Source organism: Nicotiana tomentosiformis, chromosome 6, assembly GCF_000390325.3.
Source record: "Nicotiana tomentosiformis chromosome 6, ASM39032v3, whole genome shotgun sequence".
NCBI classification, from domain to species: domain Eukaryota; kingdom Viridiplantae; phylum Streptophyta; class Magnoliopsida; order Solanales; family Solanaceae; genus Nicotiana; species Nicotiana tomentosiformis.
In genome coordinates this window covers 144,634,116-144,706,204 of record NC_090817.1, presented here as the reverse complement: position 1 = coordinate 144,706,204, position 72,089 = coordinate 144,634,116, and positions in this window count along the sequence as shown.

Sequence of the window (72,089 nt, the reverse complement as noted above, 5' to 3'; positions counted from 1 at the left end):
TCTTCTATCTAGAATGCACCGTACGAAGGCGCTCCTGAATCAATTTAACCTTGTCCAATGCATCCTGAACCAAGTCTGTACCAAAAATCCTAGCCTCACCCGGATCAAACTAACCCACTGGAGATATACACCACCACCCATACAAAGCCTCATATAGGGCCATCTGGATGCTCGACTGATAACTGTTGTTGTAGGCAAACTCTGCGAGTGATAGAAACTGATCCCAAGAGCCCCCAAAATCAATGACACAAGCACGTAACATGTCCCAGGGAAGGTTCATAACATCAAGCATAAATTGAGTACAGTTTCCCACATCTATTATTGTGTGTTTTGCTTCCCATTTCCTAAGGAAGGTTCATAACATCTTTTCGGTTGTTTAAATTAGTTGCATAGGTTGAGTAGATCTTTCCAGAGTTCGTTTCCTTATCTATCACATTCAAGTTTGTAGCCTGTTGGCATATTGTGGCATCCTATAAGACTTTTGGCAGTGTCTGAGGTGGCTTATTTCCTGAGCATCTTGTACTAGGTGAGACGAGATTATTGGACCTGGGATCAGTGCGATCAGATTTATATGAAGCATATTGAAGAGTAAATATTGTTATTCACTCCAGAATGAGGTAACGGTTCTTGCCGGGAGGAGAGACTCCATAAATTGTGATTCGGTGGGTGGTTATGAGTTCTACACGTCTTCTCTGTCGTGGCAGTATTGTGAGAGTTAAAGCAAGGCTTAATTGGTTGTGAGGTACACTACGAGCTTCGGGTCAGTGGAAATATTAGCTGTTGTGCCTTGGAAAGATTGCCTTAGGCAAATAAGTTACGCGGTGCATGGTAAGAATTCAGTAAGCGTATACAATCATGTGTTGTTACCTCATGTAGTGATGGATACATTGTTCAATGTTGGAAACAGACTTGGTAGAGAATTTTAGATATTGGAATTTGGCTCTAAGGCTTATTTGACTAGATAAAAGGGAGGATTATCAGGTTTGCTCGAGCAAATGTGCTTAATTGGGTTGTGGTAGGTGTTAAATGATGATTTCGGACAAACTCCTGAGAAGTTCTTAGCACGTTCGAGGACTAATGTATGTTTAAGTAGGAGAAAATATAACGACCCGATGGCCGTTTTACGCTCTAGCGCGTCATTCAGTGGTTTGAGACCCTGATCAGCTTCACTTTAGGTATTATGACTTGTACGCATGGTTGGAATTTAATTTCGGGAAGTTCAGAGTTGATTTGGAAAGAAAATTCTAATTTCGAAAGCCTTAAGTTGGAGGAATTTACTAAAGTGTGATTTTTGAGTAGACGACCTCGGAATCGGGATTTGAAGGTTCCAACAGCTTCGTATGATGATTTTGGACTTGGACGTATGTCCGTATCCGGTTTTGGATGACCCGGGAATGTTTTAGCGCCTATTGTGGAAGTTGGCATTTTGGAAGAATTTCATAAATTTAGGTTGGAGTGCATTTCAATGCTATCGATGTCCATTTAGGATTCTGAGTCTAGGAATAGCTCTGTATGGTGATTCTGGTATTGGGAGCGTGTCCGGATGTGGATTTGGAGGTCCGTAGGTCATTTCGGGGTCATTTGGCAAAAGTTGGAAATTTGAAGGGTTTTGTGAAGTTTGGCCGGGAGTGGACTTTATGATATCGGGGTCATATTCCAATTCCGCAAGTTGGAGTAGGTCCGTAATGTCAATCATGACTTGTGTGCAAACTTTGAGGTCAATCGGACGTGATTTGATAGGTTTCGGCATCGATTGTAGAAGTTGAAGTTTCAAAGTTTGTTAAGTTTGAATTAGAGGGTGATTCGTGTTTTAAGCGTTGTTTGATGTGATTTAAAGGCTCGACTAAGTTCGTAATGTGTTTTGGGATGTGTTGGTATATTTGGTCGAGGTCCCGAGGGCCTCAATGTGGTTTCGGATGGTCAACGGTTCAACTTGGAGTTTTGTTGTGTTGCTGAAGGGCCTGAGTTCTTGTGTAATCGCACCTGCGGAAAAAGGGCCGCAGGTGCGACTCCACAAAAGCGGCAAGCCAAGCACAGAAGCGGAGGGGCCAAGGCTGCTGAGGACCGCAGAAGCGGCATGTCTGTGCACAGAAGCGCAGGCGCAGGTGCGCTAGGTTGGGCGCAGAAGCGAGAGCGTAGGAGCGCTACCTTGTGCGCAGAAGCGAGGGCTATTGGTGTAAGCTGGAGCCACATCTGCAATGGGTCTTCCGTAGATGCTGAGACACAGGTGCGACTGATGTATCACATGTGCGGAAGGTCGGCTGGGCAGATTGATTTAAGAACGGGACTTGGCTCATTTTTCCCCCATTTTTCACTTGGTTGGGATTTTTGGAGACCTTCAAGGGGAAATTTTCATCATCTATAGCAAGGTAAGTGATTCCCACCTATTGCAAGTTGTATACTTGGTTTATATACAGATTTAAACATGGAAAATTGTAGAAATTTGGGATTTTGAAGAAAAATCTAGAAATTAGTATTCTTGGATTTTAATCACTTATTTGGGCATGAAATTGAGAATAAATTATATATTTGAGTTCGTAGTGCAATGGGAAGTGTTTGTCTTCAAAGAATTTTGGAATTCGGGCACGTGGGCCCGAGGTTTGCTTTATCGATTTTTTAAGCGGAGTTGGAAATTATTATAAATTGATTAATTATGAGTATTAGAGTACATTTTGATTGGGTTGCATCTTAATTGACTAGTTAGGAGCGACGGACATCAGTTTGAGGTGTTAGAGAGGCTTTGGAGCCGGTTATGGAATTTCGGAGCGAGGTAAGTCTCTTGTCTAACTTTGTGAGGGGGAAATTACCCCTAGGTGTTGTATATTTATGTGTGCTACTTGTTGTAGGGGGCTACGTACACGCGAGGTGACGAGAGCCCGTATGTATCTACATTCATGTTATTGTTCGGGTAGACTTAGGTTCACATCATGCTATAGCTATACTATTTGAGCAGTGTCTCGCTTATTAAATTCCTATGTTTTACATTACTACTTGAGACTAGACTTGTTATTGTAGAGACTACACGAGTTCATGATTAGTCACTGAATAATTTTACTCCTTTTACGGCATATTTCCGTGGTATATATGTTTCATTAAAAGGTTTTTGTTAAAAAATTAAACTCATACGTTTATTCGTGAGTGGGGTCAAGGACCCGTCAAAGTTTCTTACTCTTATGGGATCGGGCCGTTCGCCTCGACAGGAATTTGTATTTCACTCTTATGTGATCGGGCTGTTCGCCTCGACAGGATTTATGTACCACTCTCTCATGGGAGCGGGCCATTTGCCTCGGCAGTTTAATAGATGTATCTATGGTTCGGGCCATTCGACCCTCGGCAGTGCACCGTTTAAATATTTTTGTTGGATCGGGTTGTACGCCACGACATTTCCTATATCATATCCTCATGGATTCGTGCATAATATTTGGCAAAATGCCAGTGTATCTGTGAGTTTTCCCGATATGAGTTATGACGATCTATCTAATGAGATCCACTATATATATATATATATATATATGCTCCGGTTAAAGAGGGAATTTCTAATGGAGAGCTTGAGTTCCTCGTAAAGAGGGGGTTTTGTACCACGTGATTTATTACTTGTTTACCTCATTTATTTACGCTGTCTCATATTTACTTATCTCTTTACTGTACCTGATGTTATTGGACCACTAGTGAGTGTCTATGTCGACCCCTCGTCACTACTCCTCCGGGGTTAGGCTAGATACTTACTGGGTACACATTGATTATGTACTCATGCTACACTTGCTACATATTTTTGTGCAGGTACATATATGACTAGTGGCCTTGTGAGAGCAGAGGCGTGTATGCATGCGGGGACTTACGTGAGCTGCATTCCACATTATGACCCGCAGCCGGCAGAGTCTCTTTCAGAGTATTTTTATTTCTCCTGTCCAAATTTGTATTCCGGATAGATGCTGTATTTTATTTTACATTCCTAGTTGATGCTCATGCACATGTGACACCGGGTTTTGGGGTGATTATGAGTTGTTCTGTATTGAAATAGTTAAAAATATTATCATTTACTCTGTAAATTCCATCTTCTACTATTTAATGGAAGGAAAAATATGATTTCAAAATATTAAAACGAGAACTAAATTGAGTAGTTATTGTTGGCTTGCCTGACAGCGGTGTCCGGCGCCATCGCGACCTTTAATAGATTTTGGGTCGTGACAGCTGGAGACTTCGATGATCCGTAAACACCTCACAAGACACCCTAGAGATAATGCCTCCAAATATTCAAGGCATGAATGATGACAACTAACTCCAAATCATGAACAAGGTAGTTCTTCTCATGAGGCTTTAACTGGCTCGAAGCATAAGTAATCATCCTACCCTCCTGCATCAACACACACCCAATGCCGATTTTAGAAGCATCACAATACACTGTATAATAGTCTGAAGCTGATGGAAAAACTAGAACTGGAGCTGTAGTCAAGGTAGTCTTGAGCTTATGAAAGCTCTCCTCACACTCATCCGACCACCTGAAAGGAGAACCCTTTTGGGTAAATTTGGTCAAGGGTGATGCAATAGATGAGAAACCCTGCACAAAGCGATGATAATAACCGGCCAAGCCGAGAAAGCTCCAAATCTCCGTAGCTGAGGACGGTCCGGGCCAACTCTAAATCACCTTTATCTTCTTTGGATCCACCTGAATACCCTCACTGGACACCACGTATCCTAAGAATGCCACTGAGCTGAGCCAAACCTCGCACTTGGAGAACTTGGCATAAAGTTTTTCCTCCCTCAACCGCTGCAACATAATCCTCAAATGTTGGGCATGATCCTCCTTGATACGAGAGTACACCAGGATATCATCAATGAACACTATAACAAACGAGTCGAGATAAGGCTAAAACACATTGGTCATCAAGTGCATGAACGCTACTGGGGTGTTGGTCAGCACAAAAGACATTACAAGGAACTCATAATGACCATAACGGGTCCTAAAGGCTGTCTTTAGAATATCCGAGGCCCGAATCTTCAACCGGTGATACCCAGACCTCAAATCAATCTTAGAGAACACTCTCGCTATTACACGCTATGTTTTCATACGTGAAAGTACGCCATAAGTAAATTGATGAAAGCTTAGAAATGAGATGTTACATCCCACATTTTCGTACATTAATGTTTCGTCGTAAGATAAATCGACGTAGGCTCGGGAATGAGATTATAAGTATTACGCTATTTAAAATAAGTGATAAGTAAATTCATGAAGGTGAGAGGGTAAGCGAATCGAAGAAAGTGAATTTCGTCAAAGTTTGATATTTTGAGATAAAATACGGTCCAAGCTACAATACCCCGTATTTATGGACTAGTGCCATACAAGGTAACACATGACCATGATAGTGAGGGGTATAAGGTGTGTTAAAAATGAGTAGTATTTTAAAAAATTTGAGATAATTCTTAATTATATGGATAATTGGGTAATTATAGAGTTTTAAGTGGTAGATCAACTTGTAATTAAATTTTGTGGATAATTATTTAAGTAATGATTTGGATAATTGTTGGGGGGACAATAATCCACATGGGATCATGAAGGTTTGGCAGCAAATTGCCAAAAATATCATGCCTAAGGAGGTGGTGGCACTACTTACATCTATATCTCATTTTTGGGTGGAAAAATGCTATTAAGGAAGCCTTTCTAAATTCACAAAGTGAAAGAGTCTTATGACTTTGTGAAATTTCAGCAAACATACGGATGAAGCATCAACAAAAAGACATACACAAGATTATGATGAAATTTACAAAGTGGGATTGATTGGCAACGTGATTTTGCTTCAACAAAATTTCATACGAAGTTCTATTGCATAATAGCAATGAGATTTCTAATTCTCAGAGAATACGGTGCAATCTTTCTCAAGAATATCATACGAATTTTTCCCTACTTCGATCCACCGTTACATGTTTCGCCACAATTAACGTGTGTTAGAGGAATTGTCAAGAGAATCGGTTCAGGTATGTTAAGGCTAAGCCCTTCCTTCATTTTGGCATGATCTCATAATTACATGTGTTTTATAACGAGGCATAAAGAGAAGTTCATATTCCCGAATTTATATACATTATCCTAGTCTCATAAATTATAGTATTTTCCTTATTGGAACTTCATATTTAATTGAGCATTGTCTTCTTCCAGTCAAGAGAGTAGAGAGCCTATATATACAGTATTATAATATTTCATTACCATCGAGCTATAATCGATGGGCAAGCCCCTATTGGGCAACCTCTGATCAGATGGTAAGTTATATATCGAGCTTACTATGGCCGAGCGCTTATGAGCGAGCCCAGCATGGCTGAGATACAGAGCCTAGTATGGCCGAGCGACAATGAGCGAGTCTACTACTGCAGAGCAGTTATACATATCAAGATTTATAAGGCCGGACAACTATTTTACTTACTATATTGAGAAAGTTGAGTCAGTATCAGCAGGTGAGCATATCTTCAGATTATCTTTGACTCCCAGTTACTTTCAGCTATTATATTATCAGTTCTGTTTCAGCTTTCAGTATATTGCCTTACATACTCGGTACATTATTTCGTACTGACGTCCTTTTTCTGGGGGCGCTGCATTTCATGCGTGCAGGTTTAGACAGACAGACGGGTAGACCTCCTCATTAGGTGTTTCCCAAGTTCAACTTGATTGGTAAGCTCCATGCCCTTCGGAGTTATCGGGTCTAGAGCTTTATGTACATCTTGTGTATATATGTATATATGTATATATGATATGAGTATGTGAGGGCCATGTTCCGATCACAATATATCCATCAGTAGAGGCTTGTAGATATATCCTGTCAGTTAGTGCAGTATGTTGGGCTTGTAGGCCTTTTATGAATATTTTGTTGGTTTGCCAGTTGTAGTAGTTATGACGGCCTTGTCGGCCCAGCATTATATTGATGTTTAGTCAGCATTCGCAATTGTCTTGCAATGTGTACCATGGACAAAGTATGAAATTATATGTTCAGAATTCTTTAATCGCAAGTTGGTACGCAATGATAGGTGAGGCACTGGGTGCCGGTCTCTCCCCCCAGATTCGGGGCGTGAAAAAAGTGGTATCAGAGCAGTTATGTCCTAGGGAGTCTACAAGTCGTGTCTAGTAGAGTCTTGTTTATGGGTGTGTCGTGCACCACACTTATAAGCAGGAGACTACAGGGCATTTAGGACTGTCACTCTTTCTTCTTACTCTAGATCGTGTGGTAGAGCTTAGTTGTAAGAACTCAATTTCCTAAACTCTATCCTATTCATAATACGACAATGCCTACATCCAGAAAGGCAGTTGGTAAGAGATTGAATGTAGCTATGGAAGGGTTGAGTCAGGGGAACTCGATTTTTCATGATGCTTATGATGAGTAAATGTAAGGTCTTCAGTAGATCATGTGTGTACTAAGACGAGTAAGCCTCTTGATAAGGAGCCTTAAGGCAAGAATATCTATCACCCCTATGGTGAAAGGCAAGGAGATATTCAGAAGATAGATACGAGTTTGAACAAGTAAAAGAAGCAAGATCAAGAAGGATACGAGGCGCCCAGTTAATGAAGATTATCGGTATTTACAATTCCGGTAGAGGAATATAAGCCTTTTGAGTTACCTTCAACAATAACAGAGGTATGTACAATTGGCCACACCCATCTCATTTATGCCCTATGGGGGCTAACGAAAGTAGTATAAGAGAACCCAAAATGTTGGATGGATTATTAGCATTAGCTGACATTTTCGAAGGATTACAAACGTGGTAATAATTCTCCTTATGAGACACCCAGATGGTGCATTCTAAAATAGTACAACTAGATATGAATACTACAATGTTCAATTTTTTTTTTTTACAAAGACAGGCACTAGAATCCTGGAAGGGATAAATATTACCTTAGTATGGCTCTCGTCCCTAGTAGATAGAGAATGTTAGGCAACCCGAAGAGCCAGTGGATGGAGCAAGGGGAGCTAAAAGCAAAAGAATATCTTGTTGAAGTTTTCAGAATAAAGTGATAGAAAGAAATGTTAGGAGGGAAATAAGAAGAGAGTAAATGAAGCATTATGAGTAAGATGTGATATATGGATGACAATGGTAGATCAAAAAAATGATGATACTACAGAGTCTATAGTCAAGTGAAGGAAAATACGAGAGGTGACAGACCTTGAGACAACAAAAGAGTATAGGCCATAAAGTCATATCCTCATTTCGAGAAATAAGTTCGTGACTCCAACGCGACTACCAGAAGGAAAAATTAGACCCCAGAGTAATAGAAATTAGTACGGGCTGGTGAATAAGATAAACTAAACATGAATTAAGGACTGAATGATTTGATATTAGCCGGCATCACAAGAATTCCAGAGATTGCGTTCCGATGCGAATAGAATGGACAACAAAAGAATAACCTTTAAAGGTCATTCAGGAAGACGCTTCGCTAAAGAAAATAATATGAGCAAAGTTAAGCTTAAGGGACTATGTGTGACAGTTACACTAAGTGTCACCCTTGTGAGTAAGGAATTTTGTTATCCTTGGTACAGAATGATTACCGCAAGGCAAGTAAGGTTCATCGGTGATGTGAAAAGATGCCAAAAATGAAGAGGTAAAACATCTATAAGCAGATTGTTGTAGCTCTAACTCTTAGTACTCCCCTAAAGGGGGGGGGGGGATATAGAGTGACGTGATATTAAGTCAGAATTAAGTGGTTCTAGTAACTATGGAATGGTAAAGAAAGAATGCGATAACAATTAGAAAGGGACAAAATTGCACTTATTCAAATCCTACAGATATGCCATAATTCCAGAACATTATGCAACACACGACGTTAAGGAAAGGAAGTAAGGGTTCCTGTCAGGGATGTTATTGATAAATAAGGAGCCAGTGTGAGAGGTAAGTTAAGACAAAGGAAATAACCCAAGAAAGAGTACACGGAATATTGATATGAGAGTGGGCCAATGAGTGGTTAGTAGTTGATTCAGGAAGAGCCTAGTTATGGCTAGATACGAGGATACAGACAAATCAATAGATCGTGCAAGATAAACAGAGTGAACCCCAACATGGGGAATTCAGCCTCGCAGTTATTACATTATAATACTTGAGATATATTCATATAGGAGTTGGGGAAGTTAAAAAGGTACCGTATGAGTGTTACAGAAATAAAAGAGAGTGTCACTGTGAAGACAGTCAAAATATCAGTTCAAAAGCAACCCTACAAGCACAAGGGCATGGAGGTAAGTAACTACGTATAAGTATAGGCAAGGAAGGACATCAAAAGGTCCATCGAGTATACAATGTAATAAGCTCACAACTTTACAAGAGTCAGAGGGTCCTATTGCAGCCTATGGTTTCTAGGTATCGAGAGGTCTAGTTAAGAGAGTAAAAGAAGAGTTAGAGATGATGTGATATCTCGCTTGATGTTCCAGAATAACACAAGAAAATCTATGCTTCAAGGAAGCTGATGGGTTCTCTAAGTTATAGAAAGCTCAGTATAGCCTGAATGAACTCAAAGCAGTCTAAGACTAGTAGCATTTAGAAGAGATAGAATGCTGCCCTGGTAGTAAAATAAGGTTGTAATTGTGATATATAAAGGATGACGTTTGAGCCTTCGATTGAGTAATGAATTGAAGAACAAAAATAAAGGGGGGATTTCATAAATTTTACAGTATTAAAATACCCATGTAAGATGAATCACATTAGGATGTTGTGAAATAGGGTTATGGAAGTACAATATCGCCCCCAGGTGGATCAGTCTAATCACTTCAGATATCCCCCGATGAGACGTAAGTCCTAGTGACAATGTATTACGTAAGAGATTTTAAGTTATCAATAGTAGATTGCAGATCAACATTGAGGTGAATCAATAATGGATGGATAAAGTTATAAAGTATGAGATGAGATTAGGCAATCATTCTTAATATGAACGGTAATGAAGAAGCGGTAAAGAACTTAGATTTATATAGGATAAGAAACCAGAGTAACCTGGAGTTTGGTAGTAGGTCTCAGTAATGATAAATTGAAGTAAGAGTTATGGTATGACCTACCTAGATGCAGTACAGTAACACGGCTGGATAACTGGGGCTATGAAACAAGATATAGCAATAGTCGTAAGTTCAACAAAGTACCAAGCAAGAACTTCAGTACACCTATAGTACCCAGAGGGACATCTTGTCAAGTTCTGTATATTTTTCCAAAGTGAGTCCTAGAGATTGGCTAAAAACTGAAGGGAAGAGTCGCATAGGCGCACATACAAAGGAAAAAGTCGTACATATTGCATAATAGAAGGTAGTAAGAGTTACGAGATTGGAAGAATTCCGACCACAGGCCGTGGCGTGAGAATGAGACCTACAGATGGAAATACCTTGGACTTTGGATTTATTCACAAAACAATTGCCTAGATGGCAGGGAGAGTATTAAAGTATTCACAAGAGCCATAGATTATGAAGATGATAAGTGCATCAATCAACGTTCGAGGACGAATGTTCCAAAGGGGGAAATGATGTTACACCCCATGTTTTCATACGTGAAAGTACGCCATAAGTAAATTGATGAAAGTTTAGAAATTAGATGTTACATCTCGCATTTTTGTATGTTAACATTTCGTCGTAAGATAAATCGACGTAGGCTCGCGAATGAGATTATAAGTATTACGCTATTTCAAACAAGTGATAAGTAAATTCGTGAAGGTGAGAGGGTAAGCGAATCGAAGAAAGTGAATTTCGTTGAAGTTTGACATTTTGAGATAAAATACGGTCCAAGCTATAATACCCCGTATTTATGGACTAGTGCCATACAAGGTAACATATGACCATGATAGTGAGGGTTATATGGTGTGTAAAAAATGAGTAGTATTTTAAATAATTTGAGATAATTCTTAATTATGTGAATAATTGGGTAATTATGGATTTTGAAGTGGGAGATTAAATTGTAATTGAATTTTGTGGATAATTATTTAAGTAAAGATTTGGATAATTGTTGGGGGGACAATAATCCACGTGGGATCATGAAGGTTTGGCAGCAAATTGCCAACAATATCATGCTTAAGGAGGTGGTGGCACTACTTACATCTATATCTCATTTTTGGGTGGAAAAATGCTATTAAAGAAGCCTTTCTAAATTCACAAAGTGAAAGAGTCTTATGACTTTGTGAAATTTCAGCAAACATACGGATGAAGCATCAACAAAAAGGCATACACAAGATTATGATCAAATTTACAAAGTGAGATAGATTGGCAATGTGATTTTGCTTCAACAAAATTTCATACGAAGTTATATTGCGTAATAGCAACGAGATTTATAATTCTAAGAGAACACGGTGCAATCTTTCTCAAGAATATCATACGGATTTTCCCCTACTTCGGTCCGTCGATACATGTTTTGCCACAATTAACGTGTGTTCGAGGAATTATCAAGAGAATCGGTTCAGGTATGTTAAGGCTAAGCCCTTCCTTCATTTTGGCATGATCTCATAATTACATGTGTTTTATAACGAGGCATAAAGAGAAGTTCATACTCCCAAATTTATAAACATTATCCTAGTCTCATAAATTACAGTATTCTCCTTATCGGGACTTCATATTTAATTGAGTATTGTCTTCTTCTAGTCAAGAGAGTAGATAGCCTATATATACAGTATTACAGTATTTTCATTACCATCGAGCTATAATCGATGGGCAGGCCCCTATTGGGCAACCTCTGATCAGATGGTAAGTTATATACCGAGCCTACTGTGGCCGAGAGCCTATGAGTGAGCCCAGCATGGCCGAGATATAGAGCCTAGTATGGCCGAGTGCCTATGAGCGAGCCTACTACGGCAGAGCAGTTATATATATCGAGCTTTATAAGGTCGGACAACTATTTTACTTACTATATTGAGAGAGTTGAGTCAGTATCAACAGGTGAGCATATCTTCAGATTATCTTTGACTCCCAGCTACTTTCAGTTATTATATTATCAGTTCAGTTTCAGCTTTCAGTATATTGCCTTACATACTCGGTACATTATTTTGTACTGGCGTCCCTTTTCTGGGGGCACTGCATTTCATGCGTGCGGGTTCAGACAGACAGACGGTTAGACCTCCTCATTAGGTGTTGCCCAAGTTCAGCTTGATCGGTAAGCTCCATGCTCTTTGGAGTTGCAGGGTCTAGAGCTCTATGTACATCTTGTGTATATATGTATATATAATATGAGTAGGTCGGGGCCCTGTTTCGATCACAATATATCCATCAGTAGAGGCTGGTATACATATCTTATCAGTTAGTGCACTATGTTGGGCTTGTAGGCCTTTTATGTATATTTTGTTGGTTTGCCAGTTGTAGTAGTTATGACGGCCTTGTCGGCCCAGCATTATATTGATGTTTAGTCAGCATTCGCAATTGTATTGCAATGTGGCCCATGTCCAAAGTATGACATTATATGTTCAGAGTCCCTTAGTTGTAAGTTGGTACGCAAGGATAGGTGAGGCACCGGGTGCCGGTCTCGCCCCTAGGTTTTGGGCGTGACACTCGCTTCCTGAAGCTGATCAAACAGATCATCAATACACTGCAAATGATACTTGTTCTTGATTGTGACCTTGTTCAACTACCTATAATCAATGAACATCCTCATAGTACCACCCTTCTTCTTCACGAATAGAACCGGTGCACCCTAAGGTGACACACTAGGCCTAATAAACCCCTTATCAAGGAGTTCTTGAAGTTGCTCTTTCAATTTCTTCAACTCAGCTGGTCTTATATGATACGGTGGGATAGAATGGGCTGAGTTCCCGGTAACAAGTCAATATCCCTGTCGTGCGGCATGCCCGGCAGGTCTGCAGGAAACACATCCGGAAACTCCCGCACCACTAGAACAGAATCAATAGTGGGGGCATCAGCACTAATATCCCTCACAAAGGCCAAATAAGATAAACAAACCTTCCCAACCATCCGCTGGGCCTTCAAAGATGAAATCACTTTGTTGGGAACATAGTCTAGAGAACCTCTCCACTCAATCCTTGGCAACCCCGTCATCGCCAACGTCACAGTCTTAGCGTGACAATCTAGAACAGCATGACATGGATACAACCAATCCATACCCAAGATCACGTCCAAATCAACCATACTAAGCAACAAGAGATCAACTCTAGTCTCCAGACTCCCAATGTCCACTACACATGACCGATATACACGGTCCACAATAACAGTATCTTCCACCGGTGTAGAGACATGAACGGATGAAACTAAGGACTCACGGGGCATGTCCAGATAATGAGAAAAATATGATAAGACATATAAATAAGTGGAACCAGGGTCAAATAACACAGAGGCATCTCTGTGGCAAACTGAGACAATACCTGTGATCACTACATCCAAAGAAACAACATCTGGTCTGGCAGGAATAGCATAGAGTCGGGCCTGACCGCCACCTAATCGGCCTCCCCTCTAGGGTGACCTCTAGCTGACTAGGCCCCACCTTGAGCTAACTGAGCAAATGGTGAAGTAACTGGTGTTGAAGCCGTAGTCCGACCCCTATGCTGAGCCGTACCTCCCTTGAGGCGGGGACAATATCTCCTGATACAGAAAAACTCTCCACACTTATAGCAACTCCCTGGTATTGGTGGTGGGGACTGAATCGGGCCCCGAGCACCAGAATAACTGTTAGAAGCGCCTGATGCAAATAAACCCTGAACTGAAGGGGCACAAGATGAACTCTGGAATGGAAGGGCACAAAGAGATAATTGACCCTGATGAGAACTATACGAACCATCGCTGGATGATACACCACGCTGAACTGGATGACCCGTCTGAGCGTGCCTGTAAGGACGACCCCTGTTGTGGTAAAACTGACCCCCTAAAGGAACACTGCTAATACCACTCGATCCACGAGGCCTCTTGGCCTCCCTCTCTCCTCGCTCTTGGCTATGGACCATCTTTATCTATCAAGCAATGTCAACTACCTCATCAAATGTAGCACCAGATACCCGTTCCCGAGTCTCGCAACTGATATGTGAGGCCATCAATGAACCTCCTAATCCTCTCCCTATTAGTGGGAACCAACCGAACTGCGTGATGAGCCAACTCAAAAAATCTCATCTCGTACTGCATCACAAACATGCCATTCTGACGTAAATGCTCAAACTGTCTATGCAGCTCCTCTCTGCGAGACTGCGGCACAAAATTCTCCAAAGAGAGAACAGAGAACTCCTGCCATATAAGTGGTGTTGCACCGACCGGCCTGCTCCTCTCATAAGCCTCCTACCATCTGAAGGCAGCCCCAAAAAACTGAAAAGTAGTGAATGAGACCCCACTGATCTCCAGAATACCCGTTGTCTGAAGCATCCGCTGACACTTATACAGAAAATCCTGAGCATCCTCTGATTCGGCACCGCTAAATGATGGAGGTCGAAGCCTCCCAAATATCTCAAGGCTCCTCAACTCATCATCTACCATAATGGGGACTACTGGGGCCTGAGCAGCGGCAACTGGCTGGGCTGGTAGTGCCCCCGGTATCTGAACTCCCTGTACTACCTGATCTGGAGTACGGGTAACAGGGGTATGAGTATCTCCCTCGGCCTTAGAAGTGGCAGGTGCGGTATGAGCCGAAACCACCTGAGCAAGACAAGTGCAAACTATTAGAATCTAAGCTAAGGCCTTTTGAAGGCGTGGAATCACAATAGGCATGGGTGGTGCTTGAGCTGGCCCCACAGGCTCATCCACAACTGGAACCTGCTCCTGAACCGGGGCAACTAGTGGATCTTCAGGTGCTGCTCCAACTACTGTACGAGCTACACCTCGACCTCTACCTAGGCCCCGGCCTCTACCACGGCCCCAGCCTCTCGCGGCCCTAACTGGTGGCACTAGTGGCTGACCATCCGATCCGGTAGTACATGTCCTCACCATCTGTGAGAGAATAGAATAACAGAAATTTAGTTTCCGAAATCAACAAATTTGCACGATAGAATACAAGAAGGTGAAATATTTCCTAAGGGTTTGGCAGCCTCTCGAAGATAAGTACAGACATCTCCGTACCGATCCGCAAGACTCTACTAAACCTGCTCATGACTCGTGAGACCTATGTATTCTAGGCTCTGATACCAACTTGTCACGACCCAAAACCAACCGTCGTGATGGCGCCTATCGTGGAACTAGGCAAGCCAACTACTCAATTAGTTCAACCAAATAAAAGCTTTCAAAATTATACGGAAGCAGTTAATCTTTAAGAAAAACCTTTTAAGAATAGAAATAAATCTGCAACATAGTCCAAACCTTTCCCAAACCGGGGTGTCACCGAGTACATGAGCATCTATACCTGGATTAGTCTACTACAATGTCTAAGGAATAAGAACTGAAATGCAAATAAAGATAATGAAGGAGAGTCAAGGCCTGCGAACGCCAAACAACTAACTCGATAGTCTCCGAAATCAGGTGCGCAAATATCAACACCCACTATGACCGGGAACTCCTGGATCTACACACGAAGTGTAGGGTGTAGCGTGAGTACAACCAACTCAGTAAGTAACAATAATAAATAAGGAACTGAAAGATAGTGACGAGTTACACAGTTATAGTCCATTTTCAGTGATCTCAACAAGATAGTAGACCTGCTTTCAAATCCAACAATTTAAGTCAAATCAGTTTATACACGCCAAGTTCAAGTAAAATCCGGATATAGTATCTCTCAAAAGTTTCAAAACAATGACATATATCAGCTATGTGTAATAGCAATGAAAGCAAATACCGCCTCTCAGGGCAACAGTCACTCAGTCTATCACAATAGCTCATCACTCGTCTCTCAGCCCTCAACACTCACACTCAATAGGTACCTGCGCTCACTGGGGGTGTACAGACTCCTAAGGGGCTCCTTCAGCCCAAGCGCTAAGGATCGTTGCGGCGTGCAACCCGATCCCATATAAATAGCCATAAGGATCATTGCGGCATGCAACCCAATCCATAAACATACAACCCTCAGGCCCATTGCAACGTGCAACCCAATCCATAGATATGCATTTAGCTCACAGCTCGGCACTCAGGCCCTAACTTAGTCACCAACCTCTCCAGTATCTCGGGCTCTCAGAAATCAAAAACATCAACCCAAACAGAGATAATATAGCGTATCAACAAGAAGAGACTGGGATATGATACGCAACTAAAACAGTGACTGAGTACAAAACAAAAGTTAGCAAATAATTCAACAAATGCATGACCTCTGCGGGTTCTAACAGTGTAATCACATAGCCTAAGCATCATTTCTAAAATGATTTGCAATTAAATTTCTATATCACAGGGAGAGCATATAGCTAACAACACTTTTTTAACTTTACAGTTCCACGGAATGGACCAAGTCACAATTCCTACGGTGCACGCCCACACGCCCGTCACCTAGCATGTGCGTCACCTCCAAACTAATTCACATAACGCGTAATCTGGGGTCTCATACCCTCAGGACCAGATTTAAAACTGTTACTTACCCCAATTCGAGCAAAACTCTACTCCAATATGCCTTTGCCTCGTAAGTCGGCTTCCAAATGTCCCAAATATAGCCATAAGAAGTACAATACAATCAATACGGGCTAATGGAATCAATTCCACAAGAAAAATATGAAATTACAAGCTAAAATCCGAAATTGGCCAAAAGCTGCCCCCGGATCCATGTCTCGAAACCCAAAAAAAGTCACAAAACCCGAAAGCCCGTTCACTCACGAGTCTAGTTATACCAAATTAATCAAAATCCGACACCAAATGGCCATTCAAATCCCCAAAATCAATTCTCCAAATCCCTAGCCTAAAAAATACACCAACTAGGTGAAAAATCAGTGGGGAACATAATTATTGAAGAAAGATGAACACAAGGAACTTACCTCAAGAATCCCCTTGAAAATCCTCACAAAAACCTCCGAAATCCGAGCTCAAAGTGTTAGAAAATGAAGAAAATCGCGAGCCCTATGTTTATACGTTCTGCCCTGTCAAACCACTCCTGCAGTCTGAATATCTGCTTCTGCAGTCCCACTTTTGTAGTTAAAACTCCGCATCTGCGAAAGTAACTTAACCTAGCTGCCTCCGCTTCTGCGAGCCTTGTACCACATCTGCGCCATCGCAAGTGCGGAAAATTCCATCGCACCTGCGCCAGTCTGTACCTGCGTCCGTCCTCCCACTTCTGTGCAAGCGCTTCTGCGCCCACATGTCCGCATCTGCAGCCTCTGTCCAAATCCTTCCTGGCCGCTTCTGCGGTCCCTTTCTCGCTTCTGCGAGCTCGCATATGCGGTTCCCAATCCGCATGTGCGATTACACCAGCAGTTTCAATTCTTTAAAAATTCTTCAACTTTAAACCTTGGTCCGTTAATCATCTGAAATTAACCCAAGGCCCCCGGAACCTCAACCAAGCATACCAACACGTCTTAAAACATCATACGAACTAAATACGGGTAGAATATACTCAGAGAACCTCGCCTTATAATCGGTCACTGACATCTGACCCTGCTGGAGCTGCTTAAACTGAAATCGCAACTCTTCCCTTTGGGAGGGTAGAATATACATGTCTAGCAAAATTCGGGTGAACCTGTCCCAAGTCATGGGAGGAGAATCTGCTGGTCTGCTAAGAAGATAAGACTGCCACCATCTACGGGCTCTGCCCTCCAGCTGAAAAGTAGCGAAGTCTACCCCATGAGACTCCAATATCCTTATGTTGTGCAGTCTGTCCCTGCATCGATCAATGAAGTCCTGGGGATCCTCATGTCACTCTCTCCCAAAGACAGGAGGATGTAGTCTAGTCCATCTGTCCAATAAATTCTACGTCTCGCCGGCCACAGCTGGTCTAGGCTCAGGTGTAGCTGCTGCCACTGGTTTGGCTCCTCTCTCGGGTAGTGCACCCTGGGTCTAATATACAGCAGCTGCCTGCCCATGAGCCTGTGTGGTAGGGGTCTGTGCTCCCCCGCCCGCCTAAGATGTGGCTGGGTCTGCCGAAAATAAACTGGCCTGAGTCATAGTGTCCATGAACCGCAGCATACGGCCCATGACCTCCTGGAATCCCGGTGCAGACGTGAAATCCACCGGAGCTGGCTCTGCCTCGGGCACCTCGCCTTGTTCCTCAATAATAGGATCCTCTTCTGGAACTGGAACAATTCTAGGACGTCCTCATCCCCTACCACGGGGTAGATCCCTCCTTCGGCCTCTGCCTCGGCCTCTAACAATAGGGGGAGCAGCTCTTCCCTGGCCTGGAACCTCATTGGAGCGCGTTCTCACCATCTGTGAGAGAATAATAGAAAGATATTTAGTACTACATCATTTGCACGATGGGAGATGAAGAAAGATAGTTTTCCTAACACCCTATAGCCTCTCGAAGATAAGTACAGTCATCTCAGTACCGATCCGCAAGACTCTATTAGGCCTGCCCATAACTTGTGAGACCTACCTGAACCTAGTGCTTTGATACCATGTTGTCATGACCCAATTTCCTGTAGGTCGTGATGGTGCCAACATCACAGCTAGGCAAGCCAACTAGTGATTTAAACATATATTCATTTCTTTAAAAATTATCCGAGTAATAAAACTCTTCGTACTTGAAAAAATAATTAAGAAAATATGAAAGATCTGATAAATTAAAAACAAAGAATATATCCAAAATTCTATAAGTGTATGTGCCAAGACCTGGTGTCACAAGTGTATGAGCACCTAGCAGATTATGCAAAAATTTCTAAATACTATCTGAAATAAAATAGATAGAATACAAATACAAGAAGAGGCACAAGTTGTTGCAGAACGACTCAGAAAGGCAGCTCACCACTAAGCCTCTGGGTAACGTGGATATGCGCCGGTAGGTCCTCCTATAGCACCTGTCTCAGGTCCTGCACAAAAAGTGCAGCAAGCGTAGCATGAGTACGTAAATAACGTGTACCCAGTGAGTATCAAACCTAATCTCTAAGAAGTAGTAATGAGAGGTCAACTTTGACACTCACTATGGGTCAATAAATTTTAAAAATAAAAACATTTAATTAAACATGATTTATATGAACAACAATAATTTCCTTAACAAACAGAATCAAATAAATTCTCAAATTTCAATAATTTCCAATTTATCAATTAGCTTCACAAGCTGTAATAAAATATCAAGGTATCGTGTAATTATTATTATTAGGCACGATTCCTGCCGAGGTTGTTCGACCCGATCCTGAGTGTTATGTATACTACCGAGGGAAGTGCGGCACTATCCATATATGCATCTATACTGCCAAGGCATTCGGTCCGCTCCACAAGGAAGGAGGACATTTTCTTATGAACCTCTAGAATGAGAAATCATTATTATATGGCTAACATATAATGATGTACAATTTCTATTAACACTCAAATAATTTGTACAAAAATTCAAGTATATGAAACTTCAGTCTTTTACTTTTTCTAACAATTCGCAATATAATTTCGGTAATTTAGTTAAATAAAAGATGCAATTATTACAAGTAATTCATGATTTGAGTCCTAAACTATCCGGACATAGCATGATTAGTAGCTACGCACGGACTCTCGTCACCTCGTGCATACGTAGCCCCCACAATTTAACGACAATTATTAATTAAATCACCTATGGGGTAAATTCCCTCTTACAAGGTTAGACAAGAGACTTACCTTATCTCAAAGTCCACTTCCCGATCACAATGTCGCGTTAAAATCTCAATTCGATACCGAGAAATCCGAAACTAACCAAACGTTATATAAAATAATTAATACGTGCTCAATAATTTGAAATTAGACTATCAAATAAATTACCCAACCCAAAATGGTAGAATTCCTAAAATTCATCTTGGGCCCACGAGCCCGGATGCCCGAAATATTCAGAGGAAATCGTTAATCATAATCTCAAGAACTTAAATATACAATTTCCATCCAATTTCATAACCATTTTCGTGATTAAATTTTTATTTTTATACAAATCTAGGTTTTTTCTCTAAACCCTTGATTTCAAAATTTATAGGTTATAATCTACCCATAATCTATGTATTTAACTCAAAGTGTGTAGAATTAACTTACCTTCAAGTTGCTAGTCGAAATACCCTCTCAAAAATCTCCAACATCGCCCAAAAATTGAGGAAATACGGGCTAAAAATGACTGAGCCTCGCCCCTTTTATCATTCTGTCCAACAACCTTTTCGCACATGCGGAGGGGTAGCCGCACCTGCGAAAAATGCCTCGCATGTGCGAGTTTCCATAAACTGGACAAGCTCCACATCTGCGGCCTAAGGACCGCTCCTACATGTCGACTTTTGCGTCGATTCCTCTGCACCTGTGGCCCTTGCCGCTTCTGCGCCCTCATGCATCGCCCTTGCGCGCTCGCAGGTGCGCCAAAAATGTCGCTTCTGCGGCTTGTGCCTGTCTCCCCTTTTTCTTGCATCTGCAGCTTGGGGCTCGCTTTTGCGAGCTCGCACCTGCGGCTGGCCAAGCGCAGGTGCGGTTCTCCAAAGTACAAATTTGATCTGAGCCTCGTCTGGTTAACTCCCGAGGCCCCCAAGACCCCGCCCGAACATACCAACAAGTTTGAAATCATACAACGGATTCGCTCGAACCCTCAGAACGTGTAAAACAACATCAAAACTAAGAATCTTACCCCAAACCAAATTGATTCAACTTAGAAATTTCAAATTCTTCAATCTTACTCTGAATGTGCCGAAACATACTTTAACTTCTCGGAATGACACCAAATTTTGCGTGAAAGTATTAAATAGCTATACGAAGCTATTCCCAAGTTTGGAATTCCAAACTGACCTCAATTACTCCAAAACCTACTCCAAACCAAATATAAAGAACCTTAAACCTTTTAAATAGTTGATTTTCACTATTAAGCGCTGAAACGCTCCCGGGTTGTCCAAAACCTGATTCAAACATACGCCCAAGTCCAAAATCATCATACGAACCTATTGGAACCGTCAAATTCTGATTCTGAGGTCGTTTTCTCAAAATATTGACCGAAGTCAAACTTGGCCTTTTAAAGCCAAAATAAGGAACCAAGTGTTCCAATTTCAACCCGAACACTTTCAAATCCCGAACCAACCATCCCCGCAAGTCTTAAATTAGTGAAAGCACATATGGGGAGTTTTATTTAGGGGAACGTGATTCTAAAAGTCAAAATGACCGGTTGGGTCATTACAAAAATTCATCAGAACCAATTCCGGATAATATAACATCGATTTAAAATTTTATTCTAAAACATCAACCAAAGTCAACGCAGGCCCGCCTCTTGGAACCCGACATACTTTTCACGAAATGCAGACACCCATTCCAATAGGAGTTCAACCATACCAATTTTATCAAATTACGATAACAACTCGACCTCCAAATCTTAAATATTCGTTCTTGAAACGTTTTGCAAATATCATAATTTCTTCCATTTAAATCTGAAATAAATGTTGAATATAAACATGGATTTATGAAATATAATCACTTTTGGATATAAAACACTTACCCAAGTCTAAGTTGTGAAGAACTCCTCCAAAATCGCCCCAAAATCCAGCTCAAAAATCCCAATCGAAAATGGCAAAGTGACTGATTTTTGGTCCTTATGTTTCTGCTCAAAAATCCCAATAGCTTTTGTGATGCCATCATCGCTTCTACGAAGAGCACTGCCTAGATGAAGGCTCGCACTTGCGGACAGTTGCTTTGCTTCTGCGCAACCGCAGGTGCATCCAGTGTTGCGCTTCTGCCATACTGTTCACTTCTGCGCTGCCAACATCGCACCTGCGATGTCGCAGGTGCGCTCCACTAATCTGCTTCTGCGATCAACGTTTCCTAGATTCATTCCCATTGCTTCTGCGTCAATAATCTCATTTTTGTGATCAACTTCTTGCAGAAGCGGTTGCATCGGTTGCTGTCCAGAACATTAGAATTCCAGCAGCTTTCTTCAAGTTCAAATCGATCAGTTAACTATCCGGAATCCACCCGAGGCCCTCGGGGCCTTAAACAATTATACCAAAATGTCCCAAAATACAATATGAACTTATCTGAGGCTTCAAACCATGCCAAACAACACCGAAATTATGAATCGTGCATTGAATCAAATTATGAGTTTTTAAATTTTTCAACTTCTATATTTTGCGCCGAAATGTATCAAATCAATCCAAAATGACTTCAAATTTTCCACACGAGTCATAAATGACATAATGGAGTTGTTCCAATTTCCGGAATTGAAATCCGACCTCGTTATCAAAAATTCAACCTTCGGTTGATGTAACGACCTGACTGGTCGTTTCGAGAGTTATAGTCCTGTTTCCCCCATTTCTTCTTAATTTATGCTTTTAAGCTATATTATGATATATTGGGTTAGCTGGTTTGGGTCCGAAGTGGTTTCGGAGTGGAATAAGGCTTGAATTGTTGAAGGTTGGAAATTTGGCAATTTTGGTCGGCAATAAAAAATTTGATATCTGGGTCGGAATGGAATTCCGGAAGTTGGAGTAGGTTCTTAGTGTCATTTTTGACGTGTGTGCAAAATATGAGGTCATTCGGACGTGTTTTGGTTGGTTTCGGCATCGGTGGTCGAATTTGGAAATTTAGAAGTTCTTAGGCTTGAATCCGAGGGTAATTTGGTGATTTGATGTTATTTTGAGTGATTCGAAGGTTCGACTAAGTTTGTATGTTGATATATAACTTGTTGGTATTTTTGGTTGAGGTCCGGAGGGCCTCGGGGCGATTCCGGGTGGTTAACAGATTTTTTTTAAAGTTGGAAGATGCACCTGAAGTTGCTGCTACTGATATTTCCGCACTTGCGGAAGGGAGAACCGCATGTGCGAGGTCGCAGGTGCGCTTGGGAAGTTCGCAGGTGCGGACAATGTTGGTCTAGGCACGATGCGCAGGTGCGAGAAATAGGCCGCATCTGCGAGCCCACAGGTATGAGGCCTGGGGCGCAGATGCGGAGAGGAGGATTTTGGGCAGGCTTCACAGAAGCAAAGGGAAATGCGCAGGTGCGAAAGGTTGGCCGCAGATGCGAAACCTGGGCTCTTAAGTGAATTCCGCAGGTGCAAAAATTTGGGCAGAATTTATAGATAGCACACTTCGCGAATTTTGGTTCATTTCCACCATTTTCAAGTCGGTGTTTAGAGTTTTTGGAGTGATATTTGAAGGGTGATTCAAGGGCTATCAATGAGGTAAGTTGCTTGAGCCCTAATACTCGTATATATGGTGATTTCATGTTGTTTAATCATGTAATTAGCGGAAATTAGAGGTGAAAATGAGGGGTTAGGGCTTGGAATTTTGGAGAGTTTGATTTAAGGATTTGAGGGACTAAATGAGGTCGGATTTTTAATGAATTTCGTATGTATGGACTCGTGAGTGAATGGGCTTTCTAGTTTTGTAAATTTTGTTGGATTTCGAGACATGGGTCCGGGGGCCAGGTTTGAGTGAATTTTGGGGTTTTGGTCTAAATTGGTAGTTTTTCTTGTGGAATTCATTCCATTAGCGTATATTGTTGGTATTGTACTGATTGTGAATAGATTCGGAGCATTTGGAGACTGAGTAGAGAGGCAAGAGCATCGCGGGGTAGAGATTTGACCGGATTAAGGTAAATAACGATTGTAAATCTAGTCCTGAGGGTATGAAACCCTGGATTTCGTATCATTTTACTATTTTGAGGTGGCGCACATGCTAGGTGACGGGCGTGTGGGCGTGCACCATTGGGGATTGTGGCTTGGTCTGTCCCGTAGCAACTGTAAAGTTGCATATTTTGTTTGGGCCTTGTGCCAGCTGTTTGGACCCTTAGGGGACTTTTCTTACTATCCTCTCACTATTTTCGATTGAAAATCTATACTCTGTCATGGTTATACCTTTTTACTTCATAACTCAGTTTTTATTACTCTGTTTTGATGCATATAAATGTTGTTTTGGGCTAAGTACCCTGTTTTTACTGAGAGCACGAGTGACTTGAGAGGTTTATGACTGAGTGAGGCTGAGGGCCTGATTTGTGAGGATATTTATGGGATCGGGCTACACGCCAAAGCATGTTTGATATAGACCGAGGGCCTGAGTGATTTATGCCATGATTTGGCTAGATATAGCGCTTGGGCTGAAGGAGCCCCTCCGAAGTCTGTACACACCCCCAGTGAGCATATGTACCTACTGAGTGCGAGTGCCGAGTGCTGAATAACTGGGAGGCATGAGTGATGGTGAGGTATGCCCGAGGGGCTGTTTACAAGTGATTGTGAGGTATGCCCGAGGGGCTGTATACGAGTAACTGTGAGGTTTGCCCGAGGGGCTGTATATGAGTGATGTTTTGCCCGAGGGGCTGCTTATGATTTCATCATTTTTTCTCACCTTTGCATTAAGACTCTGTTTGAAAACTGTTGAAACATATCTTTAATTGATTTTACTGGAACTGGGTTTAAATGAGATGTTTTGATTCAAACCCCGAATTTTAAAGCATGTGGTATTTTACTGAGATTTCATGATATGAACTTTATATGCTTTATTGATCGTCACTACTTCTCAGTATTTATTTATTGTTGTTACTTACTGATTTGGCGTATTCACGTTACTCCCTGCACCTTGTGTGCAGATCCAGGTATAGCTGGATAGGGTAGCGGCTGTTCACTATTCCGGTTGCAAATTTTCTCGGGGATAGCAAGGCAACTGCCTGACGATCGCAGTCCTACTCTTCTCCCTCTTATCTTCCTTTAGTTGTATTTAGCTATTTTCCAGGCTATGTTACTCTCGATATTGTCAGACAAATTGTAGTAGATACTCATGACTGGTGACACCCCGATGTCGAACTTTTCTTTTACACACTTTTATTTTGATTTGAACTCCTTTACGAAGGTTTTTATGTTAAATAGCCTTGAAATTTTCTTTGAAATAAAAATATCGGTTTGTTTTGGAAATGATTCGGCTTGCCTAGTTCCATGATAGGCGCCATCACGACAGGACTAGTTTGGGTCGTGACAAGTTAGTATCAGAGCCTAGGTTACATAGGTCTCATGGGTCATGAGCGGGTATAGTAGAGTCATGCGTATCGGTACGGAGACGTCTGTACTTATCTTCGAGAGGCTGCAGAACCCTTAGGAAACTCCACATTCTTGAATTCTTGTCGTGCAAATCTGTTGATTCTAGTAACTAGACATTTATTGTTTCATTCTCTCACAGATGGTGAGGACTCGTACTACCGGTTAGGAGGGCCAGCCACCAGTACCACCAGCCAGGGTCGTTAGAGGCGGAGGCTATGGTAGAGGCCATGGTAGGGGCAGAGGTGCAGCCCGCACCGCAGCTGGGGCAGTACCTGCAGATCTACCAGTTGCCCCAGATCAGGACCAGATTCCAATTGTTGATGCACCAGCTCAGGCACCACCTGTGCCTATTGTGATTCCAGGCCTTCAGGAGGCCCTAGCTCAGACTTTGACAACGTATATCGGCCTTGCTCAGGCGGTCTTTATCTCGACGGCCGGGGGAGGCACAGGCACTCAAACTCCCATCGCTCACACACCCGAGCAGGTTGTTAAGGGACTCCAGACATAGGGGGCACCACCAGCCCAGCGGTTACAGCTTCATAGGATTATGTGGTTCCTGCTATGCCTGAGGATAATCGGCATAGGTTGGAAAGGTTTGGGAGACTCCAGCCACCACCTTTTAGTGGCACAGAGAGAGAGGATGCTCAGGACTTCTTGGACAAGTGTTAGAGGATACTCCGTACTGCTGGTATTCTGGAGTCTTGTGGGGTCTCAGTCACAACTTTTCAGTTTACTGGGGCTGCACTTAGATGGTGGGAGACTTACAAGAGGCGTAGTCATGTTGGCGCAACACCCTTTACTTGGCAGTAGTTCTCCATGGTCTTTTTGGAGAAGTTCGTGCCTCAATCCCGCAGAGAGGAGCTGCGCAGACATTTTGAGCGGCTTCGCCAGGGTGATATGTCTGTGACGCAGTATGAGATGCGATTCTCGGAGTTGATCTGTCATGCTATCTCGTTGGTTCCCATGGACAGGGAGAGGATCATAAGGTTTATTGATGGTCTCACTTTTCAACTACAGCTGCTTATGACCAGAGAGAGGGTGTCTGGTGCTACCTTTGATGAGGTTGTTGACATTGCTTGGTAGATTGAGATGGTTCGTGGTCAAGAGAGGGTTGAGAGGGAGGCCAAGAGGCCTCGTGGTCAGGGTGGATTCAGCAGTGCTCTTTTGGTGGTCAGTTCCAGCACGGTTGAGGTCGTCATTTCATACAGGCTGAGTCAGCTCAGCCATTTCACCTTAGTGCATCATCTGGCCATGGTTCTCACAGTTCTCATTAGGGCCACTCATCACTCGGTGCTCTTCCAGTCCAGAGTTGATCCTGTGCTCCTCTATGCCAGGTTCTTCTACCAGTTATCCCGGTGCTAGGGGTTCCCTTCAGTTCCCTCCACCAGCACCACAGAGTTGTTTTGAGTGTGGTGAGTTTGGGCATATGTGGAGGCAGTGTCCTCGTCATCATGGAGGTCTATCTCAGTAGAGGAGTCAGCTTTCAACTTCAGCACCAGTTACTTCACCACCCGCCCAGTCAGCTCGGGGTGGAGGTCAGTCAGCTAGGGGTTGCCTAAGAGGGGGAGGCAGATCAGGGGGTGGCCAGGCCCGGTTCTATGCCCTCCCTGCTAGACCAGATGCTATTGCTTTAGATGCTGTGATTACAGGTATTGTCTCAGTTTGTCATAGAGATGCCTCAGTATTATTTGACCCTGGTTCCATGCATTCATATGTTTCCTCATACTTTGCCCATTTTCTAGATATGCCCCATGAGTCTTTAGTTTCATATGTTCATGTATCTACTCATGTGGGCGATACTATTGTTGTGGGCCGCGTATATCGGTCATGTGTGGTGACTATTTGGGGTCTGGAGACCCGAGTGGATCTATTGTTGCTCAGTATGGTTGACTTTGATGTGATATTGGATATGGATTGGTTATCTCCATGTTATGTTGTTCTAGATTGTCACGCAAAGACCGTGACATTGGCTATGCCAGGAATTTCGAGGGTTGAGTGGATCTGTTCTATAGATTATGTACCAAGTAGGGTGAATTCATATTTGAAGGCTCAGCACATGGTTGAGAAGGGTTGCCTATCTTATTTGGCTTTTGTGAGGGATGTTAGTGCAGAGACTCCTACCATTGATTCTGTTCCAGTGGTACGTGATTTTCCGGATGTGTTTCCTGCAGACATGCTGGGCATGCCGCCTGATAGGGATATTGACTTTGGTATTGATTTGGTGTCGGGCATTCAGCCCATTCTATTCCACCATATCGTATGGCACCAGCAGAGCTGAAGGAGTTGAAGGAACAGCTTCAGGAACTCCTTAATAAGAGGTTTATTCGGCCTAGTGTGTCACCTTGGGGTGCACCGGTTCTATTTGTGAAGAAGAAGGATGGTTCCATGAGAATATGCATTGATTACAGGCAGCTGAACAAGGTCACAGTCAAGAACAAGTATCCTTTGCCTCGTATTGATGATTTATTTGACCAGCTTCAGGGAGCGAGGATGTTCTCCAAGATTGATTTGAGGTCCGGTTATCACCAGCTTAAGATTCGGGATTCGGATATTCTTAAGATAGCTTTCAAGACCCGATATGGCCATTATGAGTTCTTACTGATGTCTTTTGGGCTGACCAATGCCCCAGCAGCGTTCATGCATTTGATGAACAGTGTATTCCGGCCCTATTTAGACTCATTCGTTGTTGTATTCATCGATGACATCCTGGTGTACTCGCGTAGCCAGGAGGAGCACGCTCAGCATTTGAGGATTGTATTATAGAGATTGAGGGATAAGCTTTATGCAATGTTCTCCAAGTATGAGTTTTGGATCGGTTCAGTAGCATTCTTGGGGCACGTGGTGTCCAGTGAGGGTATTCAGGTGAATAAGAAGAAGATAGAGGCGGTGCAGAGTTGTCCTAGACCGTCCTCAGCCATGGAGATTAGGAGCTTTCTTGGTTTGGCGGGTTATTAACGTCACTTTGTGGAGGGAATTTCATCCATTGCTTCACCCTTGACCAGTTTGACCCAAAAGGGTGCTCTATTTGGGTGGTCGGACGAGTATGAGGAGAGCTTTCAGAAGCTCAAGACTGCTTTGACCATAGCTCCAGTGTTAGTTCTTCCATCAGCTTCAGGTTCTTACACCGTGTATTGTGATGCCTCAAGGATAGGCATTTGTTGTGTTCTGATACAGGAAGGTAGGGTGATTGCCTATTCCTCACGCCAGTTGAAGACCCATGAGAAGAACTATCCTGTCCATGATCTTGAGTTAGCAGTCATTGTTCACGCCTTGAAGATTTGATGTCATTATTTGTATGGGGTTTATTGTGAGATCTATACTGATCACCAGAGTCTACAGCATCTGTTTAAGAAGAAGGATCTTAATTTGTGTCAGCAGATATGGTTGGAGCTTCTTAAGTATTATGATATCACTATTTTGCACCATCCAGGGAAGGCCAATGTGGTGGCCGATGCTTTGAGTCGCCGGGCAGAGAGTTTGGGGAGTTTAGCATATCTTCCAGCAGTAGAGAGACCTTTGGCATTGGATGTTCAGGCCTTAGCGGGCTAGCTTATGAAATTGGATATTTCGAAGCCGAGTCGGATGTTGGCTTGCATGGTCTCCAGGTCTTCTCTTTACGACCGTATCAGGAAGCGTCGGTATGATGACCCTCACTTGCTCGTTCTTCAAGACAAGGTCCGGCAAGGTGATGCTAGATATGTGACTATTGGCAGTGACGGTGTGTGGAGGATGCATGGCCAAATATGTGTGCCTAATGTAGATGGGCTTCGGGAGTTAATTCTTGAGGAGGCCCACAGTTCGCGATATTCCATCCATCCGGGTGCCACGAAGATGTACCAGGATTTGAGGCAGCACTAATGGTGGAGGCGGATGAAGAAGGATATAGTTGGGTTTGTAGCTCGGTGTCTCAACTGTCAACAGGTTAAGTGTGAGCATCAGAGACTGGGTGGCTTGCTTCAGAGATTAGAAATTATGGAGTGGAAGTGGGAGCGGATCACCATGGACTTTGTAATTGGGCTCCCACGGACTTTGAGGAAGTTCGATGCTATTTGGGTGATTGTGGATCGACTGACCAAGTTCGCGCACTTCATTCCAGTTGGTACTACTTACACTTCAGAGTGGTTGGCTGAGATTTACATCCGAGATATTGTTCGCCTGCATGGTGTCCCAATTTCCATCATTTCAGATAGGGGTACTCAGTTTACATCGCAGTTTTGGAGGGCCGTTCAGCGAGAGTTGGGTACTCAGGTTGAGTTGAGCATAGCTTTTCACCCTCAGACAGACGGGCAGTCTGAGCGCACTATTCAGATATTGGAGGACATGTTGCGCGCTTGTGTCATTGACTTTGGGGGTTCATGGTACAGTTTCTGCCACTCGCGGAGTTTGCATATAACAACAGTTATCAGTCAAGTATTCAGATGGCTCTGTACGAGGCTTTATATGAGAGGAGGTGTAGATCTCTGGTTGGATGGTTTGAGCCGGGTGAGGCTAGGCTCTTGGGTATAGACTTGGTCCATGATGCATTAGATAAGGTGATATTAATTCAGGAGCGGCTTCGCACGGTGTAGTCTAGGCAGAAGAGCTATGCGGACAGGAAGGTCTGTGATGTATTTTTTATGGTTGGGGAGAAGGTTTTGCTGAAGGTATCACCCATGAAGGGTGTCATGAGGTTTGGGAAGAGGGGCAAGTTTAGCCCCCAGCTCATTGGGTCTTTTGAGGTGCTTCAGAGGATAGGGGAGGTGGCTTATAAGCTTGACTTGCCAGCCAGCTTGTCGAGTGTGTACCCAGTGTTTCATGTTTCCATGATCCGGAAGTATATTGGAGATCCGTCCCATGTTTTGGATTTCAGCACGGTTCAATTGGAGGGTGATATGACTTATGATGTGGAGTCGGTGGCCATTTTCGATCGGCAGGTGCAACAGTTGAGGTCAAAGGACATAGCTTCGATGAAGGTGCAGTGGAGAGGTCAGACTGTGGAGGAGGCCACCTGGGAGACCGAGCGGGAGATGCAGAGCAGATATCCACACCTATTTGAGACTCCAAGTATGTTTCTAGACCCGTTCGAGGACAAATAGTTGTTTAAGAGGGGGAGGATGTAACGACCCGGCCGGTCGTTTCGAGAGTTATAACCCCATTTCCCCCCATTTCTAATTTCTTTCTGATTTTAAGCTATATTATGATATACCGGGTTAGTTGGTTCGGGTCCGGAGTGGTTTCGGAGTAGAATGAGACACTTAGTCTCTAAAGTTGAAGCTTAAGTTGGAAAGGTCAACTGGATGTTGACCTATGTGTAAACAATCTCGGATTTGAATTCTGGTGGTTCCATTAGCTCCGTTAAGTGATTTTGGACTTAGGAGTGCGTCCGGAATGTGATTTGGATGTTTGGTATTAGAATTAGGCTTGAATTGGCGAAAGTTGGAAATTTGGCGATTTTGGTCGGCAGTGGAAAATTTGATATCGGGGTCGGAATGGAATTCCGGAAGTTGGAGTAGGTTCGTAGTGTCATTTGTGATATGTGTGCAAAATGTGAGTTCATTCAGACGTGGTTTGGTTGGGTTCGGCATCAGTTGTCGGATTTAAAAATTTAGAAGTTCTTATGCTTGAATCCGAGGGTAATTTGGCGATTTCATGTTGTTTTAAGTGATTCGAAGGTTCGACTAACTTTGTATGTTGATATATAACTTGTTGGTATTTTTGGTTGAGGTCCCAAGGTCCTCGGGGTGATTTCGGGTGATTAACAGACTTTCTTTGAAGTTGGAAGATGTAGCTGAAGCTGCTTCTAGTCATATTTCGGCACCTGCGGAGGGGATAACCGCAGGCGCGAGGTCGTAGGTGCGCTTGGGAAGTTCGTAGGTGCGGACCATGCTGGGCTAGGCAGGATGCGCAGGTGCGAGAAATAGGCCGCATCTGCGAGCCTGCAGGTGCGAGGCCTGGGGCGCAGATGCGGAGAGGACGATTTTGGGCAGGCTTCGCAAAAGCGGAGGGAAATGCGCAGGTACGCAAGCGCTGATGCAAAAGGTTGGCCGCAGATGCGGAACCTGGGCTCTTAAGTGAATTCCGCAGGTGCGATTGTTTTGAGCGCATGTGAGGTCCCGCAGGCACGGGAAAAAGCCCGCAGGTGCAAAAATCTGGGCAGAATGTATAGATAGCTCACTTCGTGAATTTTGGTTCATTTCCACAATTTTCAAGTCGGTTTTTGGAGCCTTTGGAGTGATTTTTAAAGGGTGATTCAAGGGCTATCAGTTAGGTAAGTTTCTTGAGCCCTAATACTCATATATATGGTGATTTCACGTTGTTTAATCATGTAATTAGCGTAAATTAGATGTGCAAATGAGGGGTTAGGGCTTGGGATTTTGGAGAGTTTGATTTAAGGATTTGAGAGACCAAATGAGGTCGGATTTTGATAAATTTCACATGTATGGACTCGTGAGTGAATGGGCTTTCTAGTTTTGTAAATTTTGTCTAATTTCGAGACGTGGGCCTGGGGGCCGGGGGTTTGAGTGAATTTCGGTTTTTTGGTCGAAATTGGTAGTTTTTCTTGTGGAATTCATTCCATTAGCGTATATTGATGGTATTGTACTGATTGTGAATAGATTCGGAGCATTTGGAGGCCGAGTCGAGAGGCAAGAGCATCGCGGGGTAGAGATTTGACCGGATTGAGGTAAGTAACGATTGTAAATCTAGTCCTGAGGGTATAAAACCCCGAATTTCGTATCATTTTACTATTTTGAGGTGACGCACATGCTAGGTGACGGGCGTGTTGGCGTGCACCGTTGGGGATTGTGACTTGGTCCGTCCCGTAGCAACTGTAAAGTTGCATATTTTGTTGAAACTATATGATAATATGTGTTTTAGAAAGAGTTTCTGTAAATTAGGTTGAATGCCATGTTTGGGCCTTGTGCCAATGCTGTTTGGACACTTAGGGGCCTTTTCTTACTATCCTCTAACTGTTTTCGATTGAAAATCTATACTCAGTCATGGTTATACTTGTTTACTACATAACTCGGTTTTTATTACTCTGTTTTGATGCATATAAATGTTGTTTTGGGCTGAGTACCCTGTTTTTACTGAGAGCCCGAGTGGCTTGAGAGGTTTATGACTGAGTGAGGCCGAGGGCCTATTTTGTGAGTATATTTATGGGATCGGGCTGCATGCCGCAACATGTTTGATATAGGCCGAGGGCCTGAGTGATTTATGCCATGATTTGGCTTGATATAGCTCTTGGGCTGAAGGAACCCCTCTAGAGTCTGTACACACCCCCAGTGAGCACATGTACCTACTGAGTGCGAGTGCCGAGTGCCGAGTGCTGAGTGACTGGGAGGCATGAGTGATGGTGAGGTATGCCCGAGGGGCTGTTTACGAGTGATTGTGAGGTATGCACGAAGGGCTGTATACGAGTGACTGTGAGGTTTACCCGAGGAACTGTATATGAGTGATGTTTTGCCCGAGGGGCTATTTATGATTTCATCATTTCTGCTCACCTTTGCATTGAGCTTCTGTTTGAAAACTATTGAAAAATATCTTTAAATAATTTTACTGGAACTGGGTTTAAACGAGATGTTTTGATTCAAACCACGATTTCTAAAGCATGTGGTATTTTACTGAGATTTCATGATATGAACCTTATATGCTTTATTGCTCGTCGCTACTGCTCAGTCTTTATTTATTGTTATTACTTACTGAGTTGGCGTACTCACGTTACTCCCTGCACTTTGTGTGCAGATCCAGGTATAGCTGGACACGGTAGCGGCAGTTGACTATTCCGGTTACAGATTTTCTTGGGGATAGTAAGGTAGCTGCATGACGGTCGCAGCCCTCCTCTTCTCCCTCTTATCTTCATTTAGTTGTATTTATCTATTTTTCAGGCTATGTTAGTCTCGATATTGTCAGACAAATTGTAATAGATGCTCATGACTGGTGACACCTCAATGTCGGGCTTTTCTTTTCCGCACTTTTGTTTTGAGTTGAACTCCTTTACGAAGGTTTTATGTTAAATAGTCTTGAAATTTTCTTTAAAATGAAAATATCGGTTTGTTTTGGAAATGAGTCGGCTTGCCTAGTTCCACGATAGGCGCCATCACGACAGGACTAGTTTGTGTCTTGACAGTCGAACTCTCCAAAAATCTTTTATTTTTCAACTTTCGCCAAAATGCGTTGAATTGACCTACGGACTTCCAAATCCAAATCCGGACATATGCCTAAGTCCGAAATCACCATACGAAACTATTGACATCATCAAAATTCTATTTTGGGATCGTTTGCTCAAAAGTCAATTCTCTGGTCTCCATTTAAGCTTCAAAATTGAGGATTGTTCTTTAAATTAAATTCTGAATCTTCCGAAAACCAAACTCGACCACACACGCGGGTCATAATACATATTACGAAACTGCTCGAGACCTTAAATCGCTGAACGAGGCAAAAATTCTTAAAACAACAAGTCGGGTCGTTACAATATGATTGTTTAATTGTTCTTAGTATGGGCATAAACTGTTTAAAAAAGCTTTATGTTAACTATTTCTAATTAAACGTCATGACTATCTATATTCCTCTCATATAACGTGGTACTTTGTTTCAAATTCCACTCCAGAATTTGAATTTGAAGTTAAAAGTTGGTTTTTAGTACTTGGTCACTTCACCTCACTCGAGAAAGCTATTTTAAGCAAGCTTAAGCAAGGAGCTTTTGGCATCATGGATTTCATTTCATACCTGAAAAGATATTTCGACGAATTTCAACTGACTTCTGCCTCTACTTTGTTGCTTGAACAGTAAGCAAGGGGCTTCCTCTCTCGTATCTCTATTTGCACTCAAAACTTTATCCGCAAGAGAACTGTTAGAAACTTAGTTGCTATAAATTTTGAAGGGGAATAATTGTACGTTGCGAGAACAGAAAATCAACCAACCACTATAGTTCTTGCTATTTTTGTTTTTTGTTTTTTTTCCTTTTGTTTTTGGTGCCCATTTTCCTGTCCAAATTTGTCACTACCCAAATCTCCCTCCGTAGGATGTCGTGATGGCACCTTGTCTTAGGAACTAGGTAAACCTAACGTACACCGAAATAATAACAATATTAAATAACGACTGGCAAATGCGAAGTAGAAATCTCTATACAATACTTGAAATCCCAAAACCCGGTAGTACAAGTCATAAGCTCTACTGAGTTACTAGAAAGCCTATAAATATAACTATTTTGAAGTAGAGATAAAACAATGCAAGTACAATATCAGAAGGTGACTCCGAAGCCTGCGAACGCAGCAACAGGTTTACCTTGAGTCTCCACAGCAAGATCAGTACTGCTAGCGAGCGGTCAATTGACTCCACATTACCTGGCTCTGTACAAAAAATGTGCAGAAGTGTAGCATGAGTACACCACAATCGGTACCCAGTAAGTATCAAGACTAACCTCGGTGGAGTAGTGACGAGGTACAATCAAGACACTCACTAGTCGAATAACCTGTGCAATATAGCATACAAAAATAATAAAAAATAAATAGCAGTGGTAGAAATAATAATCAACTTGTTATGTAAACATCAAGGCATCAAGAACACCATAAATATCGCCCAAACGAATAATGATCACAATCACAACCAATTAATCAAGTGCTTCAAAATATACACCTTTTATCTACTAGTTTTTCAAATAAAAAACTTTGGAAGAAAATCCTTTCAATTAAATATCTTATATCATAATCAGAATTACGGGTCTCAGCCCCCTTTTATATTCTCACGGCACCTTGTGCCCATATCTTTATCACAACCGTACGGACAACTCTCGTGCCAAATATATCAATACATAAAATCTGCACGATCAATTTATTTTCAATAAAATAAGGTTACAATTCTTAAACCAAGTAAGAATTTTTATAAAGAACTGAGTTTATTTTAGAAATAGTTTGAGTGAAGAAAATGACATTTTAATTAAAATAAAGCATCAGATAAGCTACTGATTTGGATATAAAACTTATTAAATTAAAATATAATAGTAATTTCTTTTATTTAAAACTGCTCCATCATTAAGAACAAGTACAAACTAGAAATACAAATCCTCAGTCTCGTACGAAAAAAGCCAAATCCAACATAATACTACAAGAAATACAAAACAGTTATATTAATTCAAATAAGACATCACGGAGAACACAAAAATTTACATATTACGGAAAAACAAAATAACCAAAGGCAAGTGCAGCCATAGAGAAATATCAACAAAAGGGAACTCCCGAGGTACCTCCTCGTAGTCCTAAATCATAAATATCAATAACATTAATGCCCCCAGGCCATCACAAATCAATCCCCGACATAGCCCACCTTGTCTCGTCACGTGCACAATAATAAAGTAAATACCCTCCTTGTCTCGTTGCACGTGCATAATAATATTCCCACCTTGTCTCGTCACATGCACAAACCCACATATATATAGCCCGTCTTGTCACGCCGCATGTGCATATATCAATAGTAAGAATAGCACATCAGAAACCTCGTGCAAACACTCGAACAAACATCCCAACAATATCACGTGCCAATATCACAACATCTCATAAATTGCACCTCAAGTGCTCAAATATTACAACTTGCCACAGAAATCAACAATATATTATTTTTCACAATAAGGAGCCCATGGCTCGACCATAATGTGCACAAAATCTTAACAAAAATATCCGGGAGTGAACCACTCAAAAATATAATATTTCACAATTTAACATTTTGCCTGAATATGATTTACAAACTTTATAACTCAATACCAATTTCAACAACATGAACTGGAAAGTAATTCATCAAGGAACAACGCCTTCTTTAATCTAAATTTTTGACAAATAGATTAATGCCTCCTTTTAAACTTACATAATAAATTATTTGCAAATGAATAATCCATAATGAAATTATCTCCAAGAAATATCAACTCAACAAAAATACGGGATTCACATAAAAATCAAAGTGGCAATCACACCCAATTATCATATAAAAATAAATTCAATAAAAAAGGATTTAGGCATGACAAATAAGGGATTTACTATGTTCCAATAATTTTCCAAATTAATACATAAGGGCATCTACAAATTTCAACCAATGTAATTTGCACATATAAACCAAGTATGTACTCGTCACCTCGCGTACATGGTTTTAATTACACAATTTTCACGTAAGACTCAATGCCTAAGGAGTAATTCCTCCACTCAAGGTTAGACAAGATACTTATCTCAAACCGTAAAATTCTTTACTCCATTGTGCCTTTGCCTCGCGGATTGGCCTCCGAAAGCCTTGTATCTAGTCACAATTATTTTGATTCAATCAATACAAATTATTGGAATTAATTCCATATAAAAATACTAATTTTCCAACAAAATTTGAAATTTAACTCAAAACAATCGCCCGTGGGGCCCACATTTAGGAACCCGACAAAAGTTACAAAGTATGAATGCACATTCAACCATGATTTCAACTATATAAATTTTACCAAATTCCAACATCAACTCGACCCTCGAATCTTCAATTTAAACAAACAGGGTTTTCTAAATTTTCCAACTTAAATCACCAATTAAATTTTAAAAACAACCATGGATTCGGGTAGTTTGACCAAAATTGAGTTAAGAACACTTACCCCGTTATTTTCCTTGAAAATCTCCGAAAAATCGCCTCTTCCCGAGCTCCTATTCGTCAAAAATAGAAAACATAAGTTGAACTTTCTGCCCAGCAATTACTTATTCGCGAACGCGACCACTGTCTCGCGTTCGCGAAACACAATTTTCATTCTGCTCAAATTCCTCCTTCGCAAACGCGGCATCTCCCTCGCGTTCGTGAAGCACAAGCGCTTCTGTCCCAAAATCCTTCTACACGAACGCGATCAACCACTCGCGAATGCAGACCTTTACTGACCCCTCTCATTGCGAACGCGACCTCACCTCCACGAACGCGTAGAACAAATGTAGGGGGTCCCAAGTTGCCTCTTCTCTTCTTCGCGAACGCGTCACCCATCTCGCATTTGCGGTGCACTCTCCTCCCAAACCTTCGCGAATGTGAAGAACAAACCTTCCACAGCCTCCATGTACACTTCGCGAACGCGAGACCATTCTCGCGAACGCGTAAAAGGAAACCAGAACCAACAAAATTTGATGCTTCAGCTATAACACCATGTCAAATTATCACGACCCAAAACCTATCATGTCGTGATGGCTCCTATCGTGATACTAGGCAAGCCGACCTTTCCAAAACACTTTCAATATTTAATAGAAATGATTTAAGACATTTAAAATAACCGGAGTTTTTCATAAAAACGAGGGTAAAACCCAAATAAAACATAAGTGCAGAAAAATAGCCCGACATCGGGGTGTCACTGAATCATGAGCATCTAACAATCAATCTAGAAAATAGAGTCTACTACAGTCTATGCCAAATGCCAATACAAGAGAGAAAAGATATTGCGGACGACGATAGCTACCTCGTAAGTCTCCGATAATCAGCTCGCGCACGAACTCAGCGACCGCCAGAATCGTACACACCTGGATCTGCACATAAAGTGCAGGGTGTAGCATGAGTACAACTAACTCAGCAAGTAACAAAATTAAATAAGGAACATGCTTTCAAACCCGGTGGTATAACTCAAATCAGTTCGAGCTCAAGTAAAACAAATATGAATCTTCCAGAAATTTAAAAACAACAACAGATAACAAGTGAGTGCAACAATAAATAAAAGCAAGTAAAGCCTCTTAAGGCAACAATCACTCAACTCATCTCAACAGCTCATACTCTCGGCTCTCAGCCCTCAATACACACTCTCAATAGGTACCTGCGCTCACTGGGGGTGTACGAACTCTGAAGGGGCTCCATCAGCCCAAGCGCTATATAGTTGCGGCACGCGGCCCGATCCAATATTATTGCGGCGTGCAACCCGATCCAATATATATATATATATATATATATATATATATATATATATATATATATATATATATATAGCCCGAAGGCTCGTTACGGCGTACAACCTGATCCATAGATCTCACAGCTCATAGCTCGGCACTCAGGCCCTATCTCAGTCACTAATCTCTCCAGCCCCTCGGGCTTACAGAACATCATAATAACCAGTCCAAGCAGAGAATACGACAATTACCAATAATAAATGAGAGGAAACAGAGATATAACACACAAGTAAGACTATGATTGAGTACAAGACAGCAATTAGCAGTCAATTCAATAAGTATACGACCGATGCGGGTACCAACAGTGATATCATATGGCCTAAGAATGGTTTCTAACATGAAAGGAAGTCAATTGCTCAAAGACAAGGAAAATAAGTAATAACAATGGCTATTCCACTTTACAATCTAACGGGACGGACCAAGTCGCAATCCCTCACGGTGCACGCACGCACGCCCGTCACCTAGCATGTGCTTCACCTCCAAATATTCATATTATACAAATTCTTGGGGTTTCATACCCTCAAAACTAGATTTAAGACTGTTACTTACCTCAACAGCATAGAAATCCTTCTCCATAATGCCCTTGCCTCTCGAATCGGCCTCCAAATACCCCGAATCTAGTCACAAACAGTACGAGATAATCAATATTGTCTAAAAGGATCAATTCCACAAGAAAACTACTAAAATCTAGCCCAAAATACGAAATCGTCTCACCCCCCTCCCCCGGGCCCACATCTCGAAACCCAATGAAAGTCACAAAATCCGAAAGCCCATTCACTCACGAATCTAACCATACCAAATTTATAAAAACTACGACCTCAATTGCCTCTCCTAAACCCCCAAAGTTCACTCTCCAATTCCTAAACCCTAAACCCCAAAATTTCCAACTCAAATCCCTAATTAGGTGATGAAGAAAGCCATAGATTCACGAAATTTAGACCAATCCGGGTTAGAATTACTTACCCCAACATTTTCCTTAAAAATCCTCGAATAATCGCCTCTCCCGAGCTTTCTCAAGTCCAGAATTGAAAATGAAAGTCCAACCCTCGAGCTGGTGTTTTTCTGCCCAGAAATACCACACTTGCGGTCCTCTTGTCGCTTCTGTGATGCCGCACCTACGGAAATTCCAATGCAGGTGCGGATTTCACTTAAAAATACTGACCTCGCTCCTGCGGCCCCAAGAACGCATCTGCACTTATCGCAGGTGCGGGAATCCATCGCACCTACGCCCAGCTGCCCGCATCTGTGACCCTCGCAGGTGCGGGAAAAAATCTTTGCACCTGCGGCTCCTGCCCAGCTCCTTCTTGGCTGCATCTGCGGCTCCTTCTTCGCTTCTGCGGACTCGCACCTGCGGTTCCCACTCCGCAGGTGTGGTTACACCAGTAGCAGCACCTTCAGCTCCATTTCCTTAACTCCCTTCAGGCCGTTAACCACCCAAAATCACCCCGAGGCCCTCGGGACCTCAACCAAAAATGCCAATAGGTCCTATAACCCGATACGAACTTAGTCGAACATTCGAATCACTCCAATCAACATCAAAACACCAAATTACACCCAGATTCAAGCCTAAAGAACTTCTAAACTTTCGAATTTCACAAACGACACCGAAACCTACCAAACCACGTCCGATTGACCTCAAGTTTTACACACAAGTCAAAAATGACACCATGAACCTACTCCAACTTCCAGAAATCCATTCCAACCCTGATATCAAAATTTTCACTACCGACCGAAGTCGCCAAAATTCCAACTGTCGCCAATTTAAGCCTAATTCTATTACGGACCTCCAAATCATATTTCAGACGCGCTTCTAAGTCCAAAATCACCTAACGGAGCGAACTGAACCATCAAAATTCAAATCCAAGGTCGTTTACACACAAGTTGACATCCGGTCGACTTTTCCAACTTAAGCTTCCAATTAAGAGAATAAGTGTCTCAATTCACTCTAAACCACCCCGGACCAGAGCCAACCAACCCGGTAGGACATAATATAGTTGTAAAGCACAAAAGAAGCAGAAATGTAGGAAACGGGTCTATAACTCTCGAAACGACCGGCCGGGTTGTTACATCCTCCCCCTCTTAAACAAACGTTCGTCCTCGAACGAGTCTAGAAACATACCTGGATTCTCAAATAGGTGTGGATATCTGCTCCGCATCTCTCGCTCGATCTCCCAAGTGGCCTTCTCCACAAGCTGACCTCTCCATTGCACCTTCACTGAAGCTATATCCTTTGACCTCAATTTCCGAACTTGCCACTCCAAAATGGCCACCGGCTCCACATCATAAGTCATATCAACATCCAACTGAACCGTGCTGAAATCTACAACATGGTACGGATTGCCGATATACTTCCGGAGCATAGAAACATGAAATACTGGATGCACACTCGACAAGATAGGTGGCAAGGCAAGCTTGTAAGCCACCTCCCCAATCCACTAAAGTCCTCAAAAGGCCCAATGAACCGAGGGCTCAACTTGCCCCTCTTCCCAAACCTCATAACACCCGTTATGGGTGATACCTTCAGCAGAACATTCTCCCCCACCATGAAATACACATCACAGACCTTCCTATCAGTATAGCTCTTCTGCCTAGATTGCGCCGTGCGAAGCCGCTCCTGGATCAATTTCACCTTGTCTAATGCATCCTGGACCAAGTCAGTGCCCAATAGCCTAGCCTCACCCGGCTCAAACCATCCCACTGGAGATCTACACTGCCTCCCATATAAAGCCTCGTATGGAGCCATCTGAATGCTCGACTGATAACTATTGTTATATGAAAACTCCGCGAGCGATAGAAACCAGTCCCATGAACCCCCAAAATCAATGACACAAGCGCGTAACATATCCTCCAATATTTGGATAGTGCACTCGGACTGTCCGTCCGTATGAGGGTGAAAGGTTGTGCTCAACTAAACCTGAGTACCCAACTCTCACTGCACAGCCCTCCAAAACTGCGATGTACACTGTGTGCCTCTATCCGAAATGATGGAAACTGGGACACCATGAAGGCGAACAATCTCTAGGATGTAAATCTCATCCAACCGCTCTGAAGAGTAAGTAGTACCAACTGGAATGAAGTGCGCGAACTTGGTCAGCCGATCCACAATCACCCAAATCGCATCGAACTTCCTCGAAGTCCGTGGGAGCCCAACTACGAAATCCATGTTGATCTGCTCCCACTTCCAATCTGGGATCTCTAACCTCTGAAGCAAGCCACCCGGTCTCTGATGCTCATACTTAACATGCTGACAGTTGAGACACCGAGCCACAAACCCAACTATATCCTTCTTCATCCTCTTCCACCAATAGTGCTGTCTCAAATCCTGGTACATCTTCGTGGCACCCGGATGAATGAAATACCGTGAGCTGCGGGCCTCTTCAAGAATCAACTCCTGAAACCTATCCATATTAGGCACACATATCCAGCCTTGCATCCTCAACATGCCATCATCACCAATATTTACATCTCTAGCATCACCTCGCCGAACCCTGTCCTGGAGGATGAGCAGATGGGGGTCATCATACTGACGCTCCCTGATACGATCATAAAGAGAAGACCTAGAGACCACACAAGCCAATACCCGACTCAGCTTCGAAATATCCAATCTGACAAGTTGTCCAGCTAAGGCCTGAACATCCAATGCCAAGGGTCTCTCTGCTACTGGAAGATACGCTAAACTCCCCAAACTCTCCACCTGGCAACTCAAGGCATCAGCCACTACATTGGCCTTCCCAGGATGGTACAGAATGGTGATATCATAGTCCTTCAGAATCTCCAACCACCTCCGCTGACGCAAGTTAAGATCCTTTTATTTGAACAGATGCTGCAAACTCCGATGATCAGAGTAAATCTCATAATGAACCCCGTACAGATAGTGCCACCAAATCTTCAAGGCGTGAACAATGGCTGCCAACTCAAGATCATGGACATGATAGCTCTTCTCATGGGTCTTCAACTGGCGCGAAGCATAAGCAATCACTCTACCCTCCTGCATCAGAACACATAAAATACCTATCCGCGAGGCATCACAATACACTGTGTAAGAACCAGACGTTGATGGCAGAACTAGAACTAGAGTCGTAGTCAAAGCAATCTTGAGCTTCTGAAAGCTGTCCTCGCACTTATCCGACCACCTGAATGGAGCACCCTTTCTGGTCAATTTGGTCAAGGGCGATGCAATAGATGAAAAACCCTTCACAAAACGATGGTAATAGCCCGCCAAACCAAGAAAGCTCCTAATCTCTGTGGCTGAGGATGGTCTGGGCCAACTCTGCACTGCCTCTATCTTCTTCGGATCCACCTGAATACCCTCGCTATACACCACGTGCCCCAAGAACGCCACTGAACCGAGCTAAAACTCACACTTGGAGAACTTTGCATAAAGCTTCTCCTCCCTCAATCTCTGTAACACATTCCTCGGATGCTGGGCATGCTCCTCCTGGCTACGAGAGTACACCGGGATATCATCAATGAATACAATAACGAACGAGTCCAAATAAGGCTAAAACACATTGTTCATCAAATGCATGACCGCTGCTGGGGCGTTAGTCAGCCCAAAGGACATCACAATGAACTTATAATGGCCATATCGGGTCCTGAAAGCTATCTTAAGAATATCCAAATCCTGAATCTTCAGCTGATGATACCCTGACCTCAAATCAATCTTGGAGAACACCCTCGCCCCCCCTGAAGTTGGTCAAATAGATCATTAATACGTGGTAAAGGATACTTTTTCTTGATTGTGACCTTGTTCAACTGCCTCTAGTGAATGCACATCCTCATAGAACCATGTTTATTCTTTAAAAATAGAACTGGTGCACCCCAAGGTGTCACGCTAGGCCTAATAAACCCTTTATCAAGGAGTTCCTGAAGTTGTTCCTTCAACTCCGCCGGTGCCATACGATACGGTGGAATAGAAATGGGCTGAGTGCCCGGTACCAAATCAATACCGAAGTCAATATCCCTGTCAGGCGGCAAGCCCGGTAGGTCTATAGGAAACACATCCTGAAAATCGCGCACCACCGGAACAGAATCAATGGTAGAAGTCTCTGCACTAACATCCCTCACAAAATCCAAATAGGATAGACAACCTTTCTCAACTATCCGTTGAGCCTTCAAGTATGAAATCACTCTACTGGGAACATAGTCTATAGAACCACTCCACTCAACCCTCGGCAACCCCGGCATCGCCAACGTCACAGTCTTAGCATGGCAATCTATAACATCATGACATGGAGACAACCAATCCATACCCAATATCACATCAAAATCGACCATACTGAGCAGCAAAAGATCCACTCTGGTCGCTAGACCCCCAATAGTCACCGCACATGACGGATATATGCGGTCCACAATAATAGTATCACCCACAAGAGTAGATACATAAAAAGATAAAACGAAAGACTCAAGGGGCATATCCAAAATATGAGCGAAATACGAGGAAACATATGAATAAGTGGAACTAGGGTCAAATAATATAGAGGCATCTCAATGGAAAACTGAGACAATACCTGTAATCACAGCATCTGAAGCAATGGCATCTGATATGGAAGGGAGGGCATAGAAACGTGCCTGGCCACCCCCTGATCTGCCTCTCCCTCTCGGGCGACCCCTAACTGACTGGGCTCCACCCGGGCTGGCTGAGCGGGTGGTGGAAGGGCTGGTACTGATGACGTAGACTAGCTCCTATACAGAGCTAGACCTCCCACTATATGGGGACACTCTCTCCTCATGTGACCAAACTCCCCACACTCATAACAACTCCCCGGTGTTGGTGCAGGGGATTGAAGGGATCCCCGAGCACCGGGATAACTGGCAGAAGGACCTGGCATAAACGAACCCTCACTCGATGGAGCACGGGACGAACTCTGCGCTAAGAGGACACCGAGAGATGAGCGGCCCTGCTGATAACTATGAGAACCATGGCTAGATGATGCACCACGGTGACCTGGACGTGCCGTTCGAACATGTCTGAAAGGACGACCTCTACCGTGCTGGAACTTACCCCCAAAAGGAGCACCGCTAAATCCTCCCTGTCCATGAGGCCTCTTGGCCTCCCTCTCAACCCTCTCCTGACTGCGAACCATCTCAATCTGACTAGTAATGTCGACAACCTCATCAAAAGTAGCACCAGACACTCTCTCTATGGTCATAAGCAATTGCAGCTGATAAGTGAGGCCATCTATAAACCTCCTTATCCTCTCCCTATCTGTAGGAACCAACCAGATAGCATGACGGGCCAACTCCGAGAATCGCATCTCATATTGCGTCACAGACATATCACCCTAACGAAGCTGCTCAAACTGTCTAAGCAGCTCCTCTCTGCGGGACTGAGGCACGAACTTCTCCAGAAAGATAACGGAGAATTGCTACCAGGTAAGGGGAGCTGCGTCGACCGGCTGGGTTTGTTGTGCCCCCGGTGTCTGGAATCCCTGTACCACCTATTCTGGTGTGCGGGCAATGGGAGTCTGAGCACCTCCCCCAACCTGAGAAGTGGCTGCTACGGCCAGAACAGAGACCTCCTGAGCAAGACTGGTACACACGATCAGAATCTGAGCTAAGGCCTCCTGAAGGCCTGGAATGAAAATAGGAACAGGTGGTGCCTAAGCTGGTGCATCAACAAGTGGAATCTGGTCCTGATCTGGGGAAACTGGTGGATCTGCAGGTACTGCCCCAGCTGCTGTGTGGGTTTTACCTCTGCCCATACTGCGGACTCTTCCGCGACCTCGACCTCTCACGGCCTTGGCTGGTGGTATTGGTGGATGTCCATCCTGCCTAGTAGTACGAGTCCTCAACATCTGTGAGAGAATGAAACAACGGATGTTTAGTTACTAGAATCAACAGATTCGTTCGACAAGAATTCAAGAATGTGGAGTTTCCTAAGGCTTCTGCAGCCTCTCGAAAATAAGTATAGACGTCTCTGTACCGATCCGCAAGACTCTACTAAACCTGCTCATGACTCATGAGACCTATGTAACCTAGGCTCTCATACCAACTTGTCACGACCCAAAACCTAACCCGTCATGATGGCGCCTATCGTGACACTAGGCAAGCCGAACTTTCCAAAACACTTTCAATATTTAACAGAAATGAATTAAGACATTTAAAATAACCAGAGTTTTTCATAAAAATGGGGGTAAAACCAAAATAAAACATAAGTGCGGAAACATAGCCCGACATCGGGGTATCACTGAGTCATGAGCATCTAACAACCAATCTAGAAAACAGAGTCTACTACAGTCTGTGCCAAATGCCAATACAAGAGAGAAAGGATAATAAGAAGGGAGAAACAAGGATTGCGGACGCCGGCAGCTACCTCGTAAGTCTCCGATAATCAGCCCGCGCACGAACTCAGCGACCGCCAGAACCGTACACACCTGGATTTGCACATGCAGTGCAGGGTGTAGCATGAGTACAACCAACTCAGCTAGTTACAGAATTAAATAAGGAACTGAGAAGCAATGACGAACTATAAAAATATATATCATTTCAAAAAATTTCAGTAAAGAGTGAACATGCTTTCAAATACGGTGGTATAAGTCAAATCAGTTCGAGCTCAAGTAAAACAGATATAAATGTTCCAAAAATTTCACAACAACATATAATAACTGAGTGCAACAATAAATAAAAGTCAATACAGCCTCTCAAGGCAACAGTCACTCAACGCATCTCAACAGCTCATACTCTCGGCTTTCAGCCCTCAATACAAGCTCTCAATAGGTACCTGCATTCACCGGGGGTGTACAGACTCCGGAGGGGCTCCTTCAGCCCAAGCACTATATTGCTGCGGCGCGCAGCCCGATCCATTATTATTGCGGCTTGCAACCCGATCCAATATTGTTGTGGCGTGCAATCCGATCCAATATATATATATATATATATATATATATATATATATATATATATATATATATAGCCTGAAGGCTCGTTGCGATGTACAACCCGATCCATATGCCTCATATCTCACAGCTCGGTACTCAGGACCTATCTCAGTCACTAACCTCTCTAGCCCTTCGGGCTCACAGAACATCATAATAACTAGTCCAAGCAGAGAATACGACAAGTAACAACAAGAAATGAGAGGAAACAGAGATATAACACACAAGTAAGACTGTGGCTGAGTACAAGACAGCAATTAGTAGTCAATTCAACAAGTATACGACTGTTGCGGGTCTTAACAATGATATCATATGGCCTAAGCATGGTTTCTAACATGAAAGGCAGTCAATTGCTCAAAGACAAGGAAAATAAATAATAACAATGGCTATTTGACTTTACAGTCTCACGGGACGGACCAAGTCACATTCTCTCACGGTGCACACACGCACGCCTGTCACCTAGTATGTGTGTCACCTCCAAATATTCATATTATACCAATTCTCAGGGTTTCATACCCTCAAAACCAGAATTAAGACTGTTACATACCTTAACAACGTAGAAATCCTACTCCGAAATGCCCTTGCCTTTCGAATCGACCTCCAAATGCCCCGAATCTAGTCACAAACAGTACGAGATAATCAATATTGGCTAAAAGGATTAATTCCACAAGAAAACTACTAAAATCTAGCCCAAAATCCAAAATCGGCTCAACTAGGACCCCCTAGCCCCATGTCTCGAAACCCGACGAAAGTCACAAAACCTAAAAGCCCATTCACTCACGAGTCTAACCATACCAAATTTATAAAAACTATCCGACCTCAATTGCCCCTCCAAAATCCCAAATTTCACTCTCCAATTCCCAAGCCCTATCCCCCCAAATTTCCAACTCAAATTCCTAATTAGGTGATGAAGAAATCCATAGATTCACGAAATTTAGACCAATCTGGGTTAGAATTATTTACCCCAACATTTTCCTTAAAAATCCTCGAAAAGTCGCCTCTCTCCCGAGCTTTCTCAAGTCCAAAATCGAAAATGAAAGTCCAACCCTCGAGCTGGTATTTTTCTGCCCAGAAATACCGCACCTGCGGTCCTCTTGTCTCTTCTGCGATGCCGCACTTGCGAAAATTTAATCGCAGGTGCGGATTTAACTTAAAACTCCTGACCTCGCTCCTGCGGCCCCAAGACCGCATCTGCGCCTATCGTAGGTGCGGGAATCCATCGCACCTATGCCCAGCTGCCCGCATCTGCGACCCTCGCAGGTGCGGGAAAATCTTCGCACCTGTGGCTCCTACCCATCTCCTTCTTGGCCGCATTTGCGGCTCCTTCTTCGCTTCTACGGACTCGCACCTGCGGTTCCCACTCCGCATATGGGGTTATACCAGTAGCAGCAGCTTCAGCTGCATTTTCTTAACTCCTTTCAGGCCGTTAACCGCCCGAAATCACCCGGAGGCCCTCGGGACCTCAACAAAACATGCCAACAGGTCCTATAACCCGATACGAATTTAGTCGAACATTCGAATCACTCCAATCAACATCAAAACATCAAATTACACCCGGATTCAAGTCTAAACAACTTCTAAACTTCCGAATTTCACAAATGATGCCGAAGCCTACCAAACCACGTCCGATTGACCTCACATTTTACACACAAGTCAAAAATGACACCACAAACCTACTCTAACTTTCGAAAATCCATTTCGACCCCGATATCAAAATTTCCGTTGCAGGCCAAAGTCGCCGAAATTCCAATTATTGCCAATTCAAGCCTAATTATACTACGGACCTCCAAATCAAATTTCGGACGCGCTCCTAAGTCTAAAATCACCTAACGGAGCTAACGGAACTATCAAAATTCATATCCGAGGTCGTTTACACACAAGTCAACATTCGGTCGACTTTTCCAACTTAAACTTCCAATTAAGAGACTAAGTGTCTCAATTCACTCCAAACCACTTGGGACCCGAACCAACCAACCTGGTAGGGCATAATACAGTTGTAAAGCACAAAATAAGCAGAAATAGAGGAAATGGGGCTGTAACTCTCGAGACGACCAGCCGGGTTGTTACATAAATTCTAGTCCCCTAACCATCCGGAATCCACCCGAGACCCCCGGGACCTCAACCAAACCTACCAACAAGTCCTAATACATCATACGAACTTAGTCGAGCCTTCAAATCTTATCAAACAACACTAAAAACATGAATCACACTCCAATCCAAACTTAATGAACTTTGAAACTTCAACAACCGATGTCGAAACCTATCAAATCACTTACGATTGACCTCAAATTTTACACACAAGTCATATTTCACATTACGGACCTACCCCAACTTCCGAAATCTGAATCCGACCCCGATATCAAAAAGTCAAATCCCCGGTCAAACTTCCAACTTAACTACGGACTTCCAAATTATTTTTCGGATACGCTCCTAAGTCCAAAATCACCATACGGAGCTATTGGAATCATTAAAATCCTATTCCGGAGTCGTTTGCTCGAAAGTCAAACTCTGGTCAACTCTTTTCATTTAAGCTTCAAAAATAAGGATTGTTCTTCCAATTTAATTCTGAACCTTTCAAAAACCAAACTCGACCATACCCGCAAGTCATAATACACATCATAAAGATGTTCGTGACCTTAATTCGCTGAACAATATGAAAATTTTTAAAACGACAAGTCGGGTCGTTATAAAATTTATCTTTTTCTCATTTGAATTTTATGTTATCATGGAGTTATGGAATGCATAAATATTGTTTAACATGTATGTCTAGGTTGTGAAACTTTTTTTGTTCAATCCTCATTATGGGTTTAAGTCTGTCTTTTGAATCCTCTATTAAATAAATTTTCAAATATCTTGATTGACTTCTATGACCTTTCTGCCTTGTTAGTATATGACAAAGCAAACCAAAGCTACAGAGAGATATATCAAGAACATTATCGATTAAGAGATACTATATAAGATATAATACAACATGTTATTATCTCATACGATAAGTTATTTATAACTACAAATGATATATACTAAACTAATTAAATTTTCATGTATGGAGGTTTAGAACATAACCTATTATTTTGAATTCACCTATTACATTAATGCAATAACACTCATTTTTCCATCTAAATAAATGTTGCATCTATTTAGACATCAATTATTATTATATATAATTTGTGTCTAATATAAATAATTTTGTTATTAATAGTCCCAGCTAATTAACACGTGCAACGCACGTATCTTAAAACTAGTAGATTAAATAAATTATGTATAAATTACATAGATAACTTATATATGATATAAACCATGTATAAATTACACCAGATAATATACCAAGTAAAAATTACATATATATTTATATTATATTTTATCATGAATTCTTCAGTCATTGTATATATTGATTGTGTATTTATATAAATAATAATGGGTAATAAATATATACGTGGAATACACACACACGCGTGTGTATATATATATATATATATATATATATATATATATATATATATATATATATATATATATATATATATATAGTATAATTCAATTGTGTATAAATGTGTATATACACGATATAATGATGAAATTTAATAGTGTATGAATTATAATAAAATTCTAATATGATAATATACACTACATAATAATGGTATTTAATAGTGTATAAATCACAGGAAAAAGATGGCATAAATCAGCGAAATAAAGGAAAAATCCTTTGAGATTTTTCGTATTTTTTGGTTTATGGAAAGAGACGGAAACGGTACATCAAGATTGTTTAATAGTGGAGATGGTAACGGTTTCCTTAATTATTGGTTATTTACATCAAGACTGTTTAATGAAAATAGAATCCTTAATGCTAGCCTTAATTGGGATTCTCATTGTAGCGGCATTTAAGGAATTGACCATAATGCTATATTTGTAATAAAATTTGCTATCTTTGCAATAAATGAGTAGTACCATCAGTTATGAGAATAGTTTTTATAAAGAGATCGACCGGGTAAAAACCTCAATAGAGAAAATCCAAAATCCAGGAAAGTTGACCCCAAAGAGCATCATGAGCCTATGATTTGATAATCACCAAAACTTTATAAAATAGTTTCGCTATTCTACTTCCAATATTATTGTACAACAAATCTAGTAAGTCTAAACCATTGGTGTACAAAGGAAACTGACAAAACGCATCAAATTGATAATCTGAGTCAAACCGTGAAAAAAACTTCGATTATGGTTCAGTTTGATTTGGTTTGGTGTTGGGAAACAAAACTGACCATAATTGGTTTAGTTTGGTTTTAACTAAAAAAAGGATCAAAGTGAAATCAAAGCAACCCGACATTACATGTATAAAAGTTATTAATATATTTAATACATAAATATATTTATTGTAGCATAGTTTATAAATATTGCTTAAACTTTTTATAGTTTTATCTTTTAACGTATTATTTCAAGTTTGGAATTAATTTTTGAATTCTCCAAATAGTTTTATAGTTGTAACGTCCCGACTTGTAGTTTTAAGAATTTACACCCCGTTCAATGACTTAAGGTCTCGAGCAGCTTCGCAATATGTAGTATGACCTGCGGGTGTGGTCGAGTTTGATTTACTAAAGATTTGGAATTTAATTAAACGAACAATCCTTAATTTGAAGCTTAAATAGAAAGAGTTGACCGGAGAGTTGACTTTAAAGAAAACGACTCCGAAATAAAATTTTGATGATGTCAATAGCTCCGTATGATAATTTTGGACTTAGAAGCATGTCGGAAAAAATTATTTGGAGGTCTGTAGTGGAATTAAGCTTGAAATGCCGAAAGTTGAATTTTAGGAAAGTTTGACCGGGGGGGTTGACTTTTTGATATCGGGGTCAAAATATTATTCTGAAAATTTGAATAGCTTCGTTATATCATTTATGACTTTTGTGCAAAATTTGAAGTCATTGCTGATTGATTTGATATGTTTCGGCACAAGATATAGAATTTGAAAGTTCAAAGTTCGTAGATATTGATTTGAGGTGCGATTTATCGTTTTGATATTGTTTGATATGATTTGAGGCCTCGAGTAGGTCCGTGTTATGTTATGAAACTTGTTGGTATATTCGGACGGGGTCCCAAGGGCCTCGGGTGAGTTTCAGATGCTTAACGGATCGAATTTGGATTTGGAAGAGGAGTTGAAGCAGCTGGGCTGCTGGTGTGATCGCACCTGCGCGAAAAAGGGCCGCAGGTGCGAGCTCGCAGATGCGAGAAATGAGTCGCGGAAGCGAAAAATTTATGGGCTGGCCAGGCACCGCGGGTGCAAAAACTTTGCCACGGATGTGAAGGCTGCGGGTGCGAAATATTCGCCGCGGGTGCGAAAAATTTACCGCAGGTGCGATGAAATCACCGCGGATGCGAAAACCCCTGGGCAATACAAAAACAAAGGGGTTCCGAGCTTTTGCCATTTTTGGGCATTTCAAGCTAGGGTTGGGCGACTTTTGAGCAAGGTTTTCACGGGAAAATTTGAGGTAAGTCGCTTGTGATCATTTCTACTCCATAATATTGAATTATCATCGAATAATTCGATTAGATTATATGTTTTTGAGGTGTAAATCGGAGGTTTGAACTTAGGGATTTGAAAACGAAAAATTAAGATTTGGAGGTTGAGTTGTTATTGAAATTCGATAAAATTGGTATGGTTGAACTCGTATCGGAATGGGTGTTCAGATTTCATGAAAATAATTTCGGGTTCCGAGGGGCGGGCCCCGCGTTGACTTTTGTTAAATTTTTAGAATAAATTTTTAAGTCAACGTATTATTATCCGGAATTATTTCCGATGAATTTTAATGAAGTTATATAATAAATTTGGATAGATTTGAACGGTCCGGAGGTCAATTCAAGCAAGAAGGCGATTTTGGAATATCGGCATAACTTCAAGGAGGTAAGTGACTTGCTTAACCTCGAGTGGGGGAATTACCCCTTAGGCATTGAGTCTTGTGTGCAATTTGTGTAATTGAAAACTATTTACGCGAGGTGACGAGTACGTACTTGGCTTATATGTGTAAAGTTTATCGAGTTAAAGTCCTGAGCATATTGTGTGGTAAATTGGATAATTGTTGGTATATATTTAATCAACTAATTGTCGTGCCTAAATACTTACTTGAAATGTTGAATATTCCTCTAATTTATCAACCTCAAAAAGAGTTTAGATAACCTATATCCTAGTTGACTTGCCATTATTTGAAATTATTTGACTCGCGTTGGCTTCTTATTGTTGACTTGAATATTGTGGAATCGTGGCTACATTTTGTTTTGTTTTCCCTTGTTAAGTTGTTCTCGTTGTGTCTAGCATTCTTTACTGTGGTTATTCCTTGTGAATGAGTTCTACCGTTCTTGTGATTTATGTTCTTGAGTTGATTTGTTCGCCGTACTTTGCATCTCTGTCATTGTTGCTTTTGTACTTACTGTGGTAATGTACGAGGTTTCTGTCGTGTTATAGTTCTTGGAATTTGAACATTTGTATCTCCATTCTCTCACAGATGGTGAGGACACGTGCTACTGGGTTAGGTGAGCAGGTATCCGCACATAATGCTAGGGCTGCAAGAGGCCGGGACCGAGTTAGAGGTGGAGGTAGAGGCCGAGGAAGGGCACGTGCTACGACTAGAGCACCTGTTAGAACAACAGTTGAGGAGCCACCGGTAGCTCCAGTTGGGGGACAGGTACCAGAAGCACCTGTTATTACCCCCGCACTTCATGAGACTTTGGCACAGTTCCTGAGTATGTTTGCTACATTAACTTAGGCGGGATTGACCTCTGTTGCACCAAAATATTCCGCAGATTGGGAGAGTAGCTCAGACATCTACCACAACTCCAGAGCAGCAGGTTCACGTTAGTCAGGTTCCGGGTATAGTACCGGAATAACAGGGCCCGACGCATCAACTTGAAAGGTTTAAGAAATACGATCCACCAACTTTCAGTGGCACAGCTACACAAGATGCCCAAGAATTTCTAGGAAATTGTCACCGTATTTTCCGCACCATGGGTATTGTCGAGGTTAGCGGAGTTGCCTTTACTACATTTCAACTATTAGGCGCAGCGTATCTGTGGTGGCAAATCTATGAAGAAGGTAGACCAGCCGATGCCATACCACCAACTTGGGCTCAATTTTCGGAAATGTTCTTGAAAGAGTTTGTTCCCCAGACTCTCAGAGATGTGTGGCGCACAGAGTTTGAACGGTTACGTCAGGGCACTATGACAATGTCAGAATATGCTATCAGGTTCAGTGACTTAGCCCATCATGCACCTATCTTAGTTATTACAATCAGAGAACGGGTCCGCAGATTCATTGAGGGGCTCGATTATGATATTAAAATATGCATGACTCAAGAATTGCAAACTGATGCTTCATTTCAACAAGTAGTGGAGATTGTAAGGAAGATTGAGGGTGTTTTAGGCGAGGAAAGGGAGTCTAAGGAGGCCAAAAGTCTGGAAGATCTGGAGGGTTCAATGGATTTTACTCTTCAGCTATAACCCATTATAGCAGAGGCTCGAGCAGTCAGTCAGCTCAGTCCGCACATCAGATTACTCGGAGTGCTCCAGTGTACGGTTCACCACCGACAAGATTCTTATAATGGTTATTCCAGTTATCCGGCACAGACTCAGTATGAGCAGCCGCGACCTCAGAGGGGTTGTTATAAGTGTGGTGATACTAGGGATGTCATAAGAGATTGTCCCAGACTTGGGAGGGGTGGATTTCATCAGAACATTCCAGCTACAAGCTTTATTCCAGTTGATACTCCACATGAACAGTCAGCTAGAGGTGGAGGACAGGCGGGTAGTGGGCGCCTAAGAGGTGGAGGCCCGACCCGTTGATTTAATCACTATGATTTGGCTGAGGCCAATATACCAGATGGTGTCATTGCAGGTACAATCCTGATTTTTATTATAAAAGGTTATTTTCCTTAATTTGATTCGGTTCTGAATAATGAGGCGAGTCCTCCTATTATGCTCCACTTATGGTGAGCTTCGTAAATTTGTGACCCACTTATATGTTTATCCTTGTTGGGAGATTTAAAGATGTGAGTCCATGACAGTTATTTTATTTCTGTACACCATTGAGGGCTATACGTCCAAAAATAATTTTTATTATTCATTACAGTGGGTTTAATGTGTTTCGAAATAATTGATTCCAATTTTTATGAATTCTACGCCCTACCGGTACGAGGGTTCATTATATATTGTGAAAATTGTTTATGAAATGTATTGAAAGGGAGAAATAAAGGAAATTGAAAATTTTAGTTGGCACAATGTGCAACATAATTGTGATTCGGATTTGAGGACGAGATCCTCGCATTTTTAAATGATGTGAAATATTTAAACCGGGTTGCAAGCCGCGATGGAAGTTATATAAGGACGAGGTCCTTGTGGTGAAATGTTTATGAGTTTAAAATTCTCCCTTGTGAAATTTAATTTGTGCAATAATATTAATAGGGAGTCATACCGGTTAGGCTTATTTGATAATGCTTGTATATTTTCTGTTCATATTCAGCCATTTTCGTGCTGTAAATATTGAGTTTTAGCCTATGAGGTGAGTGCCCAGGTGGCGTTAAATGTGACTCATTAATCCGAGTAAGTAATCATGAGGTTTTCATGTCTCACATTCCGTTATCAGCGTTGTGTAAATTCAAAACGAGGTGATGGTTAATATGAGATTAATTGATGATGCTGGAATTAATTATGAAAAGCTTTTAAGATCAGAGATGTGGTGATGAGCATACATATGATGTGCTTTATGTTCTGATATCATTATGATAAGGTAATGCTGAGATTAATGTTATTGATATATACCCTGTGGTATTTTGTTGGGTTGTGGATATGTTGTTAGGAGTTGTTTGGGTGTTACTCTAGCAAGTGGATAGGCCCAATTACAGTGGAGACTCTGCCGAAATGTTTTGAAAATAAAAATATAAATTAGGAGTTAAAAAAAAAATTGGGGGATTGAGATGTGCGAAAGAAGAGATAAGTTATGTTGTGTGTTTGAGGGCGAATGATCCTAAGCGGGAAAGAATGAAATACCCTAGAAAAGTTGATGTGTGCATAGACATGAGTTGCTATAGCCAGTTGATACTAATACCATGCGTCGAAGTGAAAATCAGGTATTTTGAAAATGAATGGAGAGTTAGGGATATTTGCTCTAAAGCTTATAAGAATTGAGAAAAGAAATAATCTCAACTGAGATGGTGTTGTCGGACCCGTGTTAAATTGCGGGAATGTAGAATCACCCATAAGTATGTGTGCAAGAATATACTTAGTAATTTAAAGTCCTCAGAAAGATTCTTAGCACGTTCGAGGACGAACGTTTGTTTAAGAGGTGGAGAATGTAACGACCCGACTTGTCATTTTAAGAATTTACATCCCGTTCAATGACTTAAGGTCTCGAGCAGCTTCGCAATATGTATTATGACCTGCGGGTTTGGTCGAGTTTGATTTACTAAAGATTTGAAATTTAATTAAACGAACAATCCTTAATTTGAAGCTTAAATGGAAAGAGTTGACCGGAGAGTTGACTTTTGAAAAAACGACTCCAGAATGATATTTTGATGATGTCAATAGCTCTGTATGGTGATTTTGGACTTAGGAGCGTGTCGGAAAAAATTATTTGGAGGTCTGTAGTGGAATTAAGCTTGAAATGCCGAAAGTTGCATTTTTGGGAAGTTTGACCGGGGGGTTGACTTTTTGATATCGGGGGCGAAATATTATTCTGAAAATTTGAATAGCTTCGTTATGTCATTTATGACTTGTGTGCAAAATTTGAAGTCATTCCGAATTGATTTGATATGTTTCGGCACAAGATATAGAATTTGAAAGTTCAAAGTTCATAGATTTTGATTTGAGGTGCGATTCGTCGTTTTGATATTGTTTGATATGATTTGAGGTCTCGAGTAGGTCCGTGTTATGTTAAGGAACTTGTTGGTATGTTCGGACGGGGTCCCGAGGGCCTCGGGTGAGTTTCGGATGCTTAACGAATCGAATTTGGATTTGAAAGAGGAGCTGAAGCAGCTGGGCTGCTGGTGTGATCGCACCTGCACGAAAAAGGGGACCAGGTGCGAGCTCGCGGATGCGAGAAATGAGTCGCGGAAGAGGAAAATTCATGGGCTGGCCAGGCACCGCGAATGCAAAAAATTTGTCGCGGATGCGAAGGCCACGAGTGCGAAAAATTCGCCATGGATGCGAAAGCCGCGGGTGAGAAATATTTACTGCAGGTGCGAAGATATCACCGCGGATGCGAAAACCCCTGGGCAATACAAAAACAGAGGGGTTTCGAGCATTTGCCATTTTTGGGCATTTCAAGCTCGGGTTGGGCAACTTTTGAGCAAGGTTTTCACGGGATAACTTGAGGTAAGTCCCTTGTGATCATTTTTACTCCATAATATTGAATTATCATCGAATAATCCGATTGGATTACATGTTTTTGAGGTGTAAATCGGGGGTTTGAACTTAGGGATTTGAAAACGAAAAATTAAGATTTGGAGGTCGAGTTGTTATTGGAATTCAATAAAATTGGTATGGTTGAACTCGTATCGGAATGGGTGTTCAGATTTCATGAAAATGTTTTCTTGTTCCGAGGGGCGGGCCCCGCGTTGACTTTTGTTGACTTTTAGGAATAAATTTTTAAGTCGACGTATTATTATCCGGAATTATTTTTGGTAAATTTTAATGAAGTTGTATAATAAATTTGGATAGATTTGAACGGCCCGGAGGTCAATTCAAGCAAGAAGGCGATTTTGGAATATCGGCATAACTTCAAAGAGGTAAGTGTCTTGCTTAACCTCGAGCGAGGGAATTACCCCTTAGGCATTGAGTCTTATGTGCAATTTGTGTAATTGAAAACCATTTACACGAGGTGACGAGTACGTACTTGGCTTATATGTGTAAAGTTTATCGAGTTAAAGTCCTGAGCATATTGTGTGGTAAATTGGATAATTGCTGGTATATATTTAATCAACTAATTGTCGTGCCTAAATACTTACTTGAATTGTTGAATATTCCTCGTAATTTCTCAACCTCAAAAGGAGTTTAGATAACCTATATCCTAGTTGACTTGCCATTATTTGAAATTATTTGACTGGCGTTGGCTTCTTATTGTTGACTTGAATATTGTGGAATCGTTGCTACATTTTGTTTTGTTTTCCCTTGTTAAGCTGTTCTCGTTGTGTCTAGCATTCTTTACTGTGGTTATTCCTTGTGAATGAGTTCTACCGTTCTTGTGATTTAAGTTCTTGAGTTGATTTGTTCGCCGTACTTTGCATCTTTGTCATTGTTGCTTCTGTACTTGCTGTGGTGATGTACGAGGTTTCTGTCCTGTTATAGTTGTTATCTTTGTTTTTTGCGTTGCATATTTAAATTGGAACTACAGACGTATTCCGGGAGATCCCCCAGCACTGCATATTTAAATTGGGACTACGGACGTATTCCGGAAGATTTTCCTGTCTTGCATATTTATTTTGGGACTACAGACGTATTCCGAGAGATCCCCCAACACTGCATATTTAAATTAGGATTACGGACGTATTCCGAGAGATCCTCCTGTCTTCCATATTTATTTTGGGACTACGGACGTATTTCGGGAGATCCCCCAGCACTGCACATTTATTTTGGGACTACGGACGTATTACGGGAGATCCCCTCGTACTGCATAATTAATTCGGGACTACGGGACGGTATTCCGGTAGATTCCCATGTGGTTATATCTGTCTTCGGAACTGCTAATCTTCCATGCTTAGGTGTCACAGGGTGACTTATACTCGAAGGATATTACTTGAAAAGTTTATATTTGAAAAGTATTTATCTTGAAGGAACTATGTTTGAAGGATATTTATTTTAAAAGGGTTATACTTGAAAAGTATTTATCTTGAAAGAACTATGTTTGAAGGCTAATTATTTGAAAAGTTTATATTTGAAAGGTTTTTATCATGAATGAATTGTATTTGAAAGATGTTTATTTGAGAAAATTATATTTGAAAAGATTTATTGAATGAATTATATTTTAAAAACAATAAAGAATTGTATTTGAAAGATATTTATTTGAGAAAACTATATTTGAAAAGATTTATTGAAAGAATTATATTTGAAAAAAAATAATTATTATTCTTTGAGAAAATTATATTTGAAAGAGAGTTATCTCGAAGAATTATATGTGAAAGACATTTATTTAAAGGACTTGATTTAATTGGGTGTAATTGTGTTTATTAATTGTTGAGTGATATTAATGGTATTCTTATTGTCTGTTGTACATATCACTGATTGTTTTATCCTGCCCTTATTATTATTTGTTTCCTATTATTTTGTATATTATATTGCACAAGTTATTAGACTAGTGGGTGTCTTGACTGTATCTCGTCTCTGCTCCATTGAGGTTAGTCTTGATACTTACTGGGTACCGACCGTGGTGTACTCATACTACACTTCTGCACATTTTTGTGCAGAGCCAGGTATTGGAGACATCGGATTTGAGAAGAGTTAAAGCGGGATCGTAAGGACTCAAGGTAGAGCTGCTTGGTCGTCACAGTCCCTTGGAGTCTTTTCATTTTATTGTACTGTTAATTTTAATCAAACAGTATTGTATATTCGGTCCTCGTGATCATTTCATGTATTCAGTTAGAGTTCATGATTCAGTATTACCAGTCTTGGGAGGTTGTGTATTGTAATTATTTCCGCTATTAGTTTTGATTATTTATTTAATAAAAAAAGGCTTCAAAATGTAATAGAAATCGGCTTACCTAGTCTTAGAGACTAGGTGCCATCACGACGCCTGTGGTGGGATTTTGGGTCGTGACAAGTTGGTATCAGAGCTCTAGGTTCATAGGTTCTACGAGTCACGAACGAGTCTAGTAGAGTCTTGCGGATCGGTACGGAGACGTCTGTACTTATCCTTGAGAGGCTACAGAACTGTTAGGAAATTTCCATTTCTTTCAATCTTGTCGTGCGGAAGTTGTTTAATTTGGAATTTGAACCTTTGTATCTCCATTCTCTCACAGATGGTGAGGACACGTGCTACTGGGTTAGGTGAGCGGGTATCCGCACATAATGCTAGGGTTGCAAGGGGCCGGGACCGAGTTAGAGGCCGAGGTAGAGGCCGAGGAAGGGAACGTGCTACGACTAGAGCACCTGTTAGAACAACAGTTGAGGAGCCACCAGTAGCTCCAGTTGGGGGACAGGTAACAGAGGCACCTGTTGTTACCCTCGGACTTCAGGAGACTTTGGCACAGTTCCTGAGTATGTTTAGTACATTAACTCACGCGGGATTGATCTCTGTTGCACCAAAACATTCCGCATATTGGGGGAGTAGCTCAGACGTCTACCATAACTCCAGAGCAGCAGGTTCACGTTAGTCAGGTTCCGGGTGTAGTACCGGAACAACCTGTTATTCCGGTTCAGCCTGAGGTCAGGCCCGAGGCATCAACTTGAAAGGTTTAAGAAATACGATCCACCAACTTTCAGTGGAACAGCTACACAAGATGCCCAAGAATTTCTAGGAAATTGTCACTGTATTCTCCGCACCATGGGTATTGTGGAGGTGAGCGGAGTTGCCTTTACTACATTTCAACTATTAGGTGCAGCGTATCGGTGGTGGCAAATCTATGAAGAAGGTAGACCAGCCGATGCCACACCACCAACTTGGGCTCAATTTTCAGAAAAATGTTCTTGAAAGAGTTTGTTCCCCAGACTCTCAGAGATGCGTGGCGCACAGAGTTTGAACAGTTACGTCAGGGCACTATGACAGTGTCAGAATATGCTATCAGGTTCAATGAGTTAGCCCATCATGCACCTATCTTAGTTCCTACAATCAGAGAACGGGTCCGCAGATTCATTGAGGGGCTCGATTATGATATTAAAATATGCATGGCTCAACAAACTGATGCTTCATTTCAACAAGTAGTGGAGATTACAAGGAAGATTGAGGGTGTTTTAGGCGAGTAAAGGGAGTCTAAGGAGGCCAAAAGTCTGGAAGATCTGGAGGGTTTAATGGATTTTACTCTTCAGCTATAACCCATTATAGCGGAGGCTCGAGCAGTCGGTCAGCTCAGTCCTCACATCAGATTACTCGGAGTGCTCCAGTGTACGGTTCACCACCAACAAGATTCTTATAGTGGTTATTCTAGTTATCCGGCACAGACTCAGTACGAGCAGCCGCGACCTCAGAGGGGTTGTTATAAGTGTGGTGATACTAGGCATATCATAAGAGATTTTCCCAGACTTAGGAGGGGTGGATTTCATCAGAACACTCCAGCTTCAAGCTTTATTCCAGTTCATACTCCACATGCACAGTCAGCTAGAAGTGGAGGACAGGCGGGTAGTGGGCGCCTAAGAGGTGGAGGCATGACCCGTTGATTTAATAACTATGATTTGGCTGAGGCCAATACACCAGATGGTGTCGTTGTAGGTACAATCCTGATTTTTAATATAAAAGGTTATTTTCCTTATTCTGAATAATGAGGCGAGTCCTCCTATTATGCTCCACTTATGGTGAGCTTCGTAAATTTGTGACCCACATATATGTTTGTCCCTATTGGCAGATTTAAAGATGTGAGTCTGTGTCTGTTATTTTATTTCTGTACACCATTGAGGGCTATAAGTCCAAAAATAATTATTCATTACAGTGGGTTTAATGTGTTTCGAAATAATTGATTCTAATTTTTATGAATTATACGCCCTACCGGTATGAGGGTTCATTATATGTTGTGAAAATTGTTTATGAAATGTATTGAAAGGAAGAAATAAAGGAAATTAAAAATTTCATTTGGCACAATGTGCAACATAATTGTGATTCGGATTTGGGGACGAGATCCTCGCATTTTTACATGATGTGAAATATTTAAACCGGGCTGCAAGCCGCGATGGAAGTTATATAAGGACGAGGTCCTTGTGGTGAAATGTTTATGAGTTTAAAATTCTCCCTTGTGAAATTTAATTTGTGCAATAATATTAATAGGGAGTAATACCGGTTAGGCTTATTTGATAATGCTTGTATATTTTCTGTTCCTATTCAGCCATTTTCGTGCCGTAAATATTGAGTTTTAGCCTATGAGGTGAGTGTCCAGGTGGCGTTAAATGTGACTCATTAATCTGAGTAAGTAATCATGAGGTCTTCATGCCTCACATTTCGTTATCAGCGTTGTGAAAATTAAAAATGAGGTGATGGTTAATATGAGATTAATTGATGATGCTGGAATTAATTATGAACTTTTAAGATCAGAGATGTGGTGATAAGCATACATATGATGTGCTTTATATCCTGATATCATTATGATAAGGTAATGCTGAGATTAATGTTATTGATATATACCCTGTGGTATTTTGTTAGGTTGTGGATGTGTTGTTAGGAGTTGTTTGGGTGTTACTCTGGCAGGTGGATAGGCCCAATTACAGGGGAGACTCTGCCGAAATTTTCTGAAAATAAAAATAAAAATTGGGAGTTAAAAAATAATTTGGGGGATTGAGATATGCTAAAGAAGAGATAAGTTATGTTGTGTGTTTGAGGGCGAATGATCCTAAGTGGGAAAGAATGAAATACCCTAGAAAGGTTGATGTGTGCATAGACATGAGTTGCTATAGCCAGTTGAGACTAATACCGTGCGTCGAAGTAAAAATCAGGTATTTTGGAAATGAATGGAGAGTTTGGGATTTTTGCTCTAAAGCTTATAAGAATTGAGAAAAGAAATAATCTCGATTGAGATGGTGTTGTCGGACCCGTGTTAAATTGCGGGAATGTAGAATCACCCACAAGTATGGGTGCAAGAATATACTTAGTAATTTAAAGTCCTCAGAAAGATTCTTAGCACGTTCGAGGACGAACGTTTGTTTAAGAGGTGGAGAATGTAACGACCCGACTTTTCGTTTTAAGAATTTATGCCCTGTTTAATGACTTAAGGTCTCGAGCAGCTTCGCAATATGTATTATGACCTGCGGGTGTGATCGAATTTGATTTACTAAAGATTTGGAATTTAATTAAACGAACAATCCTTAATTTGAAGCTTAAATGGAAAGAGTTGACCGGAGGGTTGACTTTTGAGAAAACGACTCCAGAATGATATTTTAATGATGTCAATAGCTCCGTATGGTGATTTTGGACTTAGGAGCGTGTCGGAAAAAATTATTTGGAGGTCTGTAGTGGAATTAAGCTTGAAATGCCGAAAGTTGAATTTTTGGGAAGTCTGACCGGGGGGGGGGAGGGGGTTGACTTATTGATATCGGGGTCGAAATATTATTCTGAAAATTTGAATAGCTTCGTTATGTCATTTATGACTTGTGTGCAAAATTTGAAGTCATTCCAGATTGATTTGATAAGTTTCGGCACAAGATAAAGAATTTGAAAGTTCAAAGTTCATAGATTTTGATTTGAGGTGCGATTCGTCGTTTTGATATTGTTTGATATGATTTGAGACTTCGATTAGGTCCGTGTTATGTTAAGGAACTTGTTGGTATGTTCGGACGGGGTCCCGAGGGCTTCGGGTGACGGATGCTTAACGGATCGAATTTGGATTTGGAAGAGGAACTGAAGCAGCTGGGCTGCTGGTGTGATCGCACCTGCGCGAAAAAGGGCCCCAGGTGTGAGCTCGCGGATGCGAGAAATGAGTCGCGAAAGCGGAAAATTCATGGGCTGACCAGGCACCGCGGGTGCGAAGGCCGCGGGTGCGAAAAATTCGCCGCGAATGCGAAAGCCGCGGGTGTGAAAAGTTTACCGCAAGTGCGAAGAAATCACCGCGGATGCGAAAACCCCTGGGCAATACAAAAATAGAGGGGTTCCGAGCTTTTGCCATTTTTGGTCATTTCAAGCTCGGGTTGGGCGACTTTTGAGCAAGGTTTTCACGGGAAAACTTGAGGTAAGTCCCTTGTGATCATTTCTACTCCATAATATTGAATTATCATCGAATAATCTGATTAGATTACATGTTTTTGAGGTGTAAATCGGGGGTTTGAACTTAGGGATTTGAAAACGAAAAATTAAGATTTGGAGGTCGAGTTGTTATTGGAATTCAATAAAATTGGTATGGTTGAACTCGTATCGGAATGGGTGTTCGGATTTCATGAAAAAAATATCGGGTTCCGACGGGCGAGCCCTGCGTTGACTTTTTGGAATAAATTTTTAAATCGACGTATTATTATCCAGAATTGTTTCCGATTAATTTTAATGAAGTTATAAAATAAATTTGGAAAGATTTGAATGGCCCGGAGGTCAATTCAAGCAAGAAGGCGATTTTGGAATATCGGCATAACTTCAAAAGAGGTAAGTGTCTTGCTTAACCTCGAGTGGGAGAATTATCCCTTAGGCATTGAGTCTTATGTGCAATTTGTGTAATTGAAAACCATTTACGCGAGGTGACGAGTACGTACTTGGCTTATATGTGTAAAGCTTATCGAGTTAAAGTCCTGAGCATATTATGTGGTAAATTGGGTAATTTTTGGTACATATTTAATCAACTAATTGTCGTGCCTAATTACTTACTTGAATTGTTGAATATTCCTCGTAATTTCTCAACCTCAAAAGGAGTTTAGATAACCTATATCCTAGTTGACTTGACATTATTTGAAATTATTTGACTCGTGTTGGCTTCTTAATATTGACTTGAATATTGTGGAGTCGTTGCTACATTTTGTTTTGTTTTCCTTTGTTAAGCTGTTCTCCTTGTGTCTAGCATTATTTACTGTGGTTATTCCTTGTGAATGAGTTCCACCGTTCTTGTGATTTAAGTTCTTGAGTTGATTTGTTCGCCGTACTTTGCATCTCTGTCATTGTTGCTTCTGTACTTGCTGTGGTGATGTACGAGATTTCGGTCATGTTATAGTTGTTATCTCTGTTATTTGTGTTGCATATTTAAATTAGGACTACGGACGTATTCCGGGAGATCCCCCAGCACTGCATATTTAAATTGGGACTACGGACGTATTCCGGGAGACCCCCTGTCTTGCATATTTATTTTGGGACTGCGGACATATTCCGAGAGACCCCCCAGCACTGCATATTTAAATTGGGATTACGGACATATTTCGAGAGATCCTCCTATCTTACATATTTATTTTGGGACTACGGACGTATTTTGGGAGATCCCCCAGCACTGCATATTTATTTTGGGACTACGGACGTATTCCGGGAGATCCCCCTCATACTGCATAATTAATTCGGGACTACGGGACGGTATTCCTGTATATTCCCATGTGGTTATATCTGTGTTCGGAACTGCAAATCTTCCATGCTTAGGTGTCATAGGGTGACTTATACTCGAAGGATATTACTTGAAAAGTTTATTTGAAAAGTATTTATCTTGAAGGAACTATGTTTGAAGGATATTTATTTAAAAGGGGTTATACTTGAAAAGTATTTATCTTGAAAGAACTATGTTTGAAGGCTAATTATTTGAAAAGTTTATATTTGAAAGGTTTTTATCATGAAAGAATTGTATTTGAAAGATATTTATTTGAGGAAATTATATTTGAAAAGATTTATTGAAAGAATTATATTTGAAAAAAAAATTATTATTATTATTTGAGAAAATTATATTTGAAAGAGAGTTATCTCGAAGAATTATATGTGAAAGACATTTATTTGAAGGACTTGATGTAATTGTGTGTAATTGTGTTTATTAATTGTTGAGTGATATTAATGGTATTTTTGTTGTCTGTTGTACATATCACTGGTTGTTTTATCCTGCCCTTATTATTATTTATTTTCTATTATTTTGTATATTATATTGCAAAAGTTATTAGACTAGTGAGTGTCTTGACTGTACCTCGTCTCTGCTCCATTGAGGTTAGTCTTGATGCTTACTGGGTACTGACCGTGGTGTATTCATACTACACTTCTGTACATTTTTGTGCAGAGCCAAGTATTGGAGACATCGGATTTGAGAAGAGTTAAAGCGGGATCGTAAGGACTCAAGGTAGAGCTGCTTGGTCGTCGCAGTCCCTTGGAGTCTTTTCATTTCATTGTACTGTTAATTTTAATCAAATAGTATTGTATATTTGGTCCTCGTGATAATTCCATGTATTCAGTTAGAGTTCGTGATTCAATACTACCAGTCTTGGGAGGTTGTGTATTGTAATTATTTCCGCTATTAGTTTTGACTATTTATTTAATAAAAAAAAGGCTTCAAAATGTAATAGAAATAGGCTTACCTAGTCTTAGAGACTAGGTGCCATCACGACGCCTATGGTGAAATTTTGGGTCGTGACAATAGTCTATAAATATTTGTAACTTAAATAAATCCCAAACCAAAATCAAATCAATACTAATGCTAACAAAAGACATTTAATTCAATTGTACTAGGAATGACAATTATTGTAACGACCCGACTTGTCGTTTTGAACATATACGTTCTTTTAAACTATTTGAAGTCTTGAATAGCTTCATATGATGTATTATGACGTGTGTGAATCGTCGGTTTTGATGTTTCAGGTTTTTCGGGATTAGTTCGGAAGAATAAATTTCATGTTGGAAGCTTAAATGAAAAAGGTTCACTAGAGTTTGACTTTTATGCAAATGACTCCGTAATGGAATTTTGATAGTTATAATAGCTCCGTATGGTGATTTTTGGACTTAGGAGTGTGTATATTTATTTGGAAGTCCGTAGTTGATTTTGGCTTGAAATAGCAAAAGTTGGAAATGGAAGGTTTGGAAGTTTGACCGGGAGTTGACTTTATTGATATTGGGGTCGGAATCCAATTCTAGAAATTTTGATAGGTCAGTTATATCATTTATGACTTGTGTGCAAAATTTGAGGTCAATCGGACTTGATTTGATATATTTCGGCATCGAATGTAGAATTTGGAATTCAGAAGTTCATAAGTTTCTTTGGCTTGAATCGATGCGTGATAGATGATTTTAAGGTCTGGTACCTCGGGAAAATTCTTGAATAAATCTCTTGTGAAAGTGGTGGTTGCCAAAATAACCTTGACCAAGGCGAAATAGAAAACATTTCCCATCACCAATGCCCAGGGTAGAGTGAGGCACTAGCCCTGGCGCTCGGAATTTTAAGGTTCTGGAAACAGGGCCACAGGTAGAGCCCCACGCTACCTGTGGCGCTCGAAATGTTATATACACACTTCGGGGTTCATTTTTCCCCATTCCTCTTGGCCGAATTTTGGGGGTTTCCTCCATTCTCTCAAGACCTCCAACTCCTCTCCCCCCCCCCCCCCCCCATCTTCAAGGTGAGTAATCCCTACTAATTTGGTATTTAATTCCATCAATTCCACCCTAAAACTAACTCAATCCTCTATGAAAATTTTAGATTCTCAAGAAATTTCTTCAAGAACTCAAAAGAGGGTTTTGACAAAAATTCTTCCAAAAGGTAATCCTACACCCTTAGACTTACATCCATGGATTTATTATGGGGATGGTGATTGGAAGCCATAAGTTCCCAATTTAAATGCATAACCATTGTAGAGATTGAAAAGTGATTATTTGATAGAATTTTGTTGGTTGGGTGTGAATGGTTGGTCACACATATAATGTTGGGTGTCACGACCCAAAATCCATAAAGGTCGTGATGGTGCCGGACGCCGCTGTCAGGCAAGCCAACAATAAATACTTAATTGGGTTTTCATTTTATTATTTTTGAAATCATATTTTTCCTTCAATTTAAATAGTAAAGCATGGGGATTTACAAAGTAAATAACAATACTTTTAACAATTTCAATACTGAACAACCCATAATTATCCCAAAACCCGGTATCACAAGTGCATGAGCATCAACTAGGAATGTAAAATGAAATACAACATCTGTCCGAAATACAAATTCTGGACAGGAGAAATATGAATACTCTGAAGGAGACTCTGCTGGCTGCGGGTCATAATATGGAATGCAGCTCACGTAAGTCCCCGCATGCATACATGCCTCTGCTCTCACAAGGCCACTAGTCACATATGTACCTGCACAAGAATGTGCAGCAAGTGTAGCATGAGTACGTAAGCAACGTGTACCCAGTAAGTATCTAGCCTAACCCCAGAGAAGTAGTGACAAGGGGTCGACATCGACACTCACTAGATGTCCAACAACATAAGGTATAGTAAAAAGGTAGCAAGTATAAGGCAGAGTAAGTAAGTGAAATAGACAAATATAAATCACGTGGGACAAATCCCCTCTCTTTACGAGGAACTCAAGCTCTTCATTATATATATATAGTGGATCTCATCAAGTAGCTTACCATAATTCAAATCCAGGAATTCACAGATACTCTGCCTTCTTGCCAAGTTTTACGCACGATTTCATGGGGATATGATATAGGAAATGCCGAGGTGTACGGCCCGATCCAACATAATAATTAAATTGTGCACTGCCGAGGGTCAAATGGCAGGAACTATAGATGCATCTATTAACCTGCCGAGGCGAACGACCCGCTCCCATGAGAGTGTAGTACATAAATCCTGCCGAGGCGAACTACTTGAACCCATAAGAAATGAAACACATAATCCTGCCGAAACGAACGGCCCGATCCCATAAGAATAAGAAGCTTTGACGGGTCCTTGACCCCACTCACGAATAAACGTGTGAGTTGTAATTTCTTTAACAAAACCTTTCAATGAACTATATATATATATATATATATATATATATATATATATATATATATATATATATATATATATATCACGGAAACATGTCGTAGGAGGAGTAAAGTTACTCGATGACTAATTGTGAAATCGTGAAGTCTCTAAAATAACAAGTCTACTCTCGAGTAGTAATGTAAAACAGAGGAATTTAATAGACGAGAGACTGCTCAAATAATGCAGCTATAGCATGATGTGAACCTAAGCCTACCCGGACAATAACATGAATGTAGCTACGTACGGGCACTCGTCACCTCGCGCGTATGTAGCCCCCCACAACAAGTAGCACACATCCATATACAACACCTAGGGATAATTTCCCCCTCATCGAGTTAGACAGAAGACTTACCTCACTCCAAAGTTCCATAACCAGCTCCAACGCCGCTCTAACACCTCACCGATGACCGCCGATCCAAAACTAGTCAAATACTATGCAACCCAATCGAAATATACTCTAATACTCATAATTAATCAATTTATAACAATTTCCAACTCCGCTCGAAAAATCGATAAAGCAAGCCCTTGCGCCTACTTGCCGGGCAAATGTTTGAAGATAAACACTACCCATAACATTACGAACTCCAATATATAATTTATTCTCAATTCCATGCCCAAATTCGTGGTCAAAATCAAAAAATGCCAATTTCTAGGTTTTTCTTCAAAATCCCAAATTTCTATGAATTTTCATGCTTGAATCCATATATAACCCAAGTATTTAACTTGCAATAGGTGGGAATCACTTACCTTGACATAGATGATGAAAATCTCCCTTCCAAGAGCTCCAAATATTGCCCAACCAAATGAAAAATGGGTGAAATGGACCAAAACCTTGCTTTAAAAGCATTCTGCCCAGCCCGACCTTCGCGCCTGCGGCCGCTTCACCGCATCTGCGGTCTCGCAGGTGCGGCCAAAAGCTCGCACCTACGCATGCCCTCTGCCTAGAACAACTCAGAACCTGCGCCTTTCCTTCCGCATTTGCGCCTTCGCATGTGCGGACATACCCTCGCACCTGTGCTCCCAGACTCTTCCCTTACTATCGCACCTACGACGCACCTCCGCATCTGCGACCTCGTAGATGTGAACAACCCTTTGCACCTGCGGTCACTGCCCAGCTTCGCTCAAACCGCACCTGCGACCTCGCACCTGTGGCCCTTTTCACGCAGGTGCGATCATACCAGATATCAGCTACCTCATCTTTTCTTCCAAGTCCAAACTCGATCCGTTAACCATCTGGAATCCACCGGAGGCCCTCAGGACCTCAACCAAATATACCAACACGTCAAAACACATTACGAACTTAGTCGAGCCTTTAAACCACGTCAAACAACGCTAAAAACACGAATATCCCTCCAATTCAAACTTAGTGAACTTTGAAACTTCAAACTCCTACAATCGATGCTGAAACCTATCAAATCATGTCGGATTGACCTCAAATTTTGCACACAAGTCATAATTGGCATTACGGACCCATTCTAACTTCGGGAATCGGAATCTGACCCCGATATCAAAAGTCCACTCCCGGTCAAACTTCTCAAAAATCATCCAAATTCCAACTTTCGCCAAATGACCTCAAAATGACCTACGGACCTCCAAATCTACATCCGTACGTGCTCCTAATACCAGAATCACCATACGGAGCTATTCCCAGGCTCGAAATCCTAAATGGACATTGATAACATTGAAATTCACTTCAACCCAAATTTATGAAATTCTTCCAAAATGTCAACTTCCATAACAAGCGCCGAAACACTCCCGAGTCGTCCAAAACCCGATCCGAACATACGCCCAAGTCCAAAATCTTCATACGAACCTGTTGAAACCTTCAGATCCCGATTCCGAGGTCGTTTACTCAAAAATCACACTTTAGTCAATTTCTCCAACTTAAGGCTTCCGAAATTAGAATTCTCTTTCCAAATCAACTCTGAACTTCCCGAAATTCAATTCCGACCACGTGCACAAGTCGTAATACTTGAAGTGAAGCTCCTCAAGGCCTCAAACTGCCGAACGACGCGCTAGAGCTCAAAATGACCGATCGGGTCATTACATTCTCTCCCACTTAGACATACGTTCATCCTTGAACGTGCTAAGAACTGTTCTGGAGTTGTCTGAAATCACCGTTTAACAGCTCATGCACCTACTCGAGCTACCACAACCCAGCTGAGCATATTAGCTCAAGCAATTATGAAGATCCTCCCCTTTATTTACGTAAATAAGCCTTAGATCTAAATTCGAACATCTGAAATTCTCTACTAGGACTGCTTCCAACATATGAACACCGTTTCAATCACTACACGATGCACCAATACATGATTGCATACCTTTACTGAATTCATGCCATGCATCGTGTAACTCATATGACCATAATAACATCCTCTGACAACGATAATTGAAATCCCACGAATCTGATGCCCACCACGCACCTAACGAAGCATATAAGTCCTGTCTCAACTCTTGCAATACTGCCACAACAGAATGCATGCGTGAAAACTCATAACCACCTACCGAATCACAATTCATGGAGTCTCTCCCCCGACAAGAACCATTACTTCATTCTGGACTGAATAACAATATTTACTCTTCAATCGCACTGATCCCAGGCCCAATAATCTCGTCTCACCCAGTACAATCTGCTCAGGCAATAAGCCACCACAGACACTGCCTAAAGTCTCATAGGATGCCACAATGTGCCAACAATACACAAACTCGAATGTGGTACATAAGAAAAACGAACTCTAGAAAGAACTACTCAATTTAAACAACCGATAAGATGTTATGAACCTTCCTTAGGAAATGGGAAGCAAAATGCACAATAATAGATATGGGAAACTGTACTCAATAATACACTATTGCGGCGTGCAACCCGATCCATACATGATACCGTTGTGACGTGCAACCTAATCCAACCATGGTACCCGTGGCAGCATGCCACCCATTCTAATCAACATATCCGTGGTGGCGTGCCACCCGATCCAACCATATACCCGTGGCGGCGTGCCACCCGATCCACACATAATAATCTAAAGAAAACACACATCCTGTCGTAACGCTCATACACACGAAATGCCCGAATTTCAACCATAAGCATGCCAAGTGCATAATACAAATCCTGGGGAGACGGGTAGCGTCATGCGCTACAAAACTCAAGCACAACCAAGGTGCAATAAATGACCTGCATCTCGAGAGCCATCCTGCTCGTATAATAGCACAAAACTATATGGGATTTCAATACGAGTGTGAATAATCGAACCGCCTCACAACCCACATGGCACAATAGAGACTACATGGAAAGGCCGACAACAGAAATAATATCCAATGCCTGAAGACCTCTCCGAAAACAGCACTATGCTAAAATGAACACATCCAACATGATATAGAGCCCACATTCACATTTAGATCCATCCACAGACCTCAAGTCGATTCTGATCGTACCGCACTGGGCTAATAACCTTTCACGGGTCCACAACAACTCTTTTTCCCATGACACACAAGAACAACCGCCAAATCCAGAATAAACTTCCACAATTCACAACCAACTGAATAGAGCGCCTTTCATGCCTAAACTCTCACATTAGCGATAGTACCAAATCTCCACACTCGGTTTAAAATCTTTAATCAATCAAGTGACTACATGTCACACTTATACAATCTTCCCGTGGGATACGCTCCCACGACTTCCGGCACCAGGTAACCAGCCTGCACATCCATACCACCGGTCACACTAATGTTGTAAAGCAAATCAAGAAGTCGCGAATCAGTACACAAAGCCTCTTACACAGCACACCGATCTCATGTGACACCAAAACAATACCAGCTTACTCTAACCATCTGAATCCTTTCTTACTCATCCGAGCTCGTGATATTATTGCCAACACTGAACCGCAACTTTGATCCTAAACTTCCAATTCCTATGCTACCCACTGCACCAAATCATGCCAATACGCAAGAGTACAAGAATATTATCATAACTCCTGAACCACTAATAAGGTACACACTTCATCATATAGAAACCTTTCACTTAACTCATTTCAGGAGAACCATTGCAACACGCGACTGAATTCCCATAACCGTAGAAAATACCAACCTCGAGTAGTGGTCTAAACCACCATAATTCTTTCGGGATCCATCTACACATAACAGGCCATAATACTCAAGTGCCTCCATATAAAATCAATTACGGAGGCCGTCAAGCCTTGCACGTACCACCACAACCACCTGTAAAACTTAACACGTTGAAGAAACTGGTCATTGCCATAACTGTGCTGATTCGATCATTACCAACTGAGCCACTTCTTCTACTTTACTTGGGACTTGCCCGAGGAATAGTAATAGATCCATTCAAAACATCATGAACCCAAGTTCGCACTCATCCTGAGTGACCTTACTTCACGAGACCACGCTATCTCCAAAACCCACGAACTATCTCATACCCTCCTTGTGCGCACCTTCACATCTTCAATTGGTACACCCATTTTGATAACTCCTCTACGAATATGAAGTTATTTTCTCCCATATCTCCAAATATTGCACCGCAGACCGATGATAATATAGAACACTCCAAGCCAACACTCCAAGCCAACTTCATAATCCGCTGTTAAAGCTCGATACTTAACCATACTACGAACTCGAAATCCTTAGGCACCGCAATTTAACTTTTGAACCTGCTAGGACCACTGTTGAGAGTCACCCACTCTGACTTGTTCCTGAATGTAATCAAACTCCAAGGCCCTGCTTCCACATGAACGCCCTCTCAAAGAAGCACCCAGCTGAATCACCTCTCTTGTACATCACATCCACACAAAGCATAAATCTTGAGTCTTCCCAAAGCCTGA